General features: G+C 45.8%; 3 protein-coding genes across 3 annotated transcripts; 1 reads left to right on the top strand and 2 right to left on the bottom strand.

The window, feature by feature from the left end:
- Nucleotides 1-20,859: 20,859 nt before the first annotated feature.
- LOC125553177 (phenylacetaldehyde reductase-like) lies at nucleotides 20,860-24,952 on the top strand. The gene is made up of 6 exons (XM_048716964.1): nucleotides 20,860-21,094; nucleotides 21,907-22,076; nucleotides 22,262-22,450; nucleotides 23,352-23,514; nucleotides 24,161-24,350; nucleotides 24,578-24,952. The coding sequence occupies exons 1-6, from the start codon at nucleotides 20,974-20,976 to the stop codon at nucleotides 24,735-24,737; spliced, it is 993 nt and encodes a 330-aa protein (XP_048572921.1). The 5' UTR covers nucleotides 20,860-20,973; the 3' UTR covers nucleotides 24,738-24,952.
- Nucleotides 24,953-25,794: 842 nt separating this feature from the next.
- LOC125554400 lies at nucleotides 25,795-27,159 on the bottom strand. Its single transcript, XM_048717967.1, has 2 exons — nucleotides 26,383-27,159; nucleotides 25,795-26,136 (listed from the first exon to the last, which is right to left on the bottom strand). Exons 1-2 carry the CDS (start codon nucleotides 26,861-26,863, stop codon nucleotides 26,105-26,107), a joined length of 513 nt encoding a protein of 170 aa, XP_048573924.1. The 5' UTR covers nucleotides 26,864-27,159; the 3' UTR covers nucleotides 25,795-26,104.
- A 14,408-nt stretch (nucleotides 27,160-41,567) lies between these two features.
- Nucleotides 41,568-43,679, bottom strand: LOC125554399. The gene is made up of 2 exons (XM_048717966.1): nucleotides 42,506-43,679; nucleotides 41,568-41,996 (listed from the first exon to the last, which is right to left on the bottom strand). Exons 1-2 carry the CDS (start codon nucleotides 43,500-43,502, stop codon nucleotides 41,959-41,961), a joined length of 1,035 nt encoding a protein of 344 aa, XP_048573923.1. The 5' UTR covers nucleotides 43,503-43,679; the 3' UTR covers nucleotides 41,568-41,958.
- Nucleotides 43,680-72,089: the final 28,410 nt, after the last annotated feature.

Below are 72,089 nucleotides of genomic sequence, written 5' to 3'. Positions count from 1 at the left end.
CACCTGGACTAGATCCCGGATGGAATTGAAGCGTCTCTTGATGTGCTTGGTTCTCTTGTGAAATCTGGATTCCTTTGCCAGGGCAATTGCACCAGTATTGTCACAAAAGATTTTCATTGGACCCGATGCACTAGGTATGACACCTAGATCGGATATGAACTCCTTCATCCAGACTCCTTCGTTTGCTGCTTCTGAAGCAGCTATGTACTCCGCTTCACATGTAGATCCCGCCACGACGCTTCATTTAGAACTGCACCAACTGACAGCTCCACCATTTAATGTAAACACGTATCCGGTTTGCGATTTAGAATCATCCGGATCAGTGTCAAAGCTTGCATCAACGTAACCATTTACGATGAGCTCTTTGTCACCTCCATATACGAGAAACATATCCTTAGTCCTTTTCAGGTATTTCAGGATGTTCTTGACCGCTGTCCAGTGATCCACTCCTGGATTACTTTGGTACCTCCCTGCTAGACTTATAGCAAGGCACACATCAGGTCTGGTACACAGCATTGCATACATGATAGAGCCTATGGCTGAAGCATAGGGAACATCTTTCATTTTCTCTATATCTTCTGCAGTGGTCGGGCATTGAGTCTGACTCAACTTCACACCTTGTAACACAGGCAAGAACCCTTTCTTTGCTTGATCCATTTTGAACTTCTTCAAAATCTTGTCAAGGTATGTGCTTTGTGAAAGTCCAATTAAGCGTCTTGATCTATCTCTATAGATCTTTATGCCTAATATGTAAGCAGCTTCATCGAGGTCTTTCATTGAAAAACTCTTATTCAAGTATCCCTTTATGCTATCCAGAAATTCTATATCATTTCCAATCAGTAATATGTCATCCACATATAATATCAGAAATGCTACAGAGCTCCCACTCACTTTCTTATAAATACAGGCTTCTCCGAAAGTCTGTATAAAACCAAATGCTTTGATCACACTATCAAAGCGTTTATTCCAACTCCGAGAGGCTTGCACCAGTCCATAAATGGATCGCTGGAGTTTGCACACTTTGTTAGCTCCCTTTGGATCGACAAAACCTTCCGGTTGCATCATATACAACTCTTCTTCCAGAAATCCATTCAGGAATGCAGTTTTGACATCCATCTGCCAAATTTCATAATCATAAAATGCGGCAATTGCTAACATGATTCGGACAGACTTAAGCATCGCTACGGGTGAGAAGGTCTCATCGTAGTCAACCCCTTGAACTTGTCGAAAACTTTTTGCGACAAGTCAAGCTTTGTAGACAGTAATATTACCGTCAGCGTCAGTCTTCTTCTTGAAGATCCATTTATTCTCAATTTCTTGCCGATCATCGGGCAAGTCAACCAAAGTCCATACTTTGTTCTCATACATGGATCCCATCTCAGATTTCATGGCTTCAAGTCATTTTGCGGAATCTGGGCTCACCATCGCTTCTTCATAGTTCGTAGGTTCATCATGATCTAGTAGCATGATTTCCAGAACAGGATTACCGTACCACTCTGGCGCGGATCTTACTCTGGTTGATCTACGAGGTTCAGTAGTATCCTGTTCTGAATTTTCATGATCATTATCATTAGCTTCCTCACTAATTGGTGTAGGTGTCGCAGAAACTGGTTTCTATGATGTACTACTTTCCAATAAGGGAGCAGGTACAGTTACCTCGTCAAGTTCTACTTTCCTCCCACTCACTTCTTTCGAGAGAAACTCCTTCTCTAGAAAGGATCCATTCTTAGCAACGAATGTCTTGCCTTCGGATCTGTGATAGAAGGTGTACCCAATAGTCTCCTTTGGGTATCCTATGAAGACACATTTCTCCGATTTGGGTTCGAGCTTATCAGGTTGAAGCTTTTTCACATAAGCATCGCAGCGCCAAACTTTAAGAAACGACAACTTTGGTTTCTTGCCAAACCATAGTTCATAAGGCGTCGTCTCAACGGATTTTGATGGTGCCCTATTTAACGTGAATGCGGCCGTCTCTAGAGCATATCCCCAAAACGATAGCGGTAAATCAGTAAGAGACATCATAGATCGCACCATATCTAGTAAAGTACGATTACAACGTTCGGACACACCATTACGCTGTGGTGTTCCAGGTGGCGTGAGTTGCGAAACTATTCCGCATTGTTTCAAATGTACACCAAACTCGTAACTCAAATATTCTCCTCCACAATCAGATCGTAGAAACTTCATTTTCTTGTTACGATGATTTTCAACTTCACTCTGAAATTCTTTGAACTTTTTCAAATGTTTCAGACTGATGTTTCATTAAGTAGATATACCTATATCTGCTTAAGTCATCTGTGAAGGTGAGAAAATAACGATATCCGCCACGAGCCTCAACATTCATCGGGCCACATACATCTGTATGTATGATTTCCAACAAATCTGTTGCTCTCTTCATAGTACCGGAGAACGGTGTTTTTGTCTTCTTACCCATAAGGCACGGTTTGCAAGTACCAAGTGATTCATAATCAAGTGGTTCCAAAAGCCCATCAGTATGGAGTTTCTTCATGCGCTTTATACCGATATGACCTAAACGGCAGTGCCACAAATAAGTTGCACTATCATTATCAACTCTGCATCTTTTGGCTTCAACATTATGAATATGTGTGTCACTACTATCGAGATTTAATAAGAATAGACCACTCTTTAAGGGTGCATGACCATAAAATATATTACTCATATAAATAGAACAACCATTATTCTCTGATTTAAATGAATAACCGTCTCGCATCAAACAAGATCCAGATATAATGTCCATGCTTAACACTGGCACCAAATAACAATTATTTAGGTCTAATACTAATCCCGAAGGTAGATGTAGAGGTAGCGTGCCGACCGCGATCACATCGACTTTGGAACCATTTCCCACGCGCATCGTCACCTCGTCCTTAGCCAATCTTCGCTTAATCCATAGTCCCTGTTTCGATTTGCAAATGTTAGCAACAGAACCAGTATCAAATACCCAGGTGCTACTGCGAGCATTAGTAAGGTACACATCAATAACATGTATATCACATATACCTTTGTTCACCTTGCCATCCTTCTTATCCACCAAATACTTGGGGCAGTTCCGCTTCCAGTGACCAGACTGCTTGCAGTAGAAGCACTCAGTTTCAGGCTTAGGTCCAGGTTTGGGTTTCTTCTCTTGAGTAGCAACTTGCTTGCTGTTCTTTTTGAAGTTCCCCTTCTTCTTTCCTTTGCCCTTTTTCTTGAAACTAGTGGTCTTATTGACCATCAACACTTGATGCTCCTTCTTGATTTCTACCTCCGCAGCTTTCAGCATTGCGAAGAGCTCGGGAATAGTCTTATTCGTCCCTTGCATATTATAGTTCATCACGAAGCTCTTGTAGCTTGGTGGCAGTGATTGGAGAATTCTGTCAATGACGCAATCATCTGGAAGATTAACTCCCAATTGAATCAAGTGATTATTATACCCAGACATTTTGAGTATATGCTCACTGACAGAACTGTTCTCCTCCATCTCGCAGCTATAGAACTTATTGGAGACTTCATATCTCTCAATCCGGGCATTTGCTTGAAATATTAACTTCAACTCCTGGAACATCTCATATGCTCCATGACGTTCAAAACGTCGTTGAAGTCCCGATTCTAAGCCGTAAAGCATGGCACACTGAACTATCGAGTAGTCATCAGCTTTGCTCTGCCAGACGTTCATAACATCTGGTGTTGCTCCAGCAGCAGGCCTGGCACCCAGCGGTGCTTCCAGGACGTAATTCTTCTGTGCAGCAATGAGGATAATCCTCAAGTTACGGACCCAGTCCGTGTAATTGCTACCATCATCTTTCAACTTTGCTTTCTCAAGGAACGCATTAAAATTCAACGGAACAACAGCACGGGCCATCTATCTACAATCAAACATACATAAGCAAGATACTATCAGGTACTAAGTTCATGATAAATTTAAGTTCAATTAATCATATTACTTAAGAACTCCCACTTAGATAGACATCCCTCTAATCTTCTAAGTGATCACGTGATCCAAATCAACTAAACCATAACCGATCATCACGTGAAATGGAGTAGTTTTCAATGGTGAACATCACTATGTTGATCATATGTACTATATGACTCACGCTCGATCTTTCGATCTCAGTGTTCCGAGGCCATATCTGCACATGCTAGGCTCGTCAAGTTTAACCTGAGTATTCTGCGTGTGCAAAACTGGCTTGCACCCGTTGTAGATGGACGTAGAGCTTATCACACCCGATCATCACGTGGTGTCTGGGCACGACGAACTTTGGCAACGGTGCATACTCAGGGAGAACACTTTTATCTTAATAATTTAGTGAGAGATCATCTTATAATGCTACCGTCAATCAAAGCAAGATAAGATGCATAAAAGATAAACATCACATGCAATCAATATAAGTGATATGATATGGCCATTGAAAGATCGTGGATGTCACCTAGAGGGGGGGTGAATAGGCATTTTAAAATAATTACGGTTTAGGCTTGAACAAATGCGGAATAAACCTAGCGGTTAATTTGCCAAGCACAAAGCCTAAAACAACTAGGCTCACCTATGTGCACCAACAACTTATGCTAAGAAAGATAAGCAACTATGTGATAGCAAGATATATGACAAGAAACAATATGGCTATCACAAAGTAAAGTGCATAAGTAAAGGGCTCGGGTAAGAGATAACCGAGGCACGAGGAGACGATGATGTATCCCGAAGTTCACACCCTTGCGGATGCTAATCTCCGTTTGGAGCGGTGTGGAGGCACAATGCTCCCCAAGAAGCCACTAGGGCCACCGTAATCTCCTCACGCTCTCGCATAATGCAAGATGTCGTGATTCCACTAAGGGACCCTTGAGGGCGGTCACCGAACCCATACAAATGGCAACCCTTGGGGGCGGTCACCGGTACCCGTCAAATTGCTCGGGGCGATCTCCACAACCTAATTGGAGACCCCGACGCTTGCCCGGAGCTTTGCACCACAATGATTGAGCTCCGAACACCAACAACCGTCTAGGGAGCCCGAGCACCCAAGAGGAACAAGCTCAAGGGTACCAAGCACCCAAGAGTAATAAGCTTCTCAACTTGTAACTTCCACGTATCACGTGGAGAACTCAAACCGATGCACCAAATGCAATGGCAAGGGCACACGGAGTGCCCAAGTCCTTCTCTCTTAAATCCCACTGAAGCAACTAATGCTAGGGAGGAAAATGAGAGGAAGAACAAGAAGGAGAACACCAAGAACTCCAAGATCTAGATCCAAGGGGTTCCCCTCACATAGAGGGGAAAGTGATTGGTGGAGATGTGGATCTAGATCTCCTCTCTCTTTTCCCTCAAAAACTAGCAAGAATCCATGGAGGGATTGAGAGTTAGCAAGCTCGAAGAAGGTCAACAATGGGGAAAGAACACGAGCTCAAAGGATAAGGTTCAATGGGGAAGAAGACCCCCTTTTATAGGAGGGGGAAAATCCAACCGTTATCCCCCACTCAGCCCCGCAGAGAGCGGTACTACCGCGGAGGCAGGGCGGTACTACCGCTCATAAGCGGTACTACCGCTCCCCCTCAGCGGTACTGCCGCGCCAGAAGAAAAGGGGCTGGGGCTGGGACCCAGAGCGGTACTACCGTGGAGGCAGGGCGGGACTACCGCTAGTAAGCGGTACTACCGCCACTACTACCGCAGCTAGTGCTGCAAAACCCGACACGAGAAAATGCGCACTCGAGTCGAGGCGGTAGGAGCACGGAGCCGCAGCGGTACTACTGCTGAGACCATCAAGCGGTACTACCGCTCCGAGGAGCGGTACTACCACTTAGTGAGCTTAAGCGGTACTACCGTTGTGGCCCGCGGTACTACTGCTGGGTCCAGGACAACAACCACACTCAAGAAAACCAGAACTGCCATAACTTCTGCATATGAGCTCCGAATTGAGCAAACTCAAGCTTGTTGGAAACAAGACGACGAGTAGCATCAAAACAGCGAAGGGGAGGTATGCCAACAAATAGAGGAGTGAAACCTCCAACCGAGAAGAACCGGCAAAACCTCCAACATCGAAAACATCATAGAAGAAGCATGCGAACTCCATTTTCGATGAACTCAAGCTTGTCATCAAGATGACCATAAGCTCTAAGACTCACAAAGAGAACCAAACAAGAACCAAGAAAGATGATGCAAGGATGCAATGGTTTGAGCTCTCTATGAACGATACGATCAAGCTACTCATCGAGAGCCCCCCTTGATAGTACGGCAATCGATCCTATAACCCGGTCTCCCAGCTACCATCATGAGACCGGTAAAATAGAAAACCTATCAAGGGCAAACCTTTGCCTTGCACATGGTCCACTTGAGCTAGATGATAACGATCTTGACTTCCTCAAGTTGGACTACCTTTCTTGATTGTGTTGGCTCGATGAAGACTAGTTGATTGCTCCCCCATACTCCACTATGGGTGAGCCTTTCTTCCGCACATCTTCACAAGTCCATTGTCACCACAATGGACGGCAAGCTTCAAGCATTTGATCTCTTCGTGATGCTCCACTTGAACTTGCACACCGCAACCTTTCTTGATTGTGTTGAGTCGATGACGACTAGTTGATTGCTCCCCCATACTCTACTATGGGTGAGCTACTCTTCCGCAACCTAACCCCACAAAGAACCCTCACGAAGACCATGGGTTAGTACACAAAGCGTAATTGACAATGCTTACCATACCATGGGATCACTTGATCCCTCTCGGTACATCTTCTACGCTTTGTGGGTTGATCAACTTGATTCACTCTTTAACTTAGTCTTGATCAACCTCTCACAAGACCAATCTTTAGGTAATTCCTTGAATAGCACCTTGGTCGACACAAAATCTCCTTGAAACCAACACATGTACTCCAAGAAAAGCCTATGGACAAAACCTTCAAATATAACTCAAGGCAACCATTAGTCCATAGAGATTGTCATCAATTACCAAAACCAAACATGGGGGCACCGCATGTTCTTTCAGCCATCATCATCTTGTGCTTGTGATCTCCATCTCCGAAGCACCGTCATGATCACCATCGTCACCGGCGCGACAACTTGATCTCCATCGTAGCATCGTTGTCGTCTCGCCAATCTTATGCTTCCATGACTATCGCTACCGCTTAGTGATAAAGTAAAGCATTACAGCACGATTGCATTGCATACAATAAAGCGACAACCATATGGCTCCTGCCAGTTGCCGATAACTCGGTTACAAAACATGATCATCTCATACAATAAAATTTAGCATCATGTCTTGACCATATCACATCACAACATGCCCTGCAAAAACAAGTTAGACGTCCTCTACTTTGTTTTTGCAAGTTTTACGTGGCTGCTACGGGCTTAAGCAAGAACCAATCTTACCTACGCATCAAAACCACAACGATAGTTTGTCAAGTTGGTGCTGTTTTAACCTTCGCAAGGACCGGGCGTAGCTACACTCGGTTCAACTAAAGTTGGAGAAACTGTCACCCGCAAGCCACCTATGTGCAAAGCACGTCGGAAGAACCGGTCTCGCGTAAGCGTACGCGTAATGTCGGTCCGGGCCGCTTCATCCAACAATACCGCCAAACCAAAGTATGACATGCTGGTAAGCAATATGACTTATATCGCCCACAACTCACTTGTGTTATACTCGCGCATATAACATCAACACATAAAACCTGGCTCGGATGCCACTGTGGGGAACGTAGTAATTTCAAAAAAATTCCTACGCACACGCAAGATCATGGTGATGCATAGCAACGAGAGGGGAGAATGTGATCTACGTACCCTTGTAGATCGACAACGGAAGCGTTTGGTTGATGTAGTCGTACGTCTCCACGGCCCGACCGATCAAGCACCGAAACTACAGCACCTCCGAGTTCTAGCACACGTTCAGCTCGACGACGATCCCAGGACTCCGATCCATCAAAGTGTCGGGGAAGAGTTCCGTCAGCATGACGGCGTGGTGACGATCTTGATGTACTACTGTCGCAAGGCTTCGCCTAAGCACCGCTACAATATTATCGAGGACTATGGTGGCAGGGGGCGCCGCACACGGCTAAGAATATGATCACGTGGATCAACTTGTGTTCCTCTGGGGTGCCCCTGCCTCCGTATATAAAGGCTCAAGGGGGGGGGGTGCGGCCATATTGGCTCCTACATATTCTACGAAGATCTTTATCAGTCAGACCGCATAACAACATATGTTGTTCCCTTTGTCATCGGTATGTTACTTGCCTGAGATTCGATCGTCGGTATCCAATACCTAGTTCAATCTCGTTACCGGCAAGTCTCTTTACTCGTTCCGTAATACATCATCCCGCAACTAACTCATTAGTTGCAATGCTTGCAAGGCTTAAGTGATGTGCATTACTGAGAGGGCCCAGAGATACCTCTCCGACGATCAGAGTGACAATTCCTAATCTCGAACTACGTCAACCCAACATGTACCTTTGGAGACACCTGTAGAGCACCTTTATAATCACCCAGTTACATTGTGACGTTTGGTAGCACACAAAGTGTTGCTCCGGCACACGGGAGTTACATAATCTCATAGTCATAGGAACATGTATAAGTCATGAAGAAAGCAATAGCAACATACTAAACGATCGGGTGCTAAGCTAATGAAATGGGTCATGTCAATCAGATCATTCAACTAATGATGTGATCTCGTTAATCAAATGACAACTCTTTGTCCATGGTTAGGAAACATAACCATCTTTGATTAACGAGCTAGTCAAGTAGAGGCATACTAGTGACACTCTGTTTGTCTATGTATTCACACATGTATTATGTTTCCGGTTAATACAATTCTAGCATGAATAATAAACCTATATCATGATATAAGGAAATAAATAATAACTTTATTATTGCCTCTAGGGCATATTTCCTTCATACCGGACCGCCCCCCTCGGAGAAGTAATGGGCCATATGGGCCTTAGTGGAGAAAGAGAAGGGCAGCCAGGGTGGGCCGCGCGCCTCCTCCCCCTGGTCCGAATTGGACTAGGAGAGGGGGGACGACGCCCCCCTTTCCTTCTCCTTCCCCACTTCCTTCCCCCTCCTAGTAGGAGTCCTACTCCTACTAGGAGGAGGACTCCTCCTTGGCGCGCCTATAGGGCCGTCCGGCCTCCTCCCCTTGCTCCTTTATATATGGGGGCAGGGGGCACCCCTAGACACACAAGTTGATCCACGTGATCGTTTTCTTAGCCGTGTGCAGTGCCCCCTTCCACCATAATCCTCGATAATATTGTAGCGGTGCTTAGGCGAAGCCCTGCGACGGTAGAACATCAAGAACGTCACCACGCCGTCGTGCTGACGGAACTCTTCCCCGACACTTTGCTGGATCAGAGTCCGGGGATCATCATCGAGCTGAACGTGTGCTAAAACTCGGAGGTGCCATAGTTTCGGTGCTTGGTCAGTCGGGCCGTGAAGACGTACGACTACATCAACCGCGTTGTGCTAACGCTTCCGCTGTCGGTCTACAAGGGTACGTAGATCACACTCTTCCCTCTCGTTGCTATGCATCACCATGATCTTGCGTGTGCGTAGGAATTTTTTTTGAAATTACCACGTTCCCCAACACTTAGATCCCTTGACAGTGGTGTAACTAGGGATTAAGTTCAACTTTGCTAGTCGCGACAGGCAACCAAAATTAACATGACAGAGACGTGAATGCCACACATTGGATTCACTATTGTTGCAAATATGATTGACAACTTTATTGCAAACGTCCGATAAGGATAAACGAAACAGACCTCCTGACTCATAACCTTTACCAACAAAGGTTCCATACTTGGATATTACAAATTTATTCGACTCAAAGACAAGCTTGTAGCCTTCTCTACACAGAAGAGATCCGCTAACAAGATTTTTATTGACGGAGGGGGCATAATGCACGTTCTTCAGCCGCACGATCTTCCCCGAAGTAAACTTCAGATCGACCGTGCCAACACCATGAATAGAAGCACTTGAACCATTGCCCATCAGCACGGTTGAAGTCCCTGCGGTCTGATAAGACGAAAACATGGAAATATCACCGCATACATGCACATTAGCACCCGTGTCAATCAACCAATCAGGAGAATGACATACTGAAAGAATAGTGGGAAATATACCATACCCAACATCCTTCATATCAATGTCTCCAATGACAACATTAGCGGTCTTGCCGCCTTTCCCAGGATGACGCTTGTCATAGCGATTAGGGCAACTAGGAGCCCAATGATCAGGATCCCCACACACATGACAGGCACCTTTCTTCTTGAAGTTCTTATGCTGGACAGCCTTGTTCTTCCCATCAAACTTTGCTTTACCATCAAACTTGCCCTTGTTCTTGAACTTGTTGGGCTGGAAGTTCTGCTTCTGTACCACATTGGCACTAGATCCTCCCTCAATACCTCGAGCACGTGTGTCCTTTGCTCTCGCCTTTTCTTCCACATCAAGAGTGCCAATGAGATCCAGAACAGAAAACTCCTGCCTCTTATGCTTCAGTAAGGTAGCAAAGTTCCTCCACAAAGGAGGAATCTTAGTGATGATACCTCCGGCAACAAACTTGTCCGGTAGCATACAATTGAAGTGCTCAAGTTCTCTAGCAAATGACTGTATCTCATGAGCTTGCTCAACCACGGAGCACTCTTCAGTCATCCTGTAATCATAGAATTGCTCCATGATGTACAGCTCAGTGCCTGCATCCGAGACCCCAAACTTGGCCTCGAGTGCGTCCCACATATCTTTTCCATTATCAATTGACGCATAAGCATCAACTATGTTCTCACCAAGAACACTCCAGAGACCAGCCTTAAACAGAGTATCCATTTTTTGAAACACTTGTTCCTGTTGGGAATCAAGCTCCCCTTCAGGCTTGCCAAGCGTGGCGTCATAGCAACTCATGGTTTGAAACCACAAGACTGCTCTCATGCGCCACCTCTTATAGTGGATACCCTCAAACATAGGAGGTCTCATGGAAGCAGCAAAACCACTTGGGGTAAATTGCCTATAATAAGGTTTTTGGATTGTTGGAAATATGAGCAATTTACCGAATGATTTTATTAACAGAAATACTAGATAAAGCATGACTAATATAGTAGAGATAAAACAAGTCATGTGTGCGGACAGAGAGAAGGTAAAGAGCATCTGCATATATGAACTTGAACTAAACACATCTAGAACAGACACTAGATGAAGTTGCATATATGAAGTAGAACCTAACACATGCAGGACGGAAAGTAGAGCAAAGAACAGTGTCATGACATCTAACAGAAAGAGCAAGAGCACGTACGGGGCAGCAGCAGTAGAAGTGCTAGACTTAGGGTCGGTGTCCTCGCCTGCCATGTCGTCGAGGAGGTCGTGGACGTCGGGGAAGAAGTCATCGTCAGGGAAGTAGTCGTCAGCGACCGGATCGTCCGTGATGAAGTAGCCAGTAGTCGCCCTGAGCGCTCCCCAAAAACCTTATCACCCTTCTCCCGTACAGGACTCAAAAGGTGCAGTTTCGGAGGCCTACTGTCCCGACCTGCGGTGCACGCCGCAAGCCGGGATGGGGAAGATCGTAGCAACAGCGTAGTGCTCAGGAACTTGTGGCGAGAGGAGGAAGAGGTTCTGGTGCGTCTCTCTGAGAGGTGCGACCTCCCTTTTATAGGCGCAAGAGAAGGAGGCGAGAGGCTGCTCCGGGAGCTGAAGGGAATGCGGGAGATGAAACGAACAGACAGCAGCCGAAGGGTGCAACGTTCGTATTCAATATCCACTACAGCAAAAACTTTCCAGCTCCCGAGTGACCTTTCGTATACCCGTAGTGCGTGGCAAAAATTTAGACATCGGGTCAGCTCATTCCCGCAAGGCGTGGCGCGTCGTGACGAGGCGTGGCATGGCGAGGCGGGCGGCGGAGGAGGAGCGCGCGTGGATGTCCCTCTTGTTCTCATGCTCATACAAGTGGGGAAAGAACCTCCCTTATAAGGAGGTCCAACTCCCACTAAACAAGCAATGTGGGACTAAACTTTAGTAGTATCCCTTGCTTTGCACAAATGGGCTAAGTGGGCCTCTAGGATTTATTAGGAATTTCTGAAATAGTTATTGGGCTGCCCCCAATATAGACTAAATTCCAGCACCTGACCTCCGGTGTCGCGGCCGCCGTCCGCCTCCGTGTTCTTGAAGCTCCCGCCGCTGGCGGTGGAGGCCCCCGCGGCGGTCACCATGGTCGTCGGCCTCGCTAGGGGAGGCAGGAACGGGGCCTTCGGTGCCGCCCTCATCGCGCTGCTCGTCGCCGACCTCGTCGTCGGCCTCGCGGAGAGGAGCAGCGCCGGCAAATCCACCGCGGCCGCACTCGCCGCCCGCCTCACGGCCTCCGGGCGGGGCTGCTGGCTGCTGAGGGATGGCGCGTGGTCAGTGCAGGACAAGGGAGCGGTTGTGCCAGGGGACGTCATCTGGATCATGTCCGGCGACATCGTCCCGGCGGACGCGAGGCTCCTGCCCGTTGAGGAGTCGCAGGCGGCGACGACCATCATGGTCGACCAGTCCGTGATCACGGGCGACTGCTTCCCGGCAGGGGGGATTGTTGCCATCTTCGGCACTATCCGCTCTCTCAGGAGGGCTGGCTTCTCCCTCCTCCTGCCCTAAATCGTGCTGGGGGGGGGGGGGTTGTTGCCATCTTCGGCACTATCCGGAGTGCTATTATCTCCTGTGCCGGTATCACCACTTTTGCTTTGGCGGGACTTAGAGCGGCGCTACTGACGTCGGCGCTTGGGTTACTTCTTGGAGGGGTCATCCTCCGCTGTCTCATCACCATTGCCTTCTTGGGGTGTGTCCACCATGTATATATATCATATGATGAGGTGGCTGTCCAGTGCCCTATGGGCAATGGTTCCTCTTCGTCTCCCGCATCGTCGTCCATACCGTCGATGTCTTCGGAGTCGAAGTCGAGCATGTCGATTAAGTCGTCGACAGTGGCTACTAAGTGGGTGGTGGGTGGGCAGCGAATTTCTTCGTCGTCCGCATCCCAATCCTGCCGGACATAGTTCGGCCAGGATCCTCCTGACAAGGAGAGAGACCTTAATGAGTTCAGTATGTCGCCAAAGGGCGAGTGCTGAAAAATATCCGCGAGGTAAACTCCATGATCGGCGCCCAATCGGATTCGCTAGGAACGGGCGCAGGCGGTTCGGAGTCCATGGCTGGGGAAGGATCCGGCAGTTTGACAACACGGCTCTCGTGCAGGGTAAGGTCGATGTTTGGCTCGATCGCCGCTGAGGATAAGGCCTCCGTGGCGGGGTCCATCCACCCGTCCATGGACGGCGCAACTGGCTCCGAATTGAGGGTCGGAGCGGCTGCCGGTGCGATCTCCTGAACACTGTCCGATGGTAGAGCTAAATCATGCTCATCGTGACCATGTGACGCACAATGCATAGGCTCGAATCCGTCGAAGATCAAGTCTCCGCGGATATCGGCCGTGAAGGTTAAGCTTCCAAACCTGACCAGGTGGCCAGGGGCGTAACTTTCGATCTGCTCCAGATGGCCAAGGGAGTTGGACCGTAGTGCGAAGCCGCCGAACACAAAGATTTGTCCGGGGAGAAAAGTCTCACCCTGGACTGCATCACTATTGATGATCGTAGGAGCCATCAAGCCTAACGGCGACGACATAGAGGAACTCTCAATGAAAGCACCAATGTCGGTGTCAAAACCGGTGGATCTCGGGTAGGGGGTCCCGAACTGTGCGTCTAAGGCGGATGGTAACAGGAGGCAGGGACACAATGTTTTACCCAGGTTCAGGCCCTCTTGATGGAGGTAAAACCCTATGTCCTGCTTGATTTATTCTTGATGATATGGGTATTACAAGAGTTGATCTACCACGAGATCGGAGAGGCTAAACCCTAAAATCTAGCCTATGGTATGATTGTATGTTGTCCTACGGACTAAAACCCTCCGGTTTATATAGACACCGGAGGGGGCTAGGGTTACACAAGGTCGGTTACAAAGGAGGAGATATCCATATCCGTACTGCCTAGCTTGCCTTCCACGCCAAGTAGAGTCCCATCCAGACACGAGACGAAGTCTTCAATCTTGTATCTTCATAGTCCAACAGTCCGGCCAAAGGATAGAGTCCGGCTGTCCGGAGACCCCCTAATCCTAGACTCCCTCACTCTTGCCACTCCTTGTTCCATAATCCATCAAATCTTTACCCAAAACTTGAAAACTTCACAACACAAAACTCAAAGTAGAAAATCTCGTGAGCTCCGTTAGCGAAAGAAAACAAAAGACCACTTCAAGGTACTGTAATGAACTCATTCTTTATTTATATTGTTGTTAAACCTACGAAAAAACAGAATCTGTCAAAAACGGAACAGTCTGTAGTAATCTATAGCTAGCGCAAGATCTGGAATCCCAAAAATTCTAAAATAAATTGCTGGACGTGAGGAATTTATCTATTAATCATCTTAAAAATAATTAACTAAATAGCACTTTCGAAATAAAAATGGCAGCAGTTCTCGTGAGCGCTAAAGTTTCTGTTTTTTACAGCAAGTTCAACAAGACTTTCCCCAAGTCTTCCCAACGGTTCTACTTGGCACAAACACTAAGTAAACACAAAAAACACAACCAAAACAGAGGCTAGATAAATTATTTATTACTAAACAGGAGCAAAAAGGAAGGAATAAAAATAAAATTGCGTTGCCTTCCAACAAGCGCTATCGTTTAACGCCCCTAGCTAGGCATACAAAGCAAGAATAGATCTAGGTATTGCCATCTTTGGTAGGTAATTCTTCAATGAGGCATCTACCATCTATAGGAATTTCTTTATTTTTATTAATTATCAAACTTTTAGGCACAAGATCGAAAAATTCATTAGCAACAAATGGTTCCTTAATGATAGCAAAAAGATTGGGATGAATACTTATAGATTTGAGATCCGCAGTTTCCTTACTAGAAGATTCACCCTTATTTTTAGGAACATACATAAGCTTGGCAGTTTTAGTGGGAGGACTTGGAGTATTCTTTACGAAAGAAAAAGCGGTTCCCAAGTTGGTAATAATATCCTCAAGTTTATCGATTCTAGTGGTCATGGTTTATTTTCTCATTAACTATGGGTTCCTTTTCTTTAATATTTGTCAAAGTAACTCCTACTTTAGATCCATATTGAGAGATTCGGCTGTGGATCTTTTTATCCAAATTTTCAATTAGCCCTATGGTAGCAACTTTATTTTCAATAATTTCAAGCCTTTGCATTACATGCTCCAAAGTTAATATAGTTCCATTAACCAAAAGAGGGGGTGAACCAAATAAATCTATCATAGCATTATAAGAATCAAAAGTATGGCTACCCAAGAAGTTCCCTCCGATAATAGTATCAAGAACATATCTATGCCAAGGAGTAATGCCTACATAAAAATTGCAAAGAAGAACGGAGGTAGATTGCTTCCTAGTAGATCTATTTTGAGCATTGCAAATTCTATACCAAGCATCTTTTAGATTTTCTCCCTCCCTTTGCTTAAAATTTAGAATTTCATTCTCGGGAGACAACGAAGAAGATAAGGGACTAGCCATAACGACAAGCGAGCAAACTAACACACAAGCAAACAAAAAGTAAGCGGGCAAAAAGAGGCAAATAGAGAAAGAGAGGGAGGATAGAGAGAGAGGGCGAATAAAACGGCAAGGGTGAAGTGGGGGAGAGGAAAACGGGAGGCAAATGGAAAATAATGTAATGCGGGAGATAAGGGTATGTGATGGGTACCTGGTATATTGACTTTTGCGTAGACCACCCCGGCAACGGCGCCAGAAATCCTTCTTGCTACCTCTTGAGCATGCGTTGGTTTTCCCTGAAGAGGAAGGGATGATGCAGCAAAGTAGCGTAAGTATTTCCCTCAGTTTTTGAGAACCAAGGTATCAATCCAGTAGGAGGCTATGCGCTAGTCCCTCGTACCTGCACAAAACAAATAAATCCTCCCAACCAACGCAAATAGGGGTTGTCAATCCCTACTCGGCCACTTACGAGAGTGAGATCTGATAGATATGATAAGATAATATTTTTGGTATTTTTATGATAAAGATGCAAAGTAAAATAGAAGCAAAGTAAAATCAAAAAAAATAACTAAGTATTGGTAAATTAATATGATGAAGATAGACCCGGGGGCCATAGGTTTCACTTGTGGCTTCTCTCGAGAGCATAAGTATTCTACGGTGGGTGAACAAATTACTGTTGAGCAATTGACAGAATTGAGCATAGTTATGAGAATATCTAGGTATGATCATATATATATAGGCATCACGTCCGAGACAAGTAGACCGACTCCTGCCTGCATCTACTACTATTACTCCACTCATCGACCACTATCCAACATGCATCTAGAGTATTAAGTTAAAACAGAGTAACGCCTTAAGCAAGATGACATGATGTAGAGGGATAAACTCATGCAATATGATGAAAACCCCATATTGTTATCCTCGATGGCAACAATACAATATGTGCCTTGCTGCCCCTACTGTCACTGGGAAAGGACACCGCAAGATTGAACCCAAAGCTAAGCACTTCTCCCATTGCAAGAAAGATCAATCTAGTAGGCCAAACCAAACTGATAATTCGAAGAGACTTGCAAAGATAACCAATCATACATAAAAGAATTCAGAGAAGATTCAAATATTGTTCATAGATAGACTTGATCATAAACCCACAATTCATCGGTCTCGATAAACACACCGCAAAAAGAAGATTACATCGAATAGATCTCCAGAAGAGAGTGGGAGAACTTTGTATTGAGATCCAAAAAGAGAGAAGAAGCCATCAAGCTACTAACTATGGACCCGTAGGTCTGAAGTAAACTACTCACACTTCATCGGAGGGGCTATGGTGTTGATGTAGAAGCCCTCCGTGATCGATGCCCCTTCCGGCGGAGCTCCGGAACAGGCCCCAAGATGGGATCTCGTGGATACAGAAATTTGCGGCGGTGGAATTAGGGTTTTGGCTCCGTATCTGATCGTTTGGGGGTACGTAGGTATATATAGGAGGAAGGAGTACGTCGGTGGAGCAACAGGGGGCCCACGAGGGTGGAGGGCGTGTCTGGTGGGGGTGGGCGCGCCCCCCTACCTCGTGGCTTCCTCTTTTGTGTCTTGACGTAGGGTCCAAGTCTCCTGGGTCTTGTTCGTTGAGAAAATCACGTTCCCGAAGGTTTCATTCCGTTTGGACTCCGTTTGATATCCCTTTTCTTCGAACCCTAAAACAAGCAAAAAACAACAATTCTAGGCTGGGCCTCCAGTTAATAGGTTAGTCCCAAAAATAATATAAAGTGGATAATAAAGCCCAATAATGTCCAAAATAGTAGATAATATAGCATGGAGCAATCAAAAATTATAGATACGTTGGAGACGTATCAATACTCCTCTGATTATGAACATGTTTATGCCTTGTGAGTAGTTACGTTTGTTCCTGAGGACATGGGAGAAGTCTTGCTATTAGTAGTCATGTGAATTTGGTATTCGTTCGATATTTTAATGAGATGTATGTTGTCTCTCCTCTAGTGGTGTTATGTGAACGTGGACTACATGACACTTCACCATTATTTGGGCCTAGAGGAAGGCATTGGGAAGTAATAAGTAGATGATGGGTTGCTAGAGTGACAGAAGCTTAAACCCTAGTTTATGCGTTGCTTCGTAAGGGGCTAATTTGGATCCATATGTTTCATGCTATGGTTTGGTTTTCCTTAATACTTTTGTTGTAGTTGCAGATGCTTGCAATAGAGGTTAATCATAAGTGGGATGCTTGTTCAAGTAAGGACAGTACCCAACCAACGGTCCACCCACATACCAAATTATCAAAGTACCGAACGCGAATCATATGAGTGTGATGAAAACTAGCTTGATGATATTCCCATGTGTCCTCAGGAGCGCTTTTCTCTATATAAGAGTTTGTCCAGGATTGTCCTTTGCTACAAAAAGGATTGGGCCACCTTGCTGCACTTTATTTACTTTTGTTACTTGTTGCTCGTTACAAATTATCCTATCACAAAACTATCTATTACCACTTGTTTCAGTACTTGCAGAGAATACCTTGCTGGAAACTGCTTATCATTTCCTTCTGCTCCTTGTTGGGTTCGACACTCTTACTTATCGAAAGGACTACGATAGATCCCCTATACTTGTGGGTCATCAGAGGCCTAGCAACAACTTTCCTTATAATTCCTTCATAGAAAATATAAAATCATAGAAAATCATCACTCAACATAGCATAGCCTCAGGCATGACCTGCTGCTAGCTCTGCCACTGTGTGACCAAGCATATGCACATCTCCATCTCACTTCATGGACGTCACAGTCTCCTATTAATTGTGTCTGCATTGGCACAATTACCGAACAAACACCAAAGAGATTGGTGGAGGAACTAAAGAAAGAAAAGGTTTTATGAGATCTTCATGCGGGCATGCAGCTCATATCCCATCCACCTTCAGTTTCCGGCTCAAGATTTTACTTCATATGTTATACTATTCAGTAACATTGCTTGATAAACAAATAAAACCGCAAAAACATTTACTTATATCCAAAAGATTTACTAAGACATGTTAACGAGCCATCATGCAAAACCATCATCATATCATGTCTTGGGCGATAGGAACCACTAGCCATGTACATGCCATCACCATTTTCTCATCAATGCCACATCTTTTCGGAGACCAATTTAGAGACTAGATCAAAACTAGGGGTGCAAGTTGTAGAGTTCAAATGGAAAGACTAAGATACTAGCTACAAATAAAATTTGAAGGCAATTAAACCACAAAGCACAAAGTTGATGTTGCGAGAAAATTGAGATTCATTACAACATAATTCATTCGCCCGCTGGCACATGCCAACAACACTAGGAATTGTCAAGCTTACTAGCAAAAGAACAATAGTGCGAGAAAACAAGAACCATTGCACCACACCAGGTGCTAATTAGTGACATGATTCATCAAAAGACCTTTGTTGCCTCTGAGTTGATTATCTTTCATGTTGACGAGAGTGGCCCCTTCCTTTAAGACTTTTTGATCAAACATTGTCAATGCGCCACATCACAAGGTCTCAGCCATTCTGTAAATATAATTGTGTCAGTGTGATTCCAAAAAGGGATGCTAGGATAAAATTTCCAGTTAAGTAGACGTAAGCATAATTAGGTGTAACATTCGAGGATCCATATTACTTGAAGTTTGATCGAGCACAAATGACATATATTACTGGAAGTTTGTTCGCGCACATACGAAATATATAACTTTCTATGTGATCATCACTAATCTAATTATACATTAACTAATGTATACGTATTTATATAAAAATTGTTCCAAATCCAGAAAGAAATGACATATAGATGTACCTGGTGGATTGTAGAAACTCATGTATGGAACCAAATAACGGAATTTCTCTCTCTTCCATAGCTTCTTCCATTGTAGTGTCATGATATTAACCTCATAGATGCCAAGGTCCGCAGTTATGAAAATGATATCACTGCCCTCCACAGATCCAATCAGTTTAAGCCTTTTGGTTGGATTTTGAATAGGGATAAGGTTCATGAGTTCGACGACTCTATGCATAGTCCATGACGCAATTCCATTAGCATCCAATTTTCTTGACCATATGTTGAGGGTTACCTTGTCCACATGCGCAAAACCCAAACTGCCATCCTCCAACGCCATGAGGATAGTGGAACCGCTAATGATAGCCCCGGACAATGGCGCATCAATCAGTGATAAGCAATTAGAGCTCAAGTCATATTTGAGAATTTCTACACTATCATCATCATCGTGTGTAAGCATGAAGTGAAGTGCGTTTTCAACAAGGATGGAGGGCATTGAGTCGATGAATGCATCAGGTGCAAGTTGTAGACTAGAGCACATATCGCTCCACTCAACATCAGAGCATGACTTGCTCCAGTCACTTGTCACCGGCGCGGACACACATGCATGTGCAACACAATTGTCATCGTCTGTCATGTCAAGGCCCAAGAATACCACTTGGAAGGGCCCTGCATGACACGCGTGATGGTCACAACCGCTCGTTGCACAAAAGAGTGCAGTGGCCCCATTAACGTAGCCCATCGACGTGGGCACTTTTAGCTTTCTTTGGCGACCCGTCATGGGGTCCCAAACAACAAGGTGCGTTGGCGCCCAATTCTCCCGAAGGAGAACGCGACCATGGCGGCAGTCCCACACAGGGTATTTATAGTTACCCCCGCGGCCGTCGGGAATGTCTCGACCGAATTTCATGGTGGAGATGAAGCGCGGGGAGGGGGCTTTCCTCGGGAGAAAGTCGAGGGGCCAGAAATAAATGAACCCCAACATGGGAGGAGATCCATGGAACTTACAATAGCGAGCGCGAAAGGCTTGGCAGGAGAGAATACCGAGCCATCGCTTGTTAGCGACGGAGGCATGCACGAGGCACGCGGGCTCGTTCAGCGGGAGGCGAAAGAAGATCTCCTCGAGTAGTTCGTCCGGCAGCAATTGTATCGGCGGCGGCAGCGAAGGCATGGTTGGTGGAGGCGGGGGTTGGGGGGGAGGGGGAGAGGTTTGAGGGTAGGTTTTTATATTGATTTTGGACGGTTAGTGTTTCCTGCCAAGATTGACCATCGTATGGGCCACCGAAAGCTCAAGGCTAGCCCAAGAAATTGAAGGGCAAGCTTGGGCTAAAATCAAGACACGCGGGCCCCTGGCAGGCTACCCGGGCCCGAAGGCAGGCCCGCTGCGAGGCTTCCGATCAAGAGGCGAACCCGGTGTATTACGGAACGGGTCTAATTAGATAACTTTTATTTTTATCAAACTACTGATCTGACGGCTACAAACAAAGTGTGCCCGCTGTAGACGCGTGGCGTGGCCGTGTACGTGTACGGTGACGACTTGGCCGACACGGTGGCGCCCCACCCATGAGGACGCTGACACTAGTTTATCTCTCTCCCCTTCCCCTTTCCCTGTCTGCGCTCCACTCCACAGTCCAACTACCCATCCTCTCCTCCCGAGTCTGCAGCCAAAGCAGAGCACCACCCAGCCGCCGCCGGAAGAGCAGGAGGAGATGAGCTCCGGGACGGGGAAGGTGGTGTGCGTCACCGGCGGCTCGGGCTACATCGCCTCCTGGCTCGTCAAGTTCCTCCTCCAGCGCGGCTACACCGTCCGCGCCACCGTCAGGGACACCGGTCAGTACTCAGGACCCTCCCCTCCCTTCGCTCTCCACGCCTGCTCTAGCTGGTGGATCCATGGTTATCGGCTGGTTATTTGTCCCCGCCGCAGCGAGGGATTCATGGATTCAGACATTCAGTGGGTGGGGGACTAGGTTTTGTTCAGGATGTGAAATTGGAACTGATAGTAGTACAAGGAAGAAGAAGAAGAAGCTGACTGAATTTGTTAGCATGCTGTGAGTGAGCGAGTGGCATGCAGTGTTTGCAAGTCAACGCCATCTCCCTGCTGCAACTATCATATTATAGTATTATAAATCTAAGTCTAGAATAGTCAAGGGGCAGCCATTCTGACCTGTGAGTTTAAAAATACAGAACTGATTTCCCATAACACTGTTGCTAGCGTGTTTTGCTGCGACAGTCAATTTTTTTCATTATCAACCTTTTAGATTGTCCGAGTTCAAAATTAACATAAATTCCCTTGTATTCTACTGAACTACTGTAGTTAGCAATAGCATCCTGCGAGTGCTAGTGTTGGGGACTCCCTTAAACATAATTCTGGCTCTGTCTCTGTTCACTCACTCCCTACTACTACAGCTATATATCCAAGTCTAAATACAGAGTCAAGTGGCAGCCATTCTCACTTCTGAATTAAAAACTACACAAGTGAGTTCTCATAATAGTGTGGCTGTGACAGTCTATTTTTTCATTATAAATCTATTAGATTAGATTGTTGGAGTTCAAAATCAGCATAAATTGGCACTAGGTATGTTTTCTTTTTAATAAAACATCGCATGCCCAGTGCTAACTGAACTGACCGTTCCTTCTTTCAGCCGACCCCAAGAAAACATTGCACCTGCAGGCCCTGGATGGAGCCAAGGACAGGCTGCACTTGTTCAAAGCAAGCTTGTTGGAAGAAGGCTCTTTCGATGCTACCGTTGCCGGCTGCGATTGTGTCTTCCACACGGCTTCTCCCTTTTATCACAATGTCAAGGATCCCAAGGTTAGTATCTACTATATCATGACCATCTTGTGCAAAGTTACAGACAGCATTTGCTTGTTCCTTATGCATGTGCACGGGCTAATGTTTTCAACAGCTAAAACTGTTTATGATGTTCAGTTAGTAAATACAACAGCTTCACCGGACGTTTGTTCTGTGTACTTATGTGTGTCTTTACTGTCTTGCAGGCTGAGTTACTTGACCCAGCTGTCGATGGAACGCTCAATGTTCTCCGTTCCTGCAAGAAGGCCTCTATCAAGAGAGTGATCGTAACCTCATCCATGGCTGCTGTTGCCTACAATGGGAAGCCAAGGACTCCTGATGTAGTGGTTGACGAGACATGGTTTTCAAGTGCAGAAGTCTGCGAAAAGAATAAGGTAATATGCCTTTCTGTGCTCATAGACCTCTGCTTGTTTTTCACATATGGAGTGGCAATCACGTTAATAAAATATACTATCTGGCTTTGATTGCTCTATATGTCTTTCACTCCGTCTGCACTGAAATGCCCTTATTTTGTCTACTTGATGACTTTCATACCAATTCTGCAAATGCATTGTGCGTATGCACCTCTACTGAAATAGAATCTTCTTAGGATAAGAGGGTGATACCATTTTTATTGAAGACCTTAGTTTTGTGTTTTCACACAAGGATGTAGGTTGAGTACAATGAGACACAATCAATAATCCACAACAAGAAGTTTAAGAATAGGAAAGTAACTGTCAATTGATCTTATTCCATCTTTATTTGTGTCATACTATACTATGCTTGGTTAGTGTTCAGGGATTTTTTTTATACCTGGTTAACTCAGCACTAATGCCAGTATGTTATAGATGGTCAGTCTCTGTCTACTGTTACTAAGCAATTGCATAACAACTCTGCATCTACACACTGGTTAGTCAAGATTATGCTGAATACTGCCTCATAGATGTTGAAGCGACATACAATGCCATATAACTGACATCTGCACTTGTAATCATAAGTACATCACTATTATTACTGTATAACTGGCGCGTGCACTTGCCATTATAAGTACATCGTTCTTCAGTGGGGATATGCATTTGGTTCCTCATACTGACTATAAGCTGCCATAATTTCTGCTTTAACAGGGTTCTTTTGATATTTGTTTGCTAACTTGAAAATTACATTGCTTCATTTAATTTTGTATACAAATCTCAAAACTTTACTTCCACATCCTTTTGTATTTCAATTTTAAATCCATGGTTGACTGTACGTCATTTATGTTCTCATCTTGTTATCCTGAATGTTCGTCTGCTTCAGCAATGGTATGTGCTATCCAAGACCCTTGCCGAGGAGGCTGCATGGAAGTACGCAAATGATAATGGATTAGAAATAATTACAATAAACCCAACAATGGTCATCGGTCCCCTGTTGCAGCCTACACTGAATACTAGCACAGAAGCAATATTGAAGTTTATAAATGGTATGTCCGTATGTGCCTTGATAATTAACTTTCTATAGGTTAACTCTATGCATGTAAAGTAGAGCTCTGTTTTGCCCTATACCCATTTTGCATTTCTCATTTGTTCGAGAGAATACCCAAGCTCGAGATATTCCAATTTCTATTAGCCATTAGCACAATTTCTGCAAACAAACTCAAGATATTTCAAGCGATGTTGAATTATGTTTCTTTCATTTCCTTGTGTGTGTGTGTGTGTGTTTGGCACTGGCAAAAGCAATGTGAGATATTGCCATATTGGAATGATTTTACTCTTCATTGTTTGTCTAGCTAATAGATACATGTACAGTGAATGTTATGAATCTTTTGAGAAATATCAAGAGGACTCTGTTCAATTGGACATTTGATTCGTTTACAATGGGGGGTCTGCCTATGGTACCTTTGTGTTTCTCTCTGGCTTTGCATTCATTTATTTGGATACTTGGAGCTTCAGAGTCATGAATATATTCTCATCTGGCATAGAGGATGTTTAATGACCAATGGAAAACATGAACTGAATTGTTACTTGTCTAAAAAAAGGGTTAAAATTACAGTGGTTGTGCCAAAAGAAGTCTACTCTAACAAGACATTTCTGGACACTTGACAAGAAATCCTTGGTGTTTTCATGCAGGATCATCTTCTACATACGCCAATTTCTGCTTTGGATGGATAAACGTTAAAGATGTTGCCCTGGCACATATCCTTGCATATGAAGTTCCTTCAGCAAACGGAAGATATTGTATGGTTGAAAGAGTCATTCACCACTCGGACCTTGTCAAGATCATTCACGAGATGTATCCTGAATTTCCAGTGCCAGACAAGTAAGTTAACATTCAAGTGAATCCCTTGGAATTGAATCGAGAACAGTATACTGTTGGAAATTATTAGTTGCTTGTTTCTTGGTTTGTTTCTTGTTGAGGCTTCAGGGACATAATAGATGTTCTCCTAATCATGCATTTCTCAACATTGTAGAGAGCACCTAATCTGTTCCTTTGCACCATATGGCGACGGGACCCCTGAAGTTAGTTTTTTCCTTTCTTGTGTGCAGGTGTGCAGATGATGCGCCGTTTGCCCCAATCTACCAGGTATCAAAGGACAAGATAAGAAGTCTGGGCATGGAGCTGACACCCCTGGAGACGAGCCTCAAGGAGACTATCGAGAGCTTGAAAGAGAAAGGATTTGTCACTTCTGAGTCGAGCCATCTGTGAAACTTTCTTTGCTTTGGCACCACTAGTGGCAGACGCTGGATGCACACATGTTTATGTGCACCTGAAATAAATCGAGGCATAGTGTATTCTTGAGACATGTATTTGTGGATCTGCTGTGTTTCAATGGATTCAAGTTCCTAGACATGTATAACCAGTACACAAGAATGTATGATGAATGCTTCTAGAAAGATTATCCATCCTGTATTATTTCCTGACGCCTTTTGGAACGCATGAATACGAAAACAGATAGAAAGAAATAACAAGGGATGGTATATTCAAACATACCTGATACGCATGATGTGGTTGGAAGGAACTTTCACAGAACAATACCGTGGCGAAAAATAGAAGATTGAAATGCGCTACGATCTACAAGGGTGCTGTGAAAGATAGAACAGTACTGGCCCTAGTGGAGGTTCAGTTCAGGAACTTCTGAGTTGAGAGAACAGCTATGTTGAATCGATAAAATATAACCAGCGACAACAACGATCATTTGCCGTTTACAGATCTTCAGGCTTGAGAGATGGTTACATGCAGGTAGAGGGAGGCACATCTGAATACTGCAATTGTGGGTCTGAGAAGAGGTTGAGCAGGTTACAGGTGAAACTCTGTTCTAACCAATGTACACTACTACTTTCTTCAGGAAGCATCAGGGAAACAGCGGTTGGTTGTCACATTATCCCCCCAAATGTAACAACATGTTTCATCTCTTTACATGGCTAAAGATGCACAACGAATAACGAACACACACCTAACAGGTTTCTGGAGCTACTGAAGCAATTAAAATCTGTTTGAGATCTTCATAGCCATGCAGCCCCATATCCTATAGTTCACTGAACTTATAGCTCGAGATCCAGTTCGCGTGCTACACTCTTCAGCAACATTGCTTGCTAAAACACAGAACTTAAATCCATCAGATTATTCATTAAGAAAAAACCAGCAAGCCAAGGTGCAAAAAGGTTTATCATACCATCTCTCGGGAAACAGAAACCACTCCCTAACTGTGCATCTTTTGAGAGATGAATTTAAAGATTGGATCAAAGCTGGGACAGGGCAAACTGTAGAGTTTTTAAAATGGTAATACCAAGTTACTGTCTGCAAATGCTTTTTCAAGTAAATTCTACAACAGGGTACATCAAATTAGAGGTTCATTACAAAGAATCAATTCACTCGGCCTCTAACACGGGAGATTATCAAGCTAACTGACAAAAGCTACCAACAACATGGGAAAACAAGCAAGCACCGCTGCACCAAAAGGGCTACTGAATGATGACATAATTCATCAGGACTTCGCGAGACCCCTGTTGCCTCCAAGTTTGTCACCTATCTTGTTGATGAGTGTAGCCTCGTACATATTCAACCACACATTCTTAATGCACCGCGTCACTGGGGGTCACCCTTTCTGCAAACATAGGTTTGTCAGTATGATTCTAGAAGGGGGATTACATGCATGATACTGTATAAATTGCAAATTAAGCATAATTAGTTGTAACCACACGGCACTCAAAGTTTGTTCACACCCATTTCAAACATAACTTTCAATCCGATTAGGCATTCAATGTTTTGTTTATTCCACTAACTTGTATGGAGTATTATTGAAGAGTTGTTCCCACATCACAAAAGAAAGGACATATAGATACAAACATACCTTGTGAATTGTAGAAACTCGTGTATGGGATGAAAACTTGAAACTTTTCTCTCTCCCATACTTTCTTCCACTGTAGTGACTTCAGATTAATCTTGTAGATTCCAAGATCCGTGGTCACGAAAATGATATCGGTGCCTTCCACAGATCCAATCAGCCTAAGTCTTTTCTTTGGATTTCGAATGTGAAGGATGTTGTTGATATTGATGACTGTACGCTGAGTCCATGATGCAACTCCGTCAGAACCCATGTGCCTTGACCACAGATTGAGGATTAACCCACCCATATGTGCAAACCCCAAACTGTCATCCTCCATCGCCATGAGGATAACATCATCAGCAAGCGGCATATCAATTAGTGATAAGCAATTAGTGCTCAGGTCGTACTTGAGAATTCCTACTAGGCGATCATCGACGCGGTCACAAAGCTTGAAGTGAAGTGTGTCTTTGGACGAAGACAGGAGGCGCTTCGTGGATGTACACATCGGAGTCAAGTTGAAGGCCGGAGCATGGATTGCTCCAGTTATCAAAATGAGAACGGTATATGCTCAACAAAATGGGGTTGCTGTGGTCACCTGTCACCGGCAAGGTCACCCACGCCTGTGCAACACAATCATGAGCATCAGTCTTGTTCAGAGCGATGAAGACGACCTGGATGGGCCCTGCGTGGCACGTACTGTGGTCACAACCACTTGCCGCGCAGAGCACCGCTGCCCCATAGCTTTTGTCGTCCACCAGCACGGGCGCATCCAGCTCCCTCTGGCAGCCCATCATGGGATCCCAAACGCGGCCAAACAAAACTGTTGTACATGACTGTTGTACATGACTGAAACACATAGTAGCGGCCGGAGCTTGTGAGCACAACACAATGGAATTTTAAGTGTTGAATTCACCATCGATGCTAAGGGCATGTACAATGGTTGATAAGATAGTCTTATCTGAAGTTTTGCATGTAATTTAGAGATGACAAAGAAAAATGTCTACAATGAGTCATCTCTTAGCCTTATCTTCAATAACTAGCAATTCCTAAAAATATGATGAGACATATTGTGCTAAGAGATCATCTCTTGTCTTATCTTAAATAAGAGAAGACAAACCTTCTCTTATGAGTTCTCTCTCCTCCACCTCATCATTTATTCTACGTGGCACTCCTAAAATAGCACTATTGTACATGCTCTAATATTAATCAAAAGCAAAATTTAAGTGCAGCTCGTGTCCACCGGAAGTAATTAAGGAAACCACAATGACCCGGGCGATCCCTCTTGTCCGTTATATTTGTTTTCCTTCTTGTGTGTTATCAACATCTTTTTTTTGGGCAGAAATGTGGTTGATGTAATAGTTACAAGAGGTCCAGTACTACTTTTGTATATGTACATGTGCACTCGCCCCTTCTACATACGCATAATTTCAAAGCATCTTTTACTGTACATTTTGTTTCTTTGCTCGGTACAAAATGTATTGCAAGTGTTGTTCGTTGTTTTTTGCTTTGTCCAAATATACTGAATTCCCTCTACAGACTCAGTTTTTTTTCCTTTGTTTGAATATAACACAGACAGTTATGTACTTCCTCCGTCCGTGAATAAGTGTACATCTAGCTTTTGTCTTAAGTCAAAATTTTAAAATTTTGATCAATTTTATAGAAAAGAGTAGGACCATATATGATATCAAATTGGTACATTATAAAACTACATTTTAAAACAAATATGGTGATGCTAATTTAATGTCATAAATGCTGTTACTTTTCTTTATAAAGTTTGGTCAAAGTTTTAAAACTTTGGCTTAAGGCAAAATCTAGATGTACACTTATTCTCGGACGGAGGGAGTATGCAATAGTGATAGTCTGATGCCCTTTTAAGTGAGCAGGTAGATGAAGCAAAAAAAAAAGCAGAACCCTATCTGGTGAGTAAATTGCAAAAAACCACCACATTTGGGGACGCGAAATCAAAAAACCACCACCTTTCGTTTTTTTGCAAAAAACCGCCACTTTTGTGCTAACAGTTTGCAAAAAACGCTGATTACTCGATCAGTCCCGTTTGAGGGCAAACCTGACGTCCAGGGCCCGCTGTCAGGTGCCACGTGGCCTGTGCGCACACGGCGCCCGTCAAGCGTCGTTAGATGGCGCAAGAGAAAACCCTACCGAGTCGAACCCGGTCGACCATTCCCCCCACTCCCCCCAAATCCCACCGCGCCGCCTCCTTCCCGCTCACCCCCGTCGTGTCCACCCATGGCCGCCGACGGAGGCGGCGGCGGCTCTGCCGGAGATGGCAGGGACGACCGCGGGAACTCCTCTTCCCTCGACGGCGGGGACAAATCTTTCTCCCACGTTCAGTGTGCGCGCACGCTCGTCCCTGGTGCGGCCGCGTGCGACGGTGGAGATGAGCGCCCCCAGGAACCCGGCAGCTATGACATCGAGATGTCAGCGGCGGCAAGGTTGGCGCAGGTCTGGAAGGCGAATCCGCATAACAGCCACAACTTCACTTCTGGTCTCGGCGGCGTAGAGTGAGTTCTGTGTCGCTGTCTGTACATTTATTTGCATTATGTGTTAGAAATTAGGGTTTCCACTGCTGTTTAGGAACTATGGTTTATAAATTTGTGTTGTCACTGCTGTTTAGGAACTATGGTTTATAAATCTGTGTCGCTATTTCTACAGTTTAGGAACTAGGGTTTAGAGATATTGGTTTCAGATGTGAACAAGCTGTCCAAATTTTTTGTTGAGGATAATTACTGTAATTTGGTTCACTAGATTTCAGTTAACTGAACTGAATTTAATCAATTTATTGATTCTGCAATATTGAAAACTTAAATTGGAGAGAAATATAAGTTAACTGATTTGGTATTGCTTTAGTGTACTGTTAACTGCATTTATGTGAATATGGTATATATTGAATTTAGAGTAGATTGAATTGTCAGTTAACTTATTTGGTGTTGATGTAGTGTACTGTTAACTGAATTACAATGAGCTGGATATATTGTTAACGTAATATGATGTGCTCTGTTTTGTGTTTGCAGTCTGGATGATGACATATGGGATGTTCGGTTTCATTTCCATGGCTGTGACAATTTGAAAAGGACCTTATGTCAGTCAGATATTACCTACATCAATCTTTTAGCTCTTATTGGGACAGAGGGGTATGATGAGAAGGACTCCATGTACTATGTGAAGGAAGATGGTTTAGGAATTGAAGGAATGCAGCTAATTAAATGTACTGAAGATGTAGAAGAAATGCTGGAATTATATGAGGAGAAAAGGTGTATCATTATCACAGTTATGAAAGGAAGAACATCACGTAGGCCACAGTTGCACATCAACAATGGAGATGAAGTTGAGAAGCAGATACCTATTTCAGAGATTGGTTCACCTAAAGTATATGATATAGATGATGCAGGTGTGCTCTATCCAAGTCAGTCCAGTGAAAGAGCAGAGTGCTCTGTTCCTACTATAAGTGTTTATACACAAGATTCTATTGGAGATTACCTTTTCACTCAGGAGAGCTGCAATGTGAGAAAGGGGAAGGACATTGCAGGTGTCAATGAGCTAGATGCATTTCTCAATGAGTTTGCTGATGACATGCCAGTAGTGCAAGAAGTTCAAATGGAGGAGGAGGAAATGTTTGTGGAGAAAGAAGTTACAAATGCTGACAGCTCTGAAGATGATGATGAGAGTTCAGAATCTGATTATGGCATGGGGAAGGATGTAGCTGGAGAGGAAGTGGATGATGATGCTGATCTCCACCAGAAAATAAAAGATTTGAAGAGGAAAAGAGAATTTGAAGGGGATTCAGAGCCAGAGGACTTGTTCTGTGAGTCTAGCTTAAAGAGAATTTGAAGCAACACCCTGCACTAGCTTAAAAACAAGTGAAGTTTCACCCATATAAGAACAACTTTATAAGAACAGAGAAGTTGCTATGTTTTTTCTACTGCTAGGAAAAACATCACTCATTGGAAATGAAAATCTCAGTACCAGCATTTTGAACTTTGAAATGAAATACAGTAGTAGTATTAGTAGTATATGGAGTAGTATCTTGTCTAGTAGTAGTATTAGTTGTATATGGAGTAGCAAGTTTTGCCTCAGAGACTGCAAAAGCTATGTTTTTTCTCAATTCAGATAGCTAAGTGGAAAACCACGTCAAGTCCTGTTTTAATACTCTATTTCTCAATGCATGCAATTGGTTTCATCTAGACTACATCATAGAACCACCAATAAAGGACACTGAAAAAATATATAGAGATGCCTACGGTTCCTATCCTTGAGTAGCATGATTAGAGATGAGTAGACCTCCTAAAGGTGTCATAAGCACCTGCTGTTACTCTTGGAAGCAATGCAAACATGTAAAAGTTATTACTGTTGACAATACTACTCAAATATCCAACTATCGGGACACAAGGCATGATAATCCATCTAATCTAATGAAATTTGAACTCAACTTGATCATGGTTCATGCCCTCAGACACATCAGCACCTCAAGAATGCCATGACAAAAATGAAAAGAACCAAGACAATCACCACACAAGTGAAGAGAGAACTCGGGGCCTCTTTGACAAAAATGAAAAGGACCAATACAATGAAAAGGACCAGTGAGATGAAAAAACTAAGGTAAGGGGGGACATCAAAACACAGAAGTGCATAACACAAGCTCACCGACATAGACACACATAACAGCCGCACAACAGCATAGACATTAAACATGTGCAGAGATCACAATCAACAGAGGCATAACAGTAGAAGATTGCTCTGTTCAACAAACTTCCTATCAGTCCAACAATGTTTCTGAATCTAAACTTTTTCAGTTAACAGAACCTAAACCTGACAATGTTCAGTTAACAGAAAGGGGGGGAGGGGAACCAGTGCAGCTCACCGAGAGGAAGACGATGGTGAGCTCGTGCGAGGATCGACGGTGAGGCCGCGGTGGCCGGAGGTGGAAGAAGGCGCAGACGCCCTAGACGGTGGAGGCGTCGGTGTCGTAGAGGTGCCGGAGACCTTGCCCTGTGAGACAGAGAAGGGGCCGTCAGCCCCGGCGCAGGCGGGGGGCAAGGGGAGGAGGAGGAGGAGGGTCGGGGGCGTACGGTGCTGCGTCGCTGCTCGGCGCCGACGGCGAGGAGGAAGGCGAAGATGTTGAGGGTCGGGGCGGCGGGGGTGGGGGCGCGGGGGCGCGTGGGCGGCGGGGGTGGAGTCCGGCGGGGGTCGGGGCGGCGACGTCGTGGGTCTGGCGAGGGAGAGAGGGATGAAAGGGGATCTCTGGCAAGGGAGAGGGAGGACTTAGCTATAGGGGGAAGCTTACTAATGGCGCACCACCCGTCGGTGCGCCATTAGAAATCTTTTTTTAGATAGCAATGGCGCACCCACCGCCGGTGCGCCATTAGAAATCTTTTTTTAGATAGCAATGGTGCACCACCAGGCCGGTGAGCCATTAGTATATTTATTATTATTTTTTAATAAATGAATATGAATATGAAGCAGTAATATTTTTTTATAAAAACAGTAATAATTGTTGTTTAACAACAATTGTAGTCTACAATTTTTTATAATTATTTTTTAGAAAATGAATATGAATATGAAACAGTAATATTTTTTTATAAAAACAGTAATAATTTTTAAAAAATATCATCAAATTTGTTATTTGAAAATATCATCGGCGGGGGGTGCTCGGCGGCGAGGGGGATAGCTATTGAGAGGAAGGGGGATCGAGATCGAGTGTCCTCATGAATATTCAATATTTTTTCATATGGAATATGAAAAAATATCATCAAATTTGAAAAAATATTCATGAATTCAAAAAGTGCCCATGGAATTTAAAAATATTCATGATATCAAAAAGTAAAAAAAGTGCCCATTACTAGTTTAAACTAGTAATGGCGCACTATTCAATGGTGCGCCATTAGTAGTTTTGCAAAAAGGTAAAAAAAATACAGTAGTGGCGCACTCTACGGCTGGTGCGCCATTAGTAGTTCTAACTAATAATGGGGCACTCTGCCCAGATGCGCCATTAGTATGTTTGAAAAAATGAAAAAAAACATTTTGTTACTAGTGGCGCACCGTGTGCCTGGTGCGCCATTAGTGTCTTCCACACTAATGGCGCACCAACAGATGGTGCGCCATTAGTATATAGTAATGGCGCACCACATGTCTGATGCGCCATTAGTGTCATTTCCATCTATAGCCCTTTTCCTAGTAGTGCAATAGTGGGGAGAAATCATATGGAGTCAATTTAAAGGATTGGACTTGTGGCTGTGGAAAATGGGACATGATAGCCATACCTTGCAATCATGCTGTCTCTGCAATTTATAAATCCAAACAGCATCCAGAAGATTTTGTGCATCAGTTCTTTAAGAAGAAAATGTATTTGGAAGCCTACAAGCCAATGATATACCCTGTTCCTGGACCTGATCTATGGACAAAAACTGCTACAAGAGACATTGACCCCCCTGTTTTCCACAAGAAGAAGGGTAGGAAACAAACAAAGAGGAGGAAGGGCAGGTTTGAAGTGCCTAAACCTAAGGAAACATCAAGGATGGGGACAATTACATGCAGTAACTGCAGCAAGCAGGGCCACATATACACAAATTGTGGGGATGCTTTGAAGCCAGCACTTGCTGCTAGGAAGAACAAACACAATGTACCTTGCATTACATGTGACCCTAGGTAGATTTCCAAATTGTACCATTAATGCTCTGATCTGCCATTTTATTCTTGTTGCAGGAAAACAGGGGTGCACCATCTTCTGCACCAAGGGGTGCACCATCTTCTGCTGCAGCTCCATCTGCTGGATCACCAGCTGGGAGAGCACCACCAAGGGCAGCTACCTCAGCAGCTCCAGCAAGCAGGGCAAGCAGCTCAAGAGTTCCAGCAAGCAGGGAAAGCAGCTCAAGACCTCCAGCAAGCAGGGCAAGTAGCTCAAGAGCTCCAGCAGTAAGGGCAAGCACATCTGGTGCAGCAACAAGGAGAGCTTCAACAGCAGCAGCTACCCCAGCAGCACCCTTCTTGCCACCAAGACAGAGGAAAAAACCATCCAGGCTCAGAGATTACTTTTATGCTTCAGGGAACTAATGCTTCCTTGTTGATCATTATTCCTGTTGGTCTGATGTTGGTCTTCCTAAACTTGTTATTTTGGAACAACTTATGTTGGTCTGATGTTATGGAGCAAGAAACTCATGTAATGATCTTGCTGTTATGATACTTTATGCATTGTTATTATGATCCATATGATGTTATGCACTGTTATTATGATCCATATGATACTTTATCTTGCTGAAATGACCATGCTGAAATGATCATGGTGTTGCTGGATTTTAGCATGAGTTGATGCCATCCTCGACGGTTGTCGAGGGGTAGGGTTAACCCTACATGAGTTGATGCCATCCTCGACGGTTGTCGAGGGGTAGGGTTAACCCTACATGAGTTGATGCCATCCTCAACGGTTGTCGAGGGGTAGGGTTAACCCTACATGAGTTAATGCCATCCTCGACGGTTGTCGAGGGGTAGGGTTAACCCTACATGAGTTGATGCCATCCTCGACGGTTGTCGAAGGGTAGGGTTAACCCTACATGAGTTGAGGCCATCCTTGGTGGTTGTCGAGGGGTAAGGTTAACCCTACATGAGTTGAGGCCATCCTTGGTGGTTGTCGAGGGGTAGGGTTAACCCTAAATGAGTTGAGGCCATCCTCGACGGTTGTCGAGGGGTAGGGTTAACCCTACATGAGTTGAGGCCATCCTCGGCGGTTGTCGAGGGGTAGGGTTAACCCTACATGAGTTGAGGCCATCCTCGACGGTTGTCGAGGGGTAGGGTTAACCCTATATGAGTTGGTGGCATCCTCGACGGTGCCATCAAAATTCATATTAAACTTTAACAAGTACCATCATAATTCATATTAACTTTATCAAGTGCCATCAAATACCAAAACTTGAATTACAACAAGTAGCATCACATGGCAGATTAAAATTTAACCAGTGCCATCAAATACCAAATCTTGGATTACAACAAGTAGCATCACATGGCAGATTAAAATGGAACCAGTGCCATCAAATACCAAATCTTGGATTACAACAAGTACCATAAATAAGCACCATACATAATTTTCCAACCCCTCCTTCTATTACAGCAGTGCCATCCTTCTATTATAAATAAGCACCATACATAATTATTGCAATCACTCATCACATATAGCCTTGATTCTCTTCAGCTTAGACTTGTTGGCCTCTCCATCCTTTAAAAGGTCGGATATGGCAAACTCAAGCCTTTTCTTCTGCTGATTGACTTCATCAACATGTGCATCTTTCCTCCATTTGCTAATGAGTTCAGCCTGAGTGGCCTGGATCTTCTTCAGCAGCTCTACATCTCCCTTCAGTGACATATTCTCCTTCTCAAGACCAGTCTTGATTTCATTAGCATCAGGTGCAACCTGATCAACGCCACTTTCCTGAACACTCTTCTGTTTTGCCTGCATCAGACACTTCTCTTCTTCTAGCAGGGCAATCACATCTTCTTTAACCTTGATCTGCTCTTGGCTCTGCTCATACATATCCCAAAGCTTGCGCAGAGCATTCTTAAGTGGCTCTGGCCATTCTGGGTCAACCCACTCAACAAGATCACAGCTGTAACCTCCCTGATTAACCAAATAAATATTACAACAAAAATTCTAATCATTTATTCAGGATTTAAGCAGTTCATATAGTTAACAAACATAATTATGCGTGTACTACTTGCTACAAGCAGCTAGAAACCATGCCAATTAAACATAATTACTCCGGATTTGACCATTCATAATTTTTTTAAATAAACCACTTGTAACATCTATTGCTTCAGTTAACAATCCTAATTCTTCAGTTAACAATCCTAATTCTTCAGTTAACATCTACTGCTAACAGTAAGGAGTAGAAGGCAAAACAGAGCTGTATACATAATCACTAACAGTTAACAATTACTAACCTGCTCCGAACACCCCAAAAACCTACGGCCGGTGTGGATGCTTTGAAATGCAACTCCCCTATCCACCGGCGTCTTATGACTGCAGATCGGGCCTCCAGAAACAATGCCACACCATTCGGGATCCACAGTGGTTCGTGGTATCTACATTATTAGAACCAGAGAAGAACATGACAGTGAAATACAAAATCAAATCGGTGAAATCAAACTTGAATTCGGGAAGAACCCTAACCCTAACTGACAGAGAGGAAAACTCACGTAGGGCTCCGATTCGTACGAGGGGAGAGAAATAGACGAGTCACTAGTCTCACCGTCGTTCCAAGAAACCATGGCTGCTGCGGTCGCCGTCGGCGGCGGCGGCGGGGGCGAGGGGCGACGACGGGGCGGGAGCGGCGGGGTCCGACAGGCGAGGAGGGGGGGATGGCCGACCCGGTTGGGTTCGACCAGTTTGTCTTGCGCCGTCTAACGGCGCTTGACGGGCGCCGTGTGCGCACAGGCCACATGGCACTTGACAGCGGGCCCTGGACGTCAGGTTTGCCCTCAAACGGGACTGATCGAGTAATCAGCGTTTTTTGCAAACTGTTAGCACAAAAGTGGCGGTTTTTTGCAAAAAAAACGAAAGGTGGTGGTTTTTTTGATTTCGCGTCCCCAAATGTGGTGGTTTTTTGCAATTTACTCTTATCTGGTAAAGGAAAATTTGTGTCTACAATCTTTGTATACCAGTATATATGTGCATATGCTTCAAAGTGTATACTAGGGTCATTGATTATTTTGTTATTAAACAATGCCTCATGGAGATGACAAATCAAGCGCGCTTAGAAGGCAAAGCAAAGGCCGAAAATTTGTCTCCAAGAACCCTAGCTTTCTGCCTCCCACCGGTGTCGGCGCCGGTCCATCCCGTCTCCGATGGCCCTATGGCCATGGAGGCAGAGTGGATCTCGGCCCTTGCCGGTGGGAGGGCTCCGTTTTTAGATCTTTTTTGAGCATTGTTAGGGTTTGTGTCCTGCTCAGGAAGGAGAGATGGTGGCGACTCCCTGAAGATGGAATAAAGGTCTCCCCGCCTAGCCCCCGTTCCGGTGATGCGTCTTGCATCGTCGGTGGGCGTGTGGAGTTGTGTCTCCGACGGATCTGCCTTTGGTGGATTTGCTCGGATCTGTTCGTCGTTCGTCTTCGTTCGTGTGTTTTCAGGTTGGATCCTTTTGATCTACACTCTTCATCCGCGGCGGTTGCTGTTCTGGTGCGTTGGTTCTACAGGGCCTTAGCACGACGACTTCCCGACTGTCTACTACAACAAGGTTTGCCCGGCTCCGACGAGGGAGGGGCGATGACAGCGGCGCGCCTTCGGCTCGCTTCAGTGCTTGTAGTCGTCGCTAGGTGGTCTATGGATCTGGATGTAATTTTTATTATTTTTAATGTTCATTGTACTACCATGATTGAAGATGAATAGATTGGAAGTTTTTCCCGCAAAAAAAGGCTGAAAATTTGTCTGATTTCCTGTGCTTGGGTACGAGCTGGTTTGTAGCAATACAAAGGAAGATACTCTGCCTTTTTACAGTGGTAGATTTTATAGTGAGGGAGGTACTCTGCTTTTTTAGATGGAAGATACTCTGCTTTGTGGCAAGGGGAGATACCGTGTTATTTCTGCCCCATTTTTGTACATCTAGGCTTAATAACAAGATTACGCTCTTTGTCAACTAACTTTGTGATGGTGCGCTTCTTGTGTTGAGGCCCTTATGTTTCATGAGACGATTGGTTGTAAGTACGCATAAAAAACATTCATGTGTAATCTTTAATTGGTAATACAGACTTGATTATGTGCCACTATTTTGTGCATCAGATCTGGTAAGGCCCTTCTTGTTTTTTTGGTTCCCTTTCTTTGTTTGTTCAGCAAAGGACATATTGATTCAAGTTATTGTTTGGAGAAGCTGAGACTAGGTCCTTAAAAAAAGGTATAAAAGTAAAGAAATGGTGTCAAATAACGAAAGAAGATATTTGAATGATGTTGGTTTTGAAATTGTAATGATTATGCATCCTCGCTGTTGTAATGCCACAGTCAAAGCCCCTTTACCCGGGCTTTTACTTCTATCTTTCATATATGGCCCAATATACACATGTTTGCAATTGTTCATGTTTCCTCTGGATATGCACAAATCCTTTGGTCTCAATTTTATTACATGAGCATTCTTATTACACCGAAATTGTCAAAAATTGAAATGTTTCCGCCAACAAACCGAAGTGTCATTTTCAAATCCATTTGATTTGTGCTTCGTCTTACTATGAACGGTGCCGCTTCCCTTTTTTTCTCCGTGGCAACACACGGGCATTCGACTAGTACATTAACTAAAAGTGGGATGCTTTATTGTGTCTGAAAAGAGATCGATGCATAAAAATGATATCTTCCATTACTCTCACAGTTATGGGGTATGACAGTTAGCCATTCCATCGCATTAATTCTCCTTTAGGATTGAATGCGAGAATACATTTATCACTATTAAATTATCAGGAGACTTCAATCATGTTTCTTTGAACACAACTTACCACATGCTTTAAGATTTATTTTAAATGAGCATGTAAATATTATTACTGCAAATATTATAAATCTTAGAAAACAACATGCAGCGTGTGCCGTGCAAGGCTTGCTAGTATCCTCAATTCCCCGCGGATAACACACATACTATGCAATGGCATCAATCAGGAGCACATTCACCGTAAACCTTGCCCGAGTGGTATGTTTGTTTGCATTGTGACAGACATACATCTTTGGATGGACATGACTTGGAGACAATGTGTATATCGCAACGCTGGGGGAAATAGGATCCATCGTCTATACTCTCCTTTGACATAACACCTACAAATTCAACGGTAATTAGAATGTTTCATACACATGTCCGTTAGAAAAAAAAGAACCATGCCTGCAAAATACCTGAACAAAGCACCAAAAGGACGAGGCCTAGGAGCACCACCTTGGTAGTCATCATTCTTGATAGAAGAACTTGTGGACCATAGGAGGAATTGTTTATATGAGTTGTGTTTCGAATGGCAATATTACTTTCTGTGTTGTCAATGAATAGATCCGGAGTGATCCTTTATATAGCAGCCATGGTGCTTGTTATATGTGGAATAAATTAATAATGTATTCTCATTTTTGAGAGATATTAATAACATATTCTAAGTCAGGTATATTTTTATTCTTCTTTTATTCTTTAGAAATCAACTTATCATGTGTGCTAAATATTTTGCTATACGGGCTCAAATTAGGACCCATTTAATGGGGGTGCCTATGTATCGCTCTTGGGGAGCGGTACAGACGGGTCGCCTACAACGCGTACAATTGGGCTAGCTCAGTAATGTACACAACTCTTCACCCGATTTTCCTAGCGCGATATTTTTCCTCAAAAAATCACAACGCGTTTTTTCACTTTATTTTTTAATTTGGGTTGGCTTTTCATGAATTTAAAAATGCTCATGAATTTGAATAATATTCATGAATGTGAAAATGTCCCTGGAAACAAATATTGTTCTAGAATTTGAAAATATATTCATGATTTAAAAAATTGTTCATGGATTCAAATGTCCATGAATATGAAAAACGTCCATGGATTCAAAAGATATACGTGAAATTTGACATTATTCCGAATTTGAAATTATATTTATGAATTTATAAATCTTGGTGAATTTTTAAAAATATTCATGAATTTAAAAATATTCAATTTTTTGGAAAGCTTCCACAAATTTGGAAAATGTTCATGAATTAAAAAAAATCACAGAGAAAAGTGTAAGAAATTAAAGTCCAAATGTCGGCTTCTCCTGCTCCCACTAATGGGATGACGTAGTGGACACATGCTATAGGCCATCGCAAGGAGAGATGTAACAATTGTATATCTCTCAGTGCGATCTGCGATGGCCTAGCCTGGTGGCTGGTGCGTACTTCTAAACCTGTAGCAATCTGAGTGTGCGTTGTGGACGAAAGGCATGAATCGACTTATCTAGTACAACTTCAGCATGAATCCATCTTGATTTTTTGTTTTGTTGATATTCATTTTTGCATATTTGTTCACCCCATTTCTTGAGCTGACGACATATTATGGTTTCTTTGTCTATCCAGGTTCGCAAGCATGAAAAGTTGAAAACCAAAAAACTAGAAGTGACAATGGTGTGTGCAGTGCCCTAACAAGATGAAAGTTTTTAGTTGGCGAATCGCCCACACTGTTGTTTACCCACTGGCGCTGAAGCTGCAGTGAAGATCAACTCCCACTGATTATGTGTCGAAAAATGTCTTACATTATGGGACGGAGGGAGTACTTTCATGCTCGTATTGTCAGTTTGCTAAGGAAATTTGAGAATGTGTTAAATCAGAATTCAGCATCAGCCTGAACCTTTTTTCAGAATAAAACAGTGGCTGCTACAATGGCCATGATGTGTATGTATTCCTGGAAAATGAAGCATATGAAACTGATACATAACCATACAAGAAGCACCATCTAGCACTCTCAAAGTTTCCAACACTTGTCTCCTCACAATATACACAATTCCACCCCGGTGTTGTTAAAGTTCTTCTCTTCTCTGGCCGTTGCCAGGATCCAATCTCTCCCTGTTGCCTCGTACTTAACCCATGTTGCCTCCTAGTACTTTACATGTAGTACTATTTCGGTTCGCAAGGATAATTTTAAGATTTATCTGCCATCGTTATGTCTTGGCCTAAAGGAAAAGCAGCAAAAGTCTGAACATGCCCTGTCGTCTGCTGATCATTTGAACCTCCTCTGGGAAGGGAGTTCAGAGATTGGACCAAAGGGAGAGAAAACTGTACAGTTCTCCAAAAAAGATATGCCAGCAAACAATTTCTTTCTCAAATAAAACTAAGCATTAAAAGATGGTTTTAGCTGAGCTCATATAATTATGTTACAACAAGAACATGAATTTGCGTTCACAATCTTGGCAACAAGATCCAGTAATCTTAAATAGGAAAAAAGAGAGAACTAAAACCAGCCACAAAGATTACTGCAGTAACATTATGTTGCTCAAAAAGTACTCATTTGCTGCAGCAACATAACCTGACATGTAGTACTAGTTCAGCACTTCAGTTCACAAGGTTAGTTATGATTTACAACCAAACCATGCACAAGCCATCATCATCTCTTGATCGGCAGATAATCCTAGCTCAGGACATGCCCTCATACTCTGCTGATCATCCGAACCTCCTCTGGGAGAGAATTTGAGGTTGGACCAAAGCAGGGAGAGCAAACTATACAGTTCTTTAAATGGTACTACATGCAGATACATATAGGATCACCCTTACACAATTTTTTTTTATCAAACTGACTCACAAAAGTCCAAATTCTCAATAAAAATTAGGCATATACATTTTGTGAAAACACAAATTAGCAGATTTGATCACGTAAATTTGCATGTAAATGCTTTACTACCCTATGTACATGAGTGATTCTTTTTAGAACATTTTGAAGCTTCACAGTTCTCAGATTTTTTAAACTGTCCAAGCGAGCTTGGCTTCAGCCATTCCATGTCGAGCACCCTGCCCTTCAGCATACTGATTTTTTTCCGATACATGCATATGCCATAATGGAGATGATAACTTACTGAAGCCTCAGGTATACCCAGAACAGCAAGCAATTATCTAGCAATGTGTACTAATAAGATCCGAATACGAGGAACGGGTGAATGCAGAAAAACAGCCAACTCAAAAGACAATTCATTTTTTTCATGAAGGATGAACAATATTAACTAGCTATCAGGCATTTGGAACAGAGCCATACTTCGTCCAAATATAAAGAAATGTGTGTTCATGATTTTGAGAAAATGATCTTATCTAAGGAAAATCTGTGAATATCAAAGCAGTTGCAATGATCACTGTAGCAGTGCCTCTGAAAAAAACATACAAAATCTTCATCTCACTATATGGACATTGCAGTCTACTATTATGTGCACCGCAGGCCAAAAAAATGCAACAAATAACGAACTACTCAAGATCTTCATTCAGTTTTGTTGAGCTAGTGAAGCAAAATAAAATCTTACAAGATCTTCAGGCAGCAATATCTGTAGTTCCCTGAACATATAGCTCAAGATTCAGTTTACATCTTGTACTCGCCAGTAACATTGCTTTGCTAAAAATCAACACTAACCAAATTCACTAAATTAATTAAGGCATATCAGTGAGCCAACATGAAGAAACTATCGTCATCTCTACTTCTCTAGAGAGAGACAAACAACTAGTTGTAGACATGCCATTATTATCAACTCATCAAAGTTCAAAAGTAACTCCTTGGAGAGATGAATTTAGAGAGTTGGGAGAGCAAACTGTAGAGTGTAGAGTTTTCAGAATGATAAGAAAAAGCATCCGTCTGCAGATGCATTTTCCAGCAAATTAAACAACAGAGCACATGGTTCATACTGCAGCAGCAAGAATTGGAGGTTCATTACAAGATACTCCATTCACCCGATTACACGCGCCAACGACATGGGGAAACTATCAAGCTGACTGACAAAAGCGAAAAACAATATGAGAAATCAAGCAAGCACCACTGAACCAAAAGAGCTACTAAATAGTGACATAATTCATCACAAGACCCCTTTCGCCTCCAAGCTTGTCATCTTTCTTGTTGATGAGAGTGGCATCCTAACCTGAGCATATTCAACCATACCTTGTCAATGTGCTGCGTCACAGGGAGTGGGCGTCACCCTTTCTGCATACATAGATTTGTCGATGTGATTCCAAAAAGGGGATGACATGATAAGATATAAATAGCCACTTAAGTAAGAATACTAAGATGTAATTACATAGCACTCAAAGTTTGGTTGGGAACATTTGAAATGTAACTTGATATCTGATCAGCAATGTTTTTAAGGCGGTAAGGTGACCTAAGGCGAGCACACACCGCCCTGACGCCTGAGGGGGGACGCCTAAGTGCTTAAAGTGGGCATAATTGCAAGGCGCTGCCAGGGCGCCATGCCGCCTAAGTGTCCAAGGCGGGATGCTTTAAAACAATGCTGAATACATTGTTTTGTTTGTTCCACTAACTTATATGGAGTATTTCTTAACATTTGTCCCCAACTCACAATAAAGGGCTATACCTTAAAAAGTAAAAACCATACTGATTAGAGATTCATTGTTTTGTTTCTTCTACTAACTTATATAGTATTACTTAACAGTTGTCCCCAAATCAGAACAATGGACATATAAATAAAACTATACCTTGTGGATTGTAGAAACTCATGTATGGAATCAAAGAACGGAAATTTTCTCTCTTCCATATCTTCTTCCATCGCTGTGACTTGACATTAATCTCGTAGATGCCCAGGTCTGTGGTCACGAAAACGGTATCACTGCCCTCCACAGATCCAACCAGTATAAGGCTAATTTCCTCGGGATTTTGGATGGGTAGAAGGCTCCTGAGATTGGTAATTCTACATTGAGTCCATGACGCAACTCTGTTGGAATCCATCAGTCTTGACCATATGTAGAGGGTTAGCTTATCCACTAGTGCAAACCCCAAGCTGCCATCCTTCATCGCCATGAGGATAGGGGCACTGGCAATTGGAGAATACTGAACCGGTGCATCAATCAGTGATAAGCTATTAGAGGTCAAGTCGTACTTGAGAATTTCTGCACTGTCGTCATCAACATACTTAAGCATGAAGTGAAGTGCTCCTTGGACAAGGACAGGGGGCATTGGCTTGATGAATGCATCGGCTGGAAGATGAAGATCAGGGCATGGCTCGACCCACTCATCGAATTGAGGGACGGGCTTGCTCCAGTCACCGGTCTCTGGCAAGGACACACAGGCGCGTGCAACACAATCATCATGATCATCTTCTTTCGTGTACAGGCTGACAAAGACCACCTGGAAGGGAGCCGAGTGACAAGTGCGGTGGTCACAGCCGCTCACGGCGCAGAGCACCGCGGCAGCGTGGCTGTCGTCCGAGATCCATGGGGCGGGCAGCTTCCTCCGGCAACCCGTCATGGGGTCCCAAACGACGAGCGGCATAGGTAACTGGTTTGAACCCCCAAGGAGGACGCGGCCATGGCGGCAGTCCCACGCAGTGTAGTAAATGTTCCCCCATTCGTCGTCGGTCCATTCGTCGTCGGGAATGCGCGCGCCGAATTTGGCGGTGGATGTGAAGTGTGGGATGGGGTCTTCTACCTTGGTGGGGTGGGAGCCGTAGTGCCAGGTATGAAGGAAACCCAGCATGGGGGGAGCTCCATGGTGCTCGTGGTAGCGACCGCGGAAGCGAGGGGACGAGAGGAGGCCGAGCCAGAGCTTGCTGGCGAGGGAGGCGCGCAGGAGGTGCGCGGGCTCGTCCGGCGGGAGGCGGAGGAAGATCTCCTCGAGGAGCTCGTCCGGCAGCGATGGCGCGACGGCGGCATGGCGGAGGCGAGGGTTTCAGTCGGGAAGGGATCGATGTGGATGTGGAGTGGAGTTGTGCGTGGGGAGCCTCCGACAGGTGGGACCGCCGATGATGGCCGATCGGTCAATTTTTGAGGTTCACAGAGTTCCACAACCTCCGAGGATTCTGTTTTTATCTTTGGCTGATCCAGTTTATATATAAGCTGCTCGAGTTTCTGTAATTAAGGAAACTAGTATAATGCCCGTGCATTGCCTTGTGTTACCGTGTCCTTAAATCATTTTGTTTCTTATCATATCCTCATGTGTCCTTAAATAATTTTGTTTCTTATCAACTATCTTGATCATTAGTCATTCTGATGATAAGGATACTCATTCTTGCCACGACAAACAGACCGTTTGACCTTGATGAAGCCATCATTAGGAGATACGAATGAAGGTCAGTTCAAATGCTAATTATTTTTCATTTCCGTCACCCTAAACATAATCATGGTTGGCCTTCCAACTCAAGAGTGCAAAGAGATTAAGGACACTTTTGTCAAAGGAGAACGTTGACAAAAACATCAACTACAAGGATTTCGTAACCATCATGGAATCGTATTGCATGAGTGATCTTAAGGTTTGTGCATTGTTTTTTAACCTGAGCCAATCTGCAGCCACTAAGAATATATATGGATCACCAAATGTTGATGATTTCTATCTGCACCCAGAATCTTCGCGTGAAAAATTCTTATTGAAAGAGATGTTTTGAACTAACACCACGACACTTATTTTGGAATGGAGGGAGAGACACATGACCACATTTCAAGTGCAAATTGCTAAAAAAATGGGAGGAGATGAAATACCTTAATAAAAGTGTCCATAATAGTTTACTTAATTTGGTATTTTTGTACAACCTAAATTTATTTTCTCGTGTCAACGCATGGGCATTCAATTAGTACGTCATAAAGTGTAAATGGAGCATCGCTAAATTCGAAAACAATGAAAAAAATGTGTGGGCTATCTTCGGTTGACCAGTTTTACTGGGTTGTGCTATTCCAGCGTAGAATGAGCCGGGATTCTGTTCGGTTAAGATACAAATAGGACGCGAAATTGGTGCGGTGGGTAAATAGTGCAGGGACAAAAATATTCACCAAGCCGTAGTTAAAAAAAAGGACATTGTTAACCTGGCATGGTGCACGTGTGACAAGACATGCAACTATGCAGCACTTGTGCCTGACAGTATACGTTAGCCCGCACTTTTTATTTGCTAGCAAATACCGGGACCGTGCAGCGGCCTCTTTTACAAAATACAGTAGCTGGATACCCGCTTGGCACCGATCGCGATGAGCCCTGACGGGGCTGATACCGGCCTGCAGGTAGCTCGGCCACCAAAGGCCATTTTCGCAACTGAAATAACTTCCATGTAAGGTAATTTATTTTAGATGTAGGACTACTATAAACAGAGACAAAGGCTTAAAGCACTTGACCATGCGAAAAAATCATTGAACATAGCAACTGTTCCATGTCACTTCTCCCTTGGCCATATGATACATTTAGTAGATCATATGAGCTAAAATTTTGTACCTTCAAGGGTGTCATGTATGAAGTGCACAAAACGCCATGGTAGACTTACCAATTCATAATAGAGAGGGGGGTGGGGACTGTAAATTAAATCTGGAAGTTAGAAACTATGGCTACCTACAATAGATAAATATTTAAGCTTGTGAAGATATGAATAAAATAAGGACAAATAATCAAGATATGTTAAAAGAAGACTGGAGCTTCTAGTAAAACTGCAACAGATTTACTGAAACCTGGCATATGGAGAGAGCTCGTGCTTGCCTTGGGTTACCGTGCTGCAAATATCCCTAGAATATTTGTGAAGATATATCACTATGCCTGAACACTTGTTTCAGCATATGAGCATAAACATATGCATACATATATGGCTTCATAGAAAACTGTAAGCAACATAACACCTTCAGTCTTGATCTTTTATTGCTTTTCATGTAGATTTGGCTCTAACTCGTACCGCAGAACAATTTCAGCTGAAATCGCGATCTAGGTTGATGCGTAATCAATCCCATGTGCTATTCTTGTTTCTTTACAATTCATAAGAATAATTCAATACACTGTATTGGTATATGAATAGCAGTACATACAACATACTCTTGCCATCTCTCACACTCCATAATGGTTTCACAAAGGGACGCCACCTTCAATCTTGATCTTATGTTGCCTCTCATTTAGATCTGGCACCAACTCGTACAACATAACAATTCAACTGAAATTTCGATCTAGGTAGATGCATAATCAGTCTCGAGTGCTTTTCTTGTTTCCTAACAATTGATAATAATAATTCAGTACACAATATTGGTGTATGAAAGTCAGTACATACGACATACTCTTGCCAGCCATCACACTCGGTAATGTTTTCATAGAGATTACATGCTTTAGAGCAACTTTAATGGGACGACCCATTTTGTCCGTTTGGATCATCCGGACATAAAAACTGGCCCAACGAGGCGACCCAAACGGACACAACGTCCGCCTGCTGTCCGTTTTGTGTCTGTGCAGACCCATTTCCGTCTCAAATTTGAGAAAATTTGAGCCAAAAACGGACACAAAGCGGGCGCTCTCTGTGCCCTCCCCGTCCGCCTCTGTCCGGCTACATGTGCTGCCTGCCCCACTTGCCATCCACCCATCCATCTCATCCCGTCTCTCTCCTCCTTTTTCTTCTCCCACCCACCCCACCCGCTCGTTCTTCTCCGGCGCTGGTGCTCCGCCGTGGTGGGCTCGTGCTCCCCCGGCCGCGCCCGTCGACTCGCCTTGCCTGGCCTCGCCTCGCCGCGCCCGAGCGCGGGATGCGGCGCGCACGAGCGAGGCACGGGCAGAGGCGCGCGAGGCAGGGCGAGGATGGCTCCGGCCAGCGCGGGGCGCGGAGCGGCAGCGCGCGAGGCAGGGCGAGGATGGCTCCGGCGAGCTACAGCGCGAGCGGGGCGCGGCGCGCAGGGGGCGGCAGCGCACGGGGCGGCTCCGTCAGGCGCAAGGGTGGCGAACTGCAGCGCGAGCGGTGCGCGGCCAGATGCAACACACGGGAGACGTGGCGAGCTGCAGCACGAGACGCGGGGGCGGGGGCGCAACTAGATGCGGCAGGCAGGAGCTGTGGCGGGCGCGAGCTAGCGCAGCGGCCGCGGTGAGCTGCGGCGAGCGCGGCGGGCATGCTGCTCCGGCCGTGCAGGTGGCTGCGTGCGTGCGTGCATGCACAACGCATACTACCCCGCGTGCGTAGCTAGCCGCTCCAGTGCTCGCCGTGGCCTTCGCTCGCCCCGCTCGCAACCTCCCCTCCAATACATGGAACTCGCCACGGTACGCCAAGCTCGCGTTGCCGCGCAGCAGAGCCATGACGGGCTCCAGCTCGTCCGCTCGCCCGGGCGGCGCTACTGCAGCCGTTGGTCTCGCCCCGCGCCGAACCCGGCCTGGCCTCGCCTCCCCGCGCCCAGCCGCTGCACGGTCTCGCCCAGCGCCTGACCTCAAGCAGCAGGCTCCAGCTCGTCCAGGCCATGGCCAACATGCACCGGCGTTTGCGAGCTCTATGTATTTGACGAAATGCCGATCTGTGACATGCATAAAATGGGTCTGCCTTCCGTTGGGCGCACTTGCCGACCCAAACGAAAAAGCGGATACGGACGGGCGGACGGACGACCCAAACAGACAAAAAACGGACAAAATCGGTGTCCGTTTGGGTCGCCCCGTTGGAGTTGCTCTTATAGTTATCTGTTCTCCATATAGTATATGGTCATACCTCATGAGTCATGACGCACTTAGCAGACTCATCGTTCAAGCACCACATGGGTTAAAAACGGAAGCACGTTTATAAATATGTGAAAGAAGCAAGGTTGTTTACCTACGTCAGTGGAAAAACTGGCTTCAGATCCAAGGAGAGGCACCTCGCCATTGTTGTGGTGGATGACAGTGCACGCAGTCGAGGCGCACAATCTGCGCAAGGCAAAGCGGCCACCGGGAGGCGCACGAAAGTTGGATGGGACGGAGCATGAAGCATCGGGAGATCATGCAGGCATAAGAATCGCAGGAAGCAGCAGCGTTGGAGGTTAGGCGGCGCTGGACCATACAGATTGGAGGTCTCTACGGGTAGAAACCCCACTTTCTACGGGATGGTTTTCTTTTTAGATGATGATTACGTGCTAGTTCTTTTTTGAGGGATGATTACGTGCTAGTTTGTTAGGCATATTACGTTTATATTTTTTGAACAACATGATCCCTTTATTATTTGGACGGTACTGGGCGCCGGTCGACCGGCCCAACTTTGGGCCGGTTGAACCTTGTGCGTCCGATTTGGCATCTCCCAGCCATCAGATCTGGTCAACGCCAGCGTCCCCCGTCCTCTCTTCGTCCCTAACCTCTTGCATCCCCATTATTTTTCCTCAAATTATATCAACGAGCAGGGGAGAGAAAAAAGAATGGAGTCACTAGACCCAGGACGACTCCATCGGGTGTTCCCTCGCGAGGCGCGGGCGGCCACATTCATCGCCGGCGGCGGCCACGTTCATCTCGGGTGTGTAGTGCCCTCTCTTGCTTGCCATCGTCCATTCCCGCATGGCTGCGTGCCAATCCGGCCCAAAAAAGTGCTACAAAACAAGATGTTGGAACCGGCAGGTGCATTTGCTGGAACCGGCGACTAGGGATGTTACAACCAGCGACACAATTTGCTGGAGCCGACGGCCACATTTGCAGGAGCCGGTGACCGCGTATGTTGGCACCGACGAAAGTAAAAGCTGGAAACATCGTTCTCAAAAGCTACTACCGGCGAAATAAAATGCTACAGGCGACGAATCAAAAAATGGTACTATTAAAAAGGGAATTGTTGCGACTGGCGAAACCAAAAGCTGGAACCAGTGAGGGGAAAGCTACTACCGGCGGAAAAAATGCTGGAACCGGCGAATCAAACTGGTGCTAGAGGATGAAATTGCTGCGACCCATACAATAAAAAGCTGGAACTGACAAATCAAAAAGTTGCAACCGGCTAAGTCGAAAAAAGCGTAGCAGGAGGACGGCAACATGGCAAAAAGATGGTGTTGCAACCGCATGGATGTGCGAGCGTCGTCACCTCGAGCTCGCAGGGGAGCGCGTGGAGAAGACCGAAGGTGCGAGACCATTGCAGCGAGGCAAAAAAAATGCCGGGAGAGGAGGGAGTGAGAGACATCGCCAAAAAGAAGACAAAATCCATGGCGTGGTGAAAAGCGGCGCCGACCAGCAGCAAGAGCATCGGATGGACAGAGGAAGGAGACGCCTTGTGTGGCCAAGAATGAAGAGCTGGTCCGATTGAGAAGATAAGGCTTGGGAAGCGCGTGCGGTGGTGGGCCTGACAAAACACTCGTGGGTGCAACGGGGAGCGTCTGATTTTGGTCAATCTAACGACGCGCGTGCGACCAGCCCAGCGCTCGGCCTGTCGGCCGCCGTAAAACGTTTCCCTTATTATTTCTAGGCATATAGTTTAGTTTTTTTTAAGAAAACGTACCTAGCTAATCAACGGAGCTGCTTTGATTCTAGGCGTTAGTTTTTTTTGAAGAAATTCTGGGTGTTAGTTATGTGGTGCTGCACGGATGTCCATGTTAAAGGCTGAACCACAAAGTGTAAATCTATGAGAGAATTCCTTATTTGGCCTTTTTTTAAATTTTGCTTCCCTTTTTGGCCCAAAAAATTTGTTTCTTTCCTTTTCGACACTGAAACTTTATTTTATTCCCTATGTGACATTTTTGTCAGTTTTGGCTAGTAACGGTGTTAAGTCTGACCTAAAAAGACCGTTTTACCCCTAATGTAATATGTGACCCGATTATTTACATGCAAACACAGAGGTCTCATTGTTGAATAAACAAACAAAAAATAGTACTATGTGTATAATCATAAAAAAAGGTATTGCAGGGGATTAATAATAATAATAATAATAATAATAATAATAATAATAATAATAACAATAATAATAATAATAATAATAATAATATGAGTGAAACAATGACGGCAATTTTTTTTACAGGATAAAAAGAACAATGACGACAGGTCCAATCTATCAAGAGCTAGCTTCTACCGGTGGCGTGAGGTAATAGATGAGCGTGCACTGTTCCAGGCAAAAATCGATTAAGCTGCTAGCATCCTTGCTTACTGTGCTTGCTTTGCACGTAGTGTGTTAGCTCATTTGAAGCACCGATACGCACACAAGTACTACACGACAAGCATGCACACACACTTAGTAAGCACGCACGCCTTGACGCATGCAAGCGGCAGCAAGCGCGCAGCCATCACGCACGCAGCACGGTACCAGCAAGGCAGCAAGCACGCGGCGGTGGCGGTGGCAGCAATAGCCGGGGGCACGCTCGCGCAGCCGAGCCCAAATACTCGATCCAATCTTTTTTCTGACATATTACCACCAGGGGCAGTATTGTTTTTCTACATGCCATTTAACAACGCTGAATGGAAAAATGGATGAAAGTGTCAGATAGGGAACAAAATGAAGTTTAAGTGTCAAGAATGAAAGAAAAAATTTTTTTGGGCCAAAAAAGGAAGCAATATTTAAGGAAGGGCCAAATAAAGAATTCTCTCTAAATCTATTCCTTATGGACCCAATGAGAATTTGTTTTGTCGAGGATTATTTCGGTAAATCTACACCGTAATAACTCGGTCCTACCGAGATTAACGGCTCTTAATTACTCATTAACGTGGTAATTTTTTGGGAGTCTGTAATTAGTATAGGTAAGTATAGGTATAGGTATAGGTATATAGATAGATAGATAGATAGATAGATAGATAGATATAGACTAGTACAATGCTCGTGCATTGCCACGGGCTTTTAAAATATTTTGCTGGAATTATGTAAACATAATGCATGTTATATTTCACATGTAAAAAAAGATAGCACAACTATAATTGAATAATAATTTAAGTCCACTTCACTTACATTGTAAATTGTAAGCAAAAGGCAATTTGACAATGCATACATATAGAGAAATGATTGAACTAAAAAATAGTTTCAAATTAATATCTATTTGATGCGTTTAACAAATTCTTGCACAATATCAGAAATATTGTCTTTAGTTTCATTCGCACGATATTTGAGCAATTATAATAAAAACGTCTTCATCACCGGCCTTCGGGTCCGTCAACTTTCACACCAACCACGGTGGCCAACCTTGACCCAGGCTTTGACTTCTTTGCCTGCGCGATGGCGGACGCCTCGCTCACTCGTAAACAGCGTGATGGTCACCATCCACCCTACCTTGCCTACCGGCGGCACTTCTCTTTCGACACGGGCTCGCCGACCACATCTCTCCCAGGACCTGCTCCACAACTACACGGCGGCCGCAAGCAACCGTCCATCATGACCGAGCAGCCCACACTCTGGCTCCCGCGACGCGGCGGCGACTGCCGCCCCGCCCACCTCCTCCACTCCCACATGCGCTGCCGCCACTCCCGGCGTCAGCGGCCACCGCCCAAAGGACCCCGGCGAGCCGCCGCCCGCTTGCTGCCCCGGTGACGAAGCTCTCGGCCCCTGCAGCGTCCCATCAAGCACCGTCCCCATCTCCGTCCCCAGCCCAGGTGAGGTGTTCCAATCCCGCATCCTTCGTCAGTTCTACTCCGGCCCCTCGTTCGCCCCCTCCTCCTCCCCTTCGTGCTCTGTTCCCGGGGACCTCTGGTTCACCCCGCCATTCCTGTCGCCGAGCCTCTCGCCGGCCTGCGTCCGGCGCCTGGTCAACTTTTTCTTCTACGCCCCTCCCGAGAAAATCCATGTCGTGCAGGTCGCTCCCGCCGTTTTCATGCGCTGCTTGCTAGTCTGGTAGTTGCTCGGTTCATCGCCGCGGTCGGCGTCGCGCAGATGGCCCCCGTCTTGCTGCGGCCGCACCTCTCGTTCGAGGCGGCGACCTTGGCGGTGGCCGGCCTCCAGGCTGTTGGGCAGGGTGGGAGGCTGGAGCGGGAGCGCCCGGTTTTCAAACCTGCATTCAAGTCCCGCCCCACCTACCGTCCCCGTCCTTCGCGCAGGCCTCCCCCGGTGCGCTCTAACTGCGCAGGGCTGCTGCCCATTCCTCCTCCTGTTGTGCAGCTCAGCACAATCGCATCAGGCATTGATGCGCCTGGTGGAGAAGCCCCTGCCCATCCCTTGGCGACCGGCGTGCAACCTCTCCTCGAGCCCGCTGCGACCGGCCTAGGCGATGGCGCGGCGCCTAGCCCCTCAAGTCCCATCGTCGACCTGCCCCCCGCCGCGGCCATCATTGCGCCCGTCGCCGCGCCCCCGTCCCCCTCCCCGCCTCTCTTATCCGCAGGCCCTCCTGCTTCCCCCCCGCCTCGCCTCCTCCCAGCACACCCCCTCCCCCTCCCCCCTACGCTCGCTCTCTGGGTGCTTCCGGTGCCTCTCCTCGGAGCACCGCGTGGTTGACTGCCGGGACCCCATCTGCTGCAGGGGCTACAGCCGCTCCGGGCACCGCCTCCATCAGTGCATGGCGCGGCCACGGGTCACCACCCTCCCCCCTCCTCCCCCCGCCACCTGAACTAGTCAAAGAGCGCCGCCCCTCCGCCCCTTCCCCTCCGCCCTGCCCACCCCCCCTCTCCCTGCCGGCGAGCCTCTCCGGTTCTCCCTGTCCGGTTCCAGATTGGCGAAAGCTCCGGCCCTGGCTGCGCCTCGGCCAATGCGCTCTGCCTCCGTAGGGCCGAGGCCCCTAGCGCCCCCCGCCCCCTCCTCGCCTCCGCACCATCCACACCTCCCCCCACAGCTCTGGGGTGTCCTCCCCGGTCTCCCCTCCTTGCTTGCGCCGGTCTCCTCCCTCTCCGGTGCACTTCGCCCTGGACCATGTGTTGCGTCGCCGGGCGGCCTCAGCCTGCTCTGAAGACTCGGTCTCGGGATCGTCCGCGCACTCCGGGGTCCCCCCTGTCTTCGACAGCGATGGCCAGCTGGTGCGCTCGGGCTCATCGGCCTCGTCTGGCTCGGAGGCCGAGTCCGCGGAGCGCGCCCCCTCGCTTGCGGCTGAGTCTGAGCGTCCCCACTTCCTGAAAGTCTTCATGCCTACTGGCGACCTCGCGGCCGCCAGGCGCCTTGCCATGGTCTACATCAACCCTCCCGGTGCCTTCCCTTCCCCCACCGCCGCTGTTCGCGATGCCCTGATGGATGCTGCCCCCCATCTCTTCTTTGACATAGTCGGCTCCTCTGTCAGGGCGATGTATCTCCGTTTCAACTCGCCGAATGACCAGGAGGCGCGTGTCGCGCTCCATGAAATCCCCTTCGAGGGCGCACACATCCGTTTTGTGCGGGAAGAGGAGGCAGACAGGGTCCCTCCCCGAGCCCGGGCGCACGCGTTCATCTCCGTGACTCGCTTTCCCGCCGAGCACATCAACCCCGTCGGGATCGCGCGGGCGTTCTCTGGCTTTGGTGATCTCGTGGAGATCGACCACCGTGTCCTCTCTGGTGAAGATCTCTCCGCCGTGCGCATCGTCCTCCTTATTGAGCACGCGTGGGACGTGCCTTGCGACGTTTGGCCCCGGGGTGGGGTCTGGGGCTCCCGTGTGGTCTCGATCCACACCCTCGCTGTCTGGCCTCAGGAGGACTCCTAAGACCGCAACGACGTCTACGTCCCGTTCTTCGGCCCCCCTCCTCCACCGCCTTTCGTCCACAATGGTGGGCATATGGCTCTCCATGGCCATCCGCTGGGCTGGCCTGCCCCTGCCCCCCCTCGTCAGCATCCGCCTCACCAGCAGGGAGGGGGGGAGGCAGCTCGCCTTCCTCCTTCGGCTCCATGGCGTCCCCCCTTTGCCCGCCCCCCAATCACCGATAGCCGCGTCTTTTGTCGTCATCTCCGAGATTGTCGATGACTCGGGGGCGGAAGAGGCTTTCCCGGACGTGCCTGCGCGGGGGGGGGGGGGGGGGGGGGGGGGGGGGGGCTTCGGGTGCGGGTCCGCTGCCAGGACCCGTTATGCATGGCCCATGCATGACGCAGGTGGGGGCTTCCTCCCCAGGCCTGAACGCTGCTGCCCCTGCAGTTCGCTTCAGTCGGCGCCTTGCCCTTAAGGAGCCTCCGCAGTACGTCTCCATGACTGCCAAGGCCATCAAGCAGCATGAGCTTAAGGACTCGCTCAAGGGGTGCTCTCTGGTGCTCCGGGCCAAAGCGATTAAGAGCAAGGTGGTCGCGGCTGTGCTCAAACCCCTGGGAATGAAGGCTGTGTCCGATCTGCGTGCGGCAACTGCTATCCCTCTTGCTCCGGTGCCTACCGTCATTGATGATTAGCATGACATGTCGCCCATCGCTTCGCCTGGATGGCCTGTCATCCTTCAGCGTCTGTATCTTTTCCTTTTTCTTCCTGTCTTTGTGTTTGTGTCTGCCTGGCCCCCGTGCCCGGCCTGGCGTCTGTGCTCCCGCGGTGTTCTCCTCTTCCCCAACTGGTGCTTTCCTTGTTTATGGATATTGCAAACCTCTCTCCCTTGACCATCCTTTCCTGGAATGTCCAGGGTTTGGGAGACGATGACAAATGCGTGCTTATTCAAAATGCCATCAGCGATGCAAACCCGCTTGTTGCCTGTATCCAAGAGACGAAGCTCTCCTCTGTGTCCCTCTTCAAAGCTAGAGCCTTCCTCCCCCCGCGCCTGGCTGCCTTTGAATGTATGCAGGCCGATGGCTCTCGGGACGGGCTGGTTACCACTTGGGACCCCAATGCTCTTTCCCTCTCCTCGGTGCACGTCGGGCGTTTTGCCTTAACCACTGTTCTCACATCCACCTCCTCCGATCTCTCCTTCACCGTCACCAACGTCTATGCTCTATCAGACCACTCCTTAACGCAGGATTTCGTAGATGATATGATCTCCCTCGCGCTTCTGATCCAAGGGGCTTGGTGTTGGAAATATGCCCTAGAGGCAATAATAAATTGGTTATTATTATATTTCCTTGTTCATGATAATCGTTTATTATCCATGCTAGAATTGTATTGATAGGAAACTCAGATACATGTGTGGATACATAGACAACACCATGTCCCTAGTAAGGCTCTAGTTGACTAGCTCATTGATCAATAGATGGTTACGGTTTCCTGACCATGGACATTGGATGTCGTTGATAACGGGATCACATCATTGGGAGAATGATGTGATGGACAAGACCCAATCCTAAGCCTAGCACAAAGATCGTGTAGTTCGTATGCTAAAGCTTTTCTAATGTCAAGTATCATTTCCTTAGACCATGAGATTGTGCAACTCCTGGATACCGTAGGAATACTTTGGGTGTGCCAAACGTCACAACGTAACTGGGTGGCTATAAAGGTACACTACAGGTATCTCTGAAAGTGTCTGTTGGGTTGGCACGAATCGAGACTGGGATTTGTCACTCCGTGTGACGGAGAGGTATCTCTGGGCCCACTCGGTAGGACATCAGCATAATGTGCACAATGTGATCAAGGAGTTGATCACGTGATGATGTGTTACGGAACAAGTAAAGAGACTTGCCGGTAACGAGATTGAACAAGGTATCGGGATACCGACGATCGAATCTCGGGCAAGTACAATACCGCTAGACAAAGGGAATTGTATACGGGATTGATCGAATCCTCGACATCGTGGTTCATCCGATGAGATCATCGTGGAACATGTAGGAACCAACATGGGTATCCAGATCCCGCTGTTGGTTATTGACCGGAGAACGTCTCGGTCATGTCTGCATGGTTCCCGAACCCGTAGGGTCTACACACTTAAGGTTCGATGACGCTAGGGTTATAAGGAATGGATATACGTGGTTACCGAATATTGTTCGGGGTCCCGGATGAGATCCCGGACGTCACGAGGAGTTCCGAAATGGTCCGGAGGTAAAGATTTATATATGGGAAGTCCTGTTTTGGTCACCGGAAAAGTTTCAGGTTTTACCGGTAGTGTACCGGGACCACCGGAGGGGTCCGGGGGTCCACCAAGTGGGGCCACCAGCCCTGGAGGGCTGCATGGGCCAAGTGTGGGAGGGGACCAGCCCCAGGTGGGCTGATGCGCCCCCCACCAAGGCCCAAGGCGCCTCCAAGAGGGAAGGGGGGCAAACCCTAGGGCAGATGGGCCCTAAGGCCCACCCCAGGTGCGCCTCCCCCTCTCCCCCTTGTGGCCGCCACCCAGATGGGGTCTGGGGGCTGCCGCCACCCCTAGGGAGGGAACCCTAGGTGGGGGCGCAGCCCCTCCCCTCCCCCTATATATACTTGAGGTTTGGGCTGCCCAACAAACACGAGTTCCTCTCCTTCTTGGCGCAGCCCTACCCCTCTCCCTCCTCGTCTCTTGCAGTGCTTGGCGAAACCCTGCTGGGGTACCACGCTCCTCCACCACCACCACGCCGTTGTGCTGCTGCTGGATGGAGTCTTCCTCAACCTCTCCCTCTCTCCTTGCTGGATCAAGGCAGGGGAGACGTCACCGGGCTGTACGTGTGTTGAACGCGGAGGTGCCGTCCGTTCGGCACTAGGATCTCCGATGATTTGGATCACGACGAGTACGACTCCTTCAACCCCGTTCTCTTGAACGCTTTCGCTTAGCGATCTACAAGGGTATGTAGATGCACTCTCCTTCCCCTCGTTGCTAGTTTCTCCAGAGATAGATCTTGGTGACACGTAGGAAAATTTTGAATTTTTGCTACGTTACCCAACAGTGGCATCATGAGCTAGGTCTATTGCGTGGATTCTATGCACGAGTAGAACACAAAGTAGTTATGGGTGTTGATTTTGTTCAATATGCTTACCGTTACTAGTCCAATCTTGTTTCGGCGGTATTGTGGGATGAAGCGGCCCAGACCAACCTTACACGTACTCTTACGTGAGACAGGTTCCACCGACTGACATGCACTAGTTGCATAAAGTGGCTAGCGGGTGCCAGTCTCTCCCACTTTAGTCGGAACGGATTCGATGAAAAGGGTCCTTATGAAGGGTAAATAGCAATTGGCATATCACGTTGTGGTTTTGCGTAGGTAAGAAACGTTCTTGCTAGAAACCCATAGCAGCCACTTAAAACAAGCAAACAACAATTAGAGGACGTCTAACTTGTTTTTGCAGGGTATGCCATGTGATGTGATATGGCCAAAAGGATGTGATGAATGATATATGTGATGTATGAGATTGATCATGTTCTTGTAATAGAAATCACGACTTGCATGTCGATAAGTATGACAACCGGCAGGAGCCATAGGAGTTGTCTTAATTTATTTATGACCTGCGTGTCAACATAAACGTCATGTAATTACTTTACTTTATTGCTGACCGTTAGCTGTAGTAGTAGAAGTAATAGTTGGCGAGACAACTTCATGAAGACACGATGATAGAGATCATGATGATGGATATCATGGTATCATGCCGGTGACGATGGTGATCATGGAGCCCCGAAGATGGAGATCAAGAGGAGCAAAGTGATGATGGCCATATCATGTCACTATTTGATTGCATGTGATGTTTATCATGTTTATGCATCTTGTTTACTTAGAACGATGGTAGTAAATAAGATGATCCCTCATTAAAATTTCAAGAAAGTGTTCCCCCTAACTGTGCACCGTTGCGAAGGTTCGTTGTTTCGAAGCACCACGTGATGATCGGGTGTGATAGATTCTAACGTTCACATACAACGGGTGTAAGACAGATTTACACACGCGAAACACTTAGGTTGACTTGACGAGCCTAGCATGTACAGACATGGCCTCGGAACACAAGAGACCGAAAGGTCAAGCATGAGTCGTATGGTAGATACGATCAACATGAAGATGTTCACCGATGATGACTAGTCCGTCTCACGTGATGATCGCACATGGCCTAGTTGACTCGGATCATGTAAACACTTAGATGACTAGAGGGATGTCTATCTGAGTGGGAGTTCATAAGATGAACTTAATTATCTTGAACATAGTCAAAAGGTCTTCGCAAATTATGTCGTAGCTCGCGCTTCAGTTCTACTGTTTAGATATGTTCCTAGAGAAAATTTAGTTGAAAGTTGATAGTAGCAATTATGCGGACTAGGTCCGTAAACTGAGGATTGTCCTCATTGCTTCATAGAAGGCTTATGTCCTTAATGCACCGCTCAGTGTGCTGAACCTCGAACGTCGTCTGTGGATGTTGCGAACATCTGACATACACATTTTGATAACTACGTGATAGTTCAGTTAAACGGTTTAGAGTTGAGGCACCGAAGACGTTTTGAAACGTCGCGAAACATATGAGATGTTTCGAGGGCTGAAATTGGGATTTCAGGCTCGTGCCCACGTCAAGAGGTATAAGACCTCCGACGATTTTCTTAGCCTGCAAACTAAGGGATAAAAGCTCAATTGTTGAGCTTGTGCTCAGATTGTCTGAGTACAACAATCATTTGAATCGAGTGGGAGTTAATCTTCCAGATGAGATAGTGATGTTTCTCCGAAGTCATTACCACCAAGCTGCTAGAGCTTCATGATGAACTACAATATATCAGGGACATATATGATGATCCTTGAGATATTCGCGATGTTTGACACCACAAAAGTAGAAATCAAGAAGGAGCATCAATTGTTGATGGTTGGTGAAACCACTAGTTCCAAGAAGGGCAAGGGAAAAAGGGATACTTTATGAAACGACAAATCAACTGCTGCTCTAGTGAAGAAACCCAAGGTTGAACCCAAACCCGAGACTAAGTGCTTCTGTAATAAGGGGAACAACCACTGGAGGAGAATTGCCCTAGATACTTGGTAGATAAGAAGGCTGGCAAGGTCGACAGAAGTATATTGGATATGCGTTATAATGTGTATTTTACTAGTACTCCTAGTAGCACCAGGGTATTAGATACCGGTTCAGTTGCTAAGTGTTAGTAACTCGAAACAAAAGGCTACGGAATAAACGGAGACTAGCTAAAAGGTGAGATGACGATATGTGTTGGAAGTATTTCCAAGGTTGATCAAACATCGCACGCTCCCTCTACCATCGAGATTGGTGTTTGCGTTGAGCATAGACATGATTGGATTATGTCTATCGCAATACGGTTATTCATTTAAGGAGAATAATGGTTACTCTGTTTATTTGAATAATACCTTCAATGGTCTTGCACCTAAAATGAATGGTTTGTTGAATCTCGATCGTAGTGATACACATGTTCATGCTAAAAGATATAAGATAGTAATGATAGTACCACCTAATTGTGGCACTGCCACGTAAGTCATATCGGTATAAAACGCATGAAGAAGCTCCATGTTGATGGATCTTTGGGCTCACTCGTTTTGAAGAGTTTGAGACATGCGAACCATGTCTATTGGTGTATATGCATGAAGAAACTCCATGCAAATGGACCCTTTGGACTCACTTGGTTTTGAATCACTTGAGACATGCAAATCATACCACATGGGCAAGATGACCGAAAGCCTCATTTTCAGTAAAATGGAACTAGAAAGCAACTTGCTGGAAGTAATACATTTTGATGTGTAAAGTCCAATGAGTGCTGAGGCGTGCAGTGGATATCGTTATGTTCTTACTTCCCAGATGATTTGAGTAGATGTTGAGTATATTTACTTGATGAATCACGAGTCTGAATTATTGAAAGGTTCAAGTAATTTCAGGGTGAAGTTGAAAGATCGTCGTGACAAGAGGATAAAAGATCTATGATATGATCATAGAGATGAATATTTGAATTATGAGTTTGGCACAGAATTAAGACATTGTGGAAATTGTTTCACAGCTAATACAGGCTAGAACACCATAGTGTGATGGTGTGTCCGAACATCATAACTGCACCCTATTGGATATGATGCATACCATGATGTCTCTTATCGAATTACCATGATAGTTTATGGGTTAGGCATTAGAGACAACCACATTCACTTTAAATAGGGCACCACGTAATTCCTATGAGATGACACTGTATGAACTATGGTTTAGAGAAACCTAAGCTGTGATTTCTTAAAAGTTTGGGGCTGCGACGCTTATGTGAAAAAGTTTCAGGCTGATAAGCTCGAACCCAAAGCGGATAAATGCATCTTCATAGGACACCCAAAAAGTTCGGTATACCTCCTGTCTCAGATCCGAAAGCAATAAGGGATTGTTTCTAGAATCGGGTCCTTTCTCGAGGAAAAGTTCCTCTCGAAAGAATTGAGTGGGAGGATGGTGGAGACTTGATGAGGTTATTGAACCGTCTCTTCAACTAGTGTGTGGCAGGGCACAGGAAGTTGTTCCTGTGGCACCTACACCAATTGAAGTGGAAGCTTATGATAGTGATCATGAAACTTCAGATCAAGTCACTAACAAACCTCGTGGGATGACAAGGATGCGTACTACTTCAGAGTGGTACGTAATCCTGTCTTGGAAGTCATGTTGCTAGACAGCAATGAACCTACGAGCTATGGATAAGCGATGGTGGGCCTGGATTCCGATAAATGGCTCGAGGCCATAAAATCCGAGAGAGGATCCATGTATGAAAACAAAGTGTAGACTTTGGCAGAACGGCTCGATGGTCGTAAGGATGTTGAGTACAGATGGATTTTTTTAAAGGAAGACGAACAATGATGGTAAATGTCACCATTAAGAAAGCTCGACTTGTCGTTAAGATGTTTTCCAACAAGTTCAAGGAGTTGACTACGATGAGACTTTCTCACTCGTAGCGATGCTAAGAGTCTGTTGGAATTATATTAGCATTATTTATGAAATCTTGCAGATAGGATGTCAAACATTGTTTCCTCGACGATTTTCTTGAGGAAAGGTTGTATGTGATACAACCGGAAGGTTTTGTCAATCTTGAAAGATGCTAATAAGTATGCAAAGCTCCAGCAATCCTTCTAAGGACTGGAGTAAGCATCTCGGAGTTGGAATGTACGCTTTGATGAGATGATCAAAGATTTTGGGTGTATACAAAGTTTATGAGAAACTTGTATTTCCAAAGAAGTGAGTGGGAGCACTATAGAAATTCTGATGAATATATGTTGTTGACATATTGTTGATCAGAAATGACGTAGGATTTCTGGAAAGCATATAGGGTTATTTGAAAGTGTTTTTCAATGGAAAGCCTGGATTAAGCTACTTGAACATTGAGCATCAAGATCTATAAGGATAGATCAAAACGCTTAATGGTACTTTCAAATGAGCACATACCTTGACATGATCTTGAAGGTGTTCAAGATGGATCAGTCAAAGAAGGAGTTCTTGCCTGAGTTGTAAGGTATGAAGTTAAGACTTAAAGCTCGACCGCGGCAGAAGAAAGAGGAAGGACGAAGGTCGTCCCCTATGTTTTTGTCATAGGCTCTATACGGTATGCCATGCTGAGTACCGCACCTGATGTGTGCCTTGCCACATATCTGGCAAGAGGGTACAAAGGTAATCTAGGAGTAGATCACCAGATAGCGGTCTAAATTATCCTTAGAGGAATAAGGATATGTTTCTCGGTTATGGAGGTGATAAAGAGTTCGACGTAAAGAGTTACGTCGATGCAAGCTTAACACCTATCCGGATAGCTCTGAGTAGAGATACCGGATACGTATAATGGAATAGCTCCAAGTAGAACAGTTATTTGAATTGGCTCCAAATGTAGCGTAGTAGTTGCATCTACAAGATGACATAGAAATTTGCGAAGTACATACGGATCTGAATGTTGCAGACCCGTTGACTGAAACCTCTCTCACAAGCATAACATGATAAAACCGAGAACTCTTTGGGTGTTAGTCACATGGGGATGTGACCTTGAGTGTTAATCACATATCGATGTGAACTGGATTGTTGACTCTAGTGCAAGTGGGAGACTGTTGGAAATATGCCCTAGAGGCAATAATAAATTGGTTATTATTATATTTCCTTGTTCATGATAATCGTTTATTATCCATGCTAGAATTGTATTGATAGGAAACTCAGATACATGTGTGGATACATAGACAACACCATGTCCCTAGTAAGCCTCTAGTTGACTAGCTCGTTGATCAATAGATGGTTACGGTTTCCTGACCATGGACATTGGATGTCGTTGATAAAGGGATCACATCATTGGGAGAATGATGTGATGGGCAAGACCCAATCCTAAGCCTAGCACAAAGATCGTGTAGTTCGTATGCTAAAGCTTTTCTAATGTCACGTATCATTTCCTTAGACCATGAGATTGTGCAACTCCCGGATACCGTAGGAATACTTTGGGTGTGCCAAACGTCACAACGTAACTGGATGGCTATAAAGGTACACTACAGGTATCTCCGAAAGGGTCTATTGGGTTGGCACGAATCGAGACTGGGATTTGTCACTCCGTGGGACGGAGAGGTATCTCTGGGCCCACTCGGTAGGACATCATCATAATGTGCACAATGTGATCAAGGAGTTGATCACGTGATGATGTGTTACAGAACGAGTAAAGAGACTTGCCGGTAACGAGATTGAACAAGGTATCGGGATACCGACGATCGAATCTCGGGCAAGTACAATACCTCTAGACAAAGGGAATTGTATATGTTGGGGAACGTAGCAGAAATTCAAAATTTTCCTACGTGTCACCAAGATCTATCTATGGAGAGACCAGCAACGAGGGGAAGGAGAGTGCATCTACATACCCTTTTAGATCGCTAAGCGGAAGCGTTCAAGAGAACAGGGTTGAAGGAGTCGTACTCGTCGTGATCCAAATCACTGGAGATCCTAGTGCCGAACGGACGGCACCTCCGCGTTCAACACACGTACAGCCAGGTGACGTCTCCCATGCCTTGATCCAGCAAGGGGAGAGGGAGAGGTTGAGGAAGACTCCATCCAGCAGCAGCACAACGGCGTGGTGGTGATGGAGGAGCGTGGCTATCCTGCAGGGCTTCGCCAAGCACCGCGGGAGAGGAGGAAGGAGAGATGCGGGGCTGCGTCATATAGAGGAGAGGAACTCGCGTGTTATGAGCAGCCAAAACCTCAACTATATATAGGGGAAGGGGAGGGGCTGCGCCCCCTTTAGGGTTTCCACCCCTAGGGGTGGCGGCCAGCCTAGATCCCATCTAAGGGGGGCGGCCAAGGGGGAGGGGGAGAGGGAGGCGCACCAGGATGGGCCTTAGGGCCCATCTGCCCTAGGGTTTGCCCCCTTCTCCTCTCCCTTGCGCCTTGGGCCCTTGTGGGGGGGCGCACCAGCCCACTTGGGCTGGTCCCCTTCCACACTTGGCCCATGAAGCCCTCCGGGGCTGGTGGCCCCACTTGGTGGACCCCCGGGACCCACCCGGTTGTCCCGGTACGTTACCGATAAACCCCGAAACTTTTCCGGTGACCAAAACAGGACTTCCCATATATAAATCTTTACCTCCGGACCATTACGGAACTCCTCGTGATGTCCGGGATCTCATCCGGGACTCCGAACAACATTCGGAAACCACATACAAACTTCCTTTATAACCCTAGCGTCATCGAACCTTAAGTGTGTAGACCCTACGGGTTCGGGAGACATGCAGACATGACCGAGACGTTCTCTGGTCAATAACCAACAGCGGGATCTGGATACCGATGTTGGCTCCCACATGTTCCACGATGATCTCATCGGATGAACCATGATGTCAATGACTTAATCAATCCCGTATACAATTCCCTTTGTCTATCGGTACGATACTTGCCCGAGATTCGATCGTCGGTATCCCGATACCTTGTTCAATCTCGTTACCGGCAAGTCTCTTTACTCGTTCCGTAACACATCATCCCATGATCAACTCCTTGATCACATTGTGCACATTATGATGATGTCCTACCGAGTGGGCCCAGAGATACCTCTCCGTCACACGGAGTGACAAATCCCAGTCTTGATTCGTGCCAACCCAACAGACACTTTCGGAGATACCTGTAGTGTACCTTTATAGTCACCCAGTTACGTTGTGACGTTTGGCACACCCAAAGCACTCCTACGGTATCCGGGAGTTGCACAATCTCATGGTCTAAGGAAATGATACTTGACATTAGAAAAGCTTTAGCATACGAACTACACGATCTAGTGCTATGCTTAGGATTGGGTCTTGTCCATCACATGCTATAACTCTAGTGCAAGTGGGAGACTGTTGGAAATATGCCCTAGAGGCAATAATAAAAGTATTATTATTATATTTCTTTGTTCATGATAATTGTCTTTATTCATGCTATAACTGTATTATCCGGAAATCGTAATACACGTGTGAATAATAGACACCAACATGTCCCTAGTAAGCCTCTAGTTGACTAGCTCGTTGATCAACAAATAGTCATGGTTTCCTGACTATGGACATTGGATGTCATTGGTAACGAGATCACATCATTAGGAGAATGATGAGATGGACAAGACCCAATCCTAAACATAGCACAAGATCGTATAGTTCGTTTGCTAGAGTTTTCCAATGTCAAGTATCTTTTCCTTAGACCATGAGATCGTGTAACTCCCGGATACCGTAGGAGTTCTTTGGGTGTGCCAAACGTCACAACGTAACTGGGTGACTATAAAGGTATACTACGGGTATCTCCGAAAGTGTCTGTTGGGTTGACATGGATCAAGACGGGGATTTGTCACTCCGTATAACGGAGAGGTATCACTGGGCCCACTCAGTAATGCATCATCATAATGAGCTCAAAGTGACCAAGTGTTTGGTCACGGGATCATGCATTACGGTACGAGTAAAGTGACTTGCTGGTAACGAGATTGAACGAGGTATTGGGATACCGACGATCGGATCTCGAGCAAGTAACATACCGATTGACAAAGGGAATTGTATACGGGTTGTTTGAATCCTCGACATAGTGGTTCATCCGATGAGATCATCGAGGAGCATGTGGGAGCCAACATGGGTATCCAGATCCCGCTGTTGGTTATTTACCGGAGAGCGATCTCGGTCATGTCTACATGTCTCCCGAACCCGTAGGGTCTACACACTTAAGGTTCGGTGACGCTAGGGTTGTAGGGATATGTATATGCAGTAACCCGAATGTTGTTCGGAGTCCCGGATGAGATCCCGGACGTCACGAGGAGTTCCGGAATGGTCCGGAGGTAAAGAATTATATTATAGGAAGTCCTGTTTCGGGCATCGGGACAAGTTTCGGGGTTATCGGTATTGTACCGGGACCACCGGAAGGGTCCCGGGGGTCCACCGGGTGGGGCCACCTGTCCCGGGGGGGCACATGGGCTGTAGGGGGTGCGCCTTGGCCTACATGGGCCAAGGGCACCAGCCCCAAAGAGGCCCATGCGCCTAGGGTTACAAGGGGAAAGAGTCCTAGGAGGGGAAGGCACCTCCTAGGTGCCTTGGGGGGGAGGGAAGCCCCCTTGGCCGCCGCCCCACCCTAGGAGATTGGATCTCCTAGGGCCGGCGCCCCCCCCCTTGGCCCTCCTATATATAGTGGGGGAAGGAGGGCTTTCATCCCACGCCTTTGGTTGCCTCCTTCTCCCTCTCCAACACCTCCTCCTCCTCCATAGCGCTTGGCGAAGCCCTGACGGAGTACTGCAGCTCCATCATCACCACGCCGTCGTGCTGCTGCTGGTGCCATCTCCCTCAACCTCTCCTTCCCCCTTGCTGGATCAAGAAGAAGGAGACGTGGCTGTTCCGTACGTGTGTTGAACGCGGAGGTGCCGTCCGTTCGGTGCTAGGATCTTCGGTGATTCGAATCACGTCGAGTACGACTCCCTCATCCACGTTCTTTGAACGCTTCCGCTCGCGATCTACAAGGTACGTAGATGCATCTAATCACTCGTTGCTAGATGAACTCCTAGATGGATCTTGGTGAAACCGTAGGAAATTTTTTTTTGTTTTCTGCAACGTTCCCCAACAGTGGCATCATGAGCTAGGTCTATGCGTAGTTCTTCTTGCGCGAGTAGAACACAATTTGTTGTGGGCGTAGATGTTGTCAACTTTCTTGCCGCTACTAGTCTTATCTTGCTTCAACGGTATTGTGGGATGAAGCGGCCCGGACCAACCTTACACGTACGCTTACGTGAGACCGGTTCCACCGACTAACATGCACAAGTTGCATAAGGTGGCTGGCGGGTGTCTGTCTCTCCTACTTTAGTTGGAGCGGATTCGATGAAAAGGGTCCTTATGAAGGGTAAATAGAAGTTGACAAATCACGTTGTGGCTTTCACGTAGGTAAGAAAACGTTCTTGCTAGAACCCTATTCAGCCACGTAAAACTTGCAACAACAATTAGAGGACGTCTAACTTGTTTTTGCAGCAAGTGCTTTGTGATATGATATGGCCAAAGTTGTGATGAATGATGAATGATCTATATGTGATGTATGAGATGTTCATGCTATTGTATAGGAATCACAACTTACATGTCGATGAGTATGACGGTGACAAGATGATCATGGAGCCCCAAGATGGAGATCAAAGGAGCTATGTGATATTGGCCATATCATGTCACTATTATTATTTGATTGCATGTGATGTTTATCATGTTTTGCATCTTGTTTGCTTAGAACGACGGTAGTAAATAAGATGATCCCTCATAATAATTTCAAGAAAGTGTTCTCCCCTAACTGTGCACCGTTGCTACAAGTTCGTCGTTTCGAAGCACCACGTGATGATCGGGTGTGATAGATCCTTACGTTCACATACAACGGGTGTAAGACAGATTTACACATGCAATACACTTAGGTTGACTTGACGAGCCTAGCATGTGCATAGACATGGCCTCGGAACACAGAAGACCGAAAGGTCGAGCATGAGTCGTATAGAAGATACGATCAACATGAAGATGTTCACCGACGTTGACTAGTCCGTCTCACGTGATGATCGGACACGGCCTAGCCAACTCGGATCATGTTATACTTAGATGACTAGAAGAGGGATGTCTATCTAAGTGGGAGTTCATTATAATTTGATTAGATGAACTTAATTATCATGAACTTAGTCTAAAATTTACAATATGTCTTGTAGATCAAATGGCCAACGTAGTCCTCAACTTCAACGCGTTCCTAGAGAAAACCAAGCTGAAAGACGATGGCAGCAACTACACGGACTGGGTCCGGAACCTGAGGATCATCCTCATAGCTGCCAAGAAAGATTATGTCCTACAAGCACCGCTAGGTGATGCACCTGTTCTCCCTGCAGAACAAGACGTTATGAACGCTTGGCAGGCACGTACCGATGACTACTCCCTCGTTCAGTGCGGCATGCTTTACAGCTTAGAGCCGGGGCTCCAAAAGCGTTTTGAGAGACACGGAGCATATGAGATGTTCGAAGAGCTGAAAATGGTTTTCCAAGCTCATGCCCGGGTCGAGAGATATGAAGTCTCCGACAAATTCTTCAGCTGTAAGATGGAGGAAAATAGTTCTGTCAGTGAGCACATACTCACTATGTCTGGGTTACATAACCGCTTGACTCAGCTGGGAGTTAATCTCCCGGATGATGCGGTCATTGACAGAATCCTCCAGTCGCTTCCACCAAGCTACAAGAGCTTTGTGATGAACTTCAATATGCAGGGGATGGAAAAGACCATTCCTGAAGTATTTGCTGTGCTGAAATCAGCAGAGGTAGAAGTCAAGAAGGAACATCAAGTGTTGATGGTCAATAAAACCACTAAGTTCAAGAAGGGCAAGGGTAAAAAGAACTTCAAGAAGGACGGCAAGGGAGTTGCCGCGCCCGGCAAGCAAGCTGCCGGGAAGAAGCCAAAGAATGGACCCAAGCCCGAGACTGAGTGCTTTTATTGCAAGGAAAGTGGTCACTGGAAGCGGAACTGCCCCAAATACTTAGCGGACAAGAAGGCCGGCAAAACAAAGGTATATGTGATATACATGTAATTGATGTGTACCTTACCAGTACTCGTAGTAGCTCCTGGGTATTTGATACCGGTGCGGTTGCTCACATTTGTAACTCACAGCAGGAGCTGCGGAATAAACGGAGAATGGCGAAGGACGAGGTGACGATGCGCGTCGGGAATGGTTCCAAGGTCGATGTGATCGCCGTCGGCACGCTACCTCTACATTTACCTACGGGATTAGTTTTGAACCTCAATAATTGTTATTTAGTGCCACAGTTTGAGCATGAACATTGTATCAGGATCTCGTTTAATTCGAGATGGCTACTCATTTAAATCCGAGAATAATGGTTGTTCTATTTATATGAGAGATATGTTTTATGGTCATGCTCCGATGGTGAATGGTTTATTCTTTATGAATCTCGAGCGTAATGTTACACATATTCATAATGTAAGTACCAAAAGATGTAAGATTGATAATGATAGTCCCACATACTTGTGGCACTGCCGCCTTGGTCACATAGGTGTCAAACGCATGAAGAAGCTCCATGCTGATGGACTTTTAGAGTCTCTTGATTATGAATCATTTGACACGTGCGAACCATGCCTCATGGGTAAAATGACCAAGACTCCGTTCTCAGGAACAATGGAGCGAGCAACCAACTTATTGGAAATCATACATACTGATGTGTGCGGTCCAATGAGTGTTGAGGCTCGCGGTGGCTATCGTTATGTTCTCACCCTCACTGATGACTTGAGTAGATATGGGTATGTCTACTTAATGAAACACAAGTCTGAGACCTTTGAAAAGTTCAAGGAATTTCAGAGTGAAGTTGAGAATCAACGTGACAGGAAAATCAAGTTTCTACGATCAGATCGTGGAGGAGAATACTTGAGTCACGAGTTTGGTACACACTTAAGAAAATGTGGAATAATTTCACAACTCACGCCGCCTGGAACACCTCAGCGTAATGGTGTGTCCAAACGTCGTAATCGCACTCTATTAGATATGGTGCGATCTATGATGTCTCTTGCCGATTTATCGTTATCCTTTTGGGGCTATGCTTTAGAGACTGCCGCATTCACTTTAAATAGGGCACCGTCGAAATCCGTTGAGACGACACCGTTTGAATTATGGTTTGGGAAGAAACCTAAGATGTCGTTTCTAAAAGTTTGGGGATGCGATGCTTATGTCAGGAAACTTCAACCTGAAAAGCTCGAACCCAAATCGGAAAAATGCGTCTTCATAGGATACCCTAAAGAAACTATTGGGTATATCTTCTACCTCAGATCCGAAGGCAAGATCTTTGTTGCCAAGAATGGATCCTTTCTAGAGAAAGAGTTTCTCTCGAAAGAAGTAAGTGGGAGGAAAGTAGAACTTGATGAAGTATTACCTCTTAAACTGGAAAATGGCGCAACTCAAGAAAATGTTCCTGAGACGCCTGCACCGACTAGAGAGGAAGTTATTGATGATGATCAAGATACTTCTGATCAAGCTCCTACTGAAATTTGAAGGTCCACAAGGACACGTTCCGCACCAGAGTGGTATGGCAACCCTGTCTTGGAAATCATGTTGTTAGACAACGGTGAACCTTTGAACTATGAAGAAGCGATGGCGGGCCCGGATTCCGACAAATGGCTAGAAGCCATGAAATCTGAGATAGGATCCATGTATGAAAACGAAGTATGGACTTTGACTGACTTGCCCGTTGAACGGCTAGCCATAGAAAATAAATGGATCTTTAAGAAGAAGACAGACGCGGATGGTAATGTGACCATCTATAAAGCTCGGCTTGTCGCTAAGGGTTATCGACAAGTTCAAGGGGTTGACTACGATGAGACTTTCTCACCGGTAGCAAAGCTGAAGTCCGTCCGAATCATGTTAGCAAGTGCCGCATTTTATGATTATGAGATATGGCAGATGGACATCAAAACGGCATTCCTTAATGGTTTCCTTAAGGAAGAATTGTATATGATGCAACCGAAAGGTTTTGTCGATCCTAAGAATGCTGACAAGGTGTGCAAGCTCCAACGCTCGATTTATGGGCTGGTGCAAGCATCTCGGAGTTAGAACATTCGCTTTGATGAGATGATCAAAGCGTTTGGGTTTACGCAGACTTATGGAGAAGCCTGCGTTTACAAGAAAGTGAGTGGGAGCTCTGTAGCATTTCTCATATTATATGTAGATGACATACTTTTGATGGGAAATGATATAGAACTCTTGGACAGCATTAAGGCCTACTTGAATAAAAGTTTTTCAATGAAGGACCTTGGTGAAGCTGCTTATATATTAGGCATCAAGATCTATAGAGATAGATCAAGACGCCTCATAGGTCTTTCACAAAGCACATACCTTGATAAGATATTGAAGAAATTCAATATGGATCATTCTAAGAAGGGGTTCTTGCCTGTGTTACAAGGTGTGAAATTGAGCTCAGCTCAATGTCCGACCACGGCAGAAGATATAGAAGAGATGAGTGTCATCCCCTATGCCTCAGCCATAGGTTCTATAATGTATGCCATGCTGTGTACCAGACCTGATGTAAACCTTGCCATAAGTTTGGTAGGAAGGTACCAAAGTAATCCCGACAAGGAACACTGGACAGCGGTCAAGAATATCCTGAAGTACCTGAAAAGGATTAAGGAAATGTTTCTCGTTTATGGAGGTGATGAAGAGCTCGTCGTAAAGGGTTACGTCGACGCTAGCTTCGACACAGATCTGGATGACTCTAAGTCACAAACCGGATACGTGTATATTTTCAATGGTGGGGCAGTAAGCTGGTGCAGTTGCAAACAGAGCGTCGTGGCAGGATCTACATGTGAAGCGGAGTACATGGCAGCCTCAGAGGCAGCACATGAAGCAGTATGGGTGAAGTAGTTCATCACCGACCTAGGAGTCATACCCAATGCGTCGGGGCCGATCAAGCTCTTCTGTGACAACACTGGAGCTATTGCTCTTGCAAAGGAGCCCAGGTTTCACAAGAAGACAAGGCACATCAAGCGTCGCTTCAACTCCATTCGTGAAAATGCTCAAGATGGAGACATAGAGATTTGTAAAGTACATACGGACCTAAATGTAGCAGATCCGTTGACTAAACCTCTCCCTAGAGCAAAACATGATCAACACCAGAATTCCATGGGTGTTCGATTCATCACAATGTAACTAGATTATTGACTCTAGTGCAAGTGGGAGACTGTTGGAAATATGCCCTAGAGGCAATAATAAAAGTATTATTATTATATTTCTTTGTTCATGATAATTGTCTTTATTCATGCTATAACTATATTATCCGGAAATCGTAATACACGTGTGAATAATAGACACCAACATGTCCCTAGTAAGCCTCTAGTTGACTAGCTTGTTGATCAACAAATAGTCATGGTTTCCTGACTATGGACATTGGATGTCATTGGTAACGAGATCACATCATTAGGAGAATGATGAGATGGACAAGACCCAATCCTAAACATAGCACAAGATCGTATAGTTCGTTTGCTAGAGTTTTCCAATGTCAAGTATCTTTTCCTTAGACCACGAGATCGTGTAACTCCCGGATACCGTAGGAGTGCTTTGGGTGTGCCAAACGTCACAACATAACTAGGTGACTATAAAGGTATACTACGTGTATCTCCGAAAGTGTCTGTTGGGTTGACATGGATCAAGACGGGGATTTGTCACTCCGTATAACGGAGAGGTATCACTGGGCCCACTCAGTAATGCATCATCATAATGAGCTCAAAGTGACCAAGTGTTTGGTCACGGGATCATGCATTACGGTACAAGTAAAGTGACTTGCTGGTAACGAGATTGAACGAGGTATTGGGATACCGACGATCGGATCTCGAGCAAGTAACATACCGATTGACAAAGGGAATTGTATACGGGTTGTTTGAATCCTCGACATAGTGGTTCATCCGATGAGATCATCGAGGAGCATGTGGGAGCCAACATGGGTATCCAGATCCCGCTGTTGGTTATTGACCGGAGAGCGATCTCGGTCATGTCTACATGTCTCCCGAACCCGTAGGGTCTACACACTTAAGGTTCGGTGACGCTAGGGTTGTAGGGATATGTATATGCAGTAACCCGAATGTTGTTCGGAGTCCCGGATGAGATCCCGGACGTCACGAGGAGTTCCGGAATGGTTCGGAGGTAAAGAATTATATATAGGAAGTACTATTTGGCCATCGGGACAAGTTTCGGGGTTATCGGTATTGTACCGGGACCACCGGAAGGGTCCCGGGGGCCCACCGGGTGGGGCCACCTGTCCCGAGGGGGCACATGGGCTGTAGGGGGTGCGCCTTGGCCTACATGGGCCAAGGGCACCAGCCCCAAGAGGCCCATGCGCCTAGGGTTTCAAGGAGGAAGAGTCCTAGGAGGGGAAGGCACCTCCTAGGTGCCTTGGGGAGGAGGGATTCCTCCCCCTTGGCCGCACCCCCTAGGAGATTGGATCTCCTAGGGCCGGCGCCCCCCCCCTTGGCCCTCCTATATATAGTGGGGGAAGGAGGGCTTTTCAGACACGCCTTTGGTTGCCTCCTTCTCCCTCTCCAACACCTCCTCCTCCTCCATAGCGCTTGGCGAAGCCCTGACGGAGTACTGCAGCTCCATCATCACCACGCCGTCGTGCTGCTGCTGGTGCCATCTCCCTCAACCTCTCCTTGCCCCTTGCTGGATCAAGAAGAAGGAGACGTGGCTGTTCTGTACGTGTGTTGAACGCGGAGGTGCCGTCCGTTCGGTGCTAGGATCTTCGGTGATTCGAATCACGTCGAGTACGACTCCCTCATCCACGTTCTTTGAACG

The sequence above is a fragment of the Triticum urartu genome, chromosome 4 (genome assembly GCF_003073215.2).
Source record: "Triticum urartu cultivar G1812 chromosome 4, Tu2.1, whole genome shotgun sequence".
NCBI classification, from domain to species: domain Eukaryota; kingdom Viridiplantae; phylum Streptophyta; class Magnoliopsida; order Poales; family Poaceae; genus Triticum; species Triticum urartu.
Note: the sequence above shows the minus strand (reverse complement) of the source record. Positions and strands in the feature narration are given on the sequence as shown.

Excerpts from the sequence above, each read along its gene's own strand:
- LOC125553177 (XM_048716964.1), top strand. The coding sequence starts at position 20,974 with ATGAGCTCCGGGACGGGGAAGGTGGTGTGCGTCACCGGCGGCTCGGGC. Across the intron at positions 21,095-21,906 it reads CGCCACCGTCAGGGACACCG|CCGACCCCAAGAAAACATTG; the intron begins GTCAGTACTCAG and ends TCCTTCTTTCAG. Across the intron at positions 23,515-24,160 it reads AATATTGAAGTTTATAAATG|GATCATCTTCTACATACGCC; the intron begins GTATGTCCGTAT and ends GTTTTCATGCAG.
- LOC125554400 (XM_048717967.1), bottom strand. The coding sequence starts at position 26,863 with ATGTGTACATCCACGAAGCGCCTCCTGTCTTCGTCCAAAGACACACTT. Across the intron at positions 26,137-26,382 it reads GAGTTTCTACAATTCACAAG|AAAGGGTGACCCCCAGTGAC; the intron begins GTATGTTTGTAT and ends CTATGTTTGCAG.
- LOC125554399 (XM_048717966.1), bottom strand. The coding sequence starts at position 43,502 with ATGCTGGGTTTCCTTCATACCTGGCACTACGGCTCCCACCCCACCAAG. Across the intron at positions 41,997-42,505 it reads GAGTTTCTACAATCCACAAG|AAAGGGTGACGCCCACTCCC; the intron begins GTATAGTTTTAT and ends CTATGTATGCAG.